Raw genomic sequence first — 64,652 nt, forward strand, 5'->3', positions numbered from 1 at the left:
TGCAAAGGTGAGAATATGCATGTGTACGTTTTTCAAATGACATTTTCTCTAAATCTATACAGTAAAATCACATAGTTCCTTGTGTACTAGTAGTCAGCACACCGGTTAATGTGGTCATATCAGTCAGTGCCTGAACTTATGTGAAATTCTGTCTTTAGCTCACTTCAAAGTGCTGACATGATGCAATTTGCAAAGGTGAGAATATGCATGTGTACGTTTTTCAAATGACATTCTCTCTAAATCTATACAGTAAAATCACATAGTCCCTTGTGTACAAGTAGTCAGCACAGCGGTTAATATGGTCATATCAGTCAGTGCCTGAACTTATGTGAAATTCGGTCTATAGCTCACTTCAAAGTGCTGACATAATGCAATTTTGCAAAGGCGAGAATATGCATGTGTACATTTTTCAAATGAAAATTTCTCAAAATCTATACAGTAAAATCACATAGTTCCTTGTGTACAAGTAGTCAGCACACCGGTTAATATGGTCACATCAGTCAGTGCCTGAACTTATGCGAAATTCGGTCTTTAGCTCACTTCAAAGTGCTGACATAATGCAATTTGCAAAGGTGAGAATATGCATGTGTACGTTTTTCAAATGACATTTTCTCTAAATCTATACAGTAAAATCACATAGTTCCTTGTGTACTAGTAGTCAGCACACCGGTTAATGTGGTCATATCAGTCAGTGCCTGAACTTATGTGAAATTCTGTCTTTAGCTCACTTCAAAGTGCTGACATGATGCAATTTGCAAAGGTGAGAATATGCATGTGTACGTTTTTCAAATGACATTTTCTCTAAATCTATACAGTAGAATCACATAGTTCCTTGTGTACAAGTAGTCAGCACACCGCTTAATATGGTCATATCAGTCAGTGCCTGAACTTATGTGAAATTCGGTCTTTAGCTCACTTCAAAGTGCTGACATAATGCAATTTGCAAAGGTGAGAATATGCATGTGTACGTTTTTCAAATGACATTCTCTCTAAATCTATACAGTAGAATCACATAGTTCCTTGTGTACAAGTAGTCAGCACACCGGTTAATATGGTCATATCAGTCAGTGCCTGAACTTATGTGAAATTCGGTCTTTAGCTCACTTCAAAGTGCTGACATAATGCAATTTGCAAAGGTGAGAATATGCATGTGTACGTTTTTCAAATGACATTTTCTCTAAATCTATACAGTAAAATCACATAGTTCCTTGTGTACTAGTAGTCAGCACACCGGTTAATGTGGTCATATCAGTCAGTGCCTGAACTTATGTGAAATTCTGTCTTTAGCTCACTTCAAAGTGCTGACATGATGCAATTTGCAAAGGTGAGAATATGCATGTGTACGTTTTTCAAATGACATTTTCTCTAAATCTATACAGTAGAATCACATAGTTCCTTGTGTACAAGTAGTCAGCACACCGCTTAATATGGTCATATCAGTCAGTGCCTGAACTTATGTGAAATTCGGTCTTTAGCTCACTTCAAAGTGCTGACATAATGCAATTTGCAAAGGTGAGAATATGCATGTGTACGTTTTTCAAATGACATTTTCTCTAAATCTATACAGTAAAATCACATAGTTCCTTGTGTACTAGTAGTCAGCACAGTGGTTAATATGGTCATATCAGTCAGTGCCTGAACTTATGTGAAATTCGATCTTTAGCTCACTTCAAAGTGCTGACATAATGCAATTTGCAAAGGTGAGAATATGCATGTGTACGTTTTTCAAATGACATTTTCTCTAAATCTATACAGTAAAATCACATAGTTCCTTGTGTACAAGTAGTCAGCACACCGTTTAATATGGTCACATCAGTCAGTGCCTGAACTTATGCGAAATTCGGTCTTTAGCTCACTTCAAAGTGCTGACATAATGCAATTTGCAAAGGTGAGAATATGCATGTGTACGTTTTTCAAATGACATTTTCTCAAAATCTATACAGTAGAATCACATAGTTCCTTGTGTACTAGTAGTCAGCACACCGGTTAATGTGGTCATATCAGTCAGTGCCTGAACTTATGTGAAATTCTGTCTTTAGCTCACTTCAAAGTGCTGACATGATGCAATTTGCAAAGGTGAGAATATGCATGTGTACGTTTTTCAAATGACATTTTCTCTAAATCTATACAGTAAAATCACATAGTTCCTTGTGTACAAGTAGTCAGCACACCGTTTAATATGGTCACATCAGTCAGTGCCTGAACTTATGCGAAATTCGGTCTTTAGCTCCCTTCAAAGTGCTGACATAATGCAATTTGCAAAGGTGAGAATATGCATGTGTACGTTTTTCAAATGACATTTTCTCTAAATCTATACAGTAAAATCACTTAGTTCCTTGTGTACTAGTAGTCAGCACAGTGGTTAATATGGTCATATCAGTCAGTGCCTGAACTTATGTGAAATCCTGTCTTTAGCTCACTTGAAAGTGCTGACATAATGCAATTTTGCAAAGGCGAGAATATGCATGTGTACATTTTTCAAATGAAAATTTCTCAAAATCTATACAGTAAAATCACATAGTTCCTTGTGTACAAGTAGTCAGCACACCGTTTAATATGGTCACATCAGTCAGTGCCTGAACTTATGCGAAATTCGGTCTTTAGCTCCCTTCAAAGTGCTGACATAATGCAATTTTGCAAAGGCGAGAATATGCATGTGTACGTTTTTCAAATGACATTTTCTCTAAATCTATACAGTAAAATCAAATGGTTCCTCGTGTACAAGTTGTCGGTACACCGGTTAATATGGTCATATCAGTCAGTGCCTGAACTTATGTGAAATTCGGTCTATAGCTCACTTCAAAGTGCTGACATAATGCAATTTTGCAAAGGCGAGAATATGCATGTGTACATTTTTCAAATGAAAATTTCTCAAAATCTATACAGTAAAATCACATAGTTCCTTGTGTACTAGTAGTCAGCACAGCGGTTAATATGGTCATATCAGTCAGTGCCTGAACTTATGTGAAATTCGGTCTTTAGCTCACTTCAAAGTGCTGACATAATGCAATTTGCAAAGGTGAGAATATGCATGTGTACGTTTTTCAAATGTGAAGAGTCTCTGCAAGAAGCAGTGAGTAACAGTGAAATTTATCATTTATTCTGTTGTATTGTGATAGTGCATTCTTTGTTATACTAATTGCACACGCTTTTCTTTACAGTGCTAGCAAACATTACCATCTAGCCATGCATGTGATCGGGAGAATGACTCAAGCCCGAACCATGCATGAGCTTGATGATGTCTTCATTAGCGCAGCTGTCGTCTTCTCCAGCCCTTGCAGTGCAGTGAATGTTGAAAAACATTTTCAAAACCTGCAGGTCCATCTGCAGGGGATAGACCTAGCCATAGAAGAGGCCAAGATTGAGGAGGAAGAATTTGGGGTATGTACATGAATGGCGGCACCTTTGCGGAGGGCAACACCTTAGGAGAGAGGAGGAAGAATTTGGGATATGTAAATGGCTGGCAGCAGCACCTTTGTGTCTTTCCTAAGTTGGGTATTGGGAGGTGCAGAGCATTTAAGCAACCGATGAGGTCACTCAGATTACATTAAGGTAGAGGGTCTAAGAGAAACCAAAAACAACCCTTGAATCAACTGTTACGAATGTTGCATTAGGTCATGTAACAACAACAAGTCCATTATAACACATGTTGTGTAAACATGGTATCAGTAAAAATTGTTTGCTTATCATATCCAAATTAATTAATTGGAGGTGATGTGTGAATTTGCCAAAGTTATCCTAATATCAATTTTTCCTTTTTTATAACAGAGTGAATTGGTGCAATCGCCATTTCTTCTGCATTTCCAAAATTTGCTAAGAAATGTGCAAATGGACAGAGATGGTGACCCAAATCTGTATCGATGCCCAAGCATTATTCCCACTCTTCTGCAGAATCTCCTCCCTCAAGCTCCTTTGTGGACTGGCCTCCTCCTGGGTTAGTCTGTAGTAAACACAGCCTGTTCCCAATTAAAGTCCAAAACCTTTTATTCTAGCTCTGTGGTGTCCTCTACATAAATTCCAATGCATAAATTGGGGTTATTGTCCAATAAATTCATTTCTTTCCCACCTACCCTATCCTCAGGTGACCTGGGACGCCATGGGAAAGGGCCAGTTTATTTGCAGCTGTCGAATAAATTTGAGAAAGCAGCAAGTACAGCGAAACAGGTATAATATCAGATCAAAGTTGATAAAAATGTCATCATGTTGCTCATATAGGCATGTTCCTTATGAAATACTGTAATATTATTGAACATGCCACAAGCACAACCACTGCTCCAGTGCTCCCTTTGAGCTGCACTGTGGCTGCCCACTGCTTTGGGTGAGCCAGTGTGTCCTTAATAATGTCACACCTCCAAGTGTGTGTGTTCCAGAAAGGGTGGAAAGCAGAGAAAGCCTCCCCCCCACACCCCTCTTCTTAATTTATTCCTAGTCCTCATTTAGTGTGGGTGCATTGATTTGATGAAAGGGGCGAACATACTAATTATTGACCAAAATGTTTCAATTGGGCACAATTTCTATGTGTCAATCCAGAACTACACACAGGACAACAGGACCCAAGGGATCATGGAGAAGAGCCAGTGGGACTTGAAGAAAGTCAGGCTCCAGGGCAGGCGCTTCAAGAGGATGGACGATTTTGTGGCCATGCATAAAGTCAGCACCAATGCCCTGCTAAGGGAATATGCTGACTCACTGAAGGAAAGGAGGAAGCAGAAGGTGATATGCTATTTCTACTTAAAAACTTATGTATACACTCAGTCTCTGACTCACTCACGCTCACTTACTAATTAACTCACTGGAAGAGGCAGTTTTTATGGACTCATCATACCACTGTAGATGTTTGTATATAAAGCATATAAAGTATGTGTCTATTTCACATGAATGAACACAAAATCCTTGTATGCATGTATTTATGTGTAGACAATGAAATGTGTGTGCAAATTCTAAAGGTTAATTCTGTGAAACCGGCCATTCAAATCTTTGATTGGTTTTGTAGAGACATCAGGTGGAAACTGAGAAATGGAAACACAGAAGCCAAAGGAAACGGGGAGTGTACGTGGCACCAAGGAAGAAGGCATTTACCTTTCAGACAACAAAGGTAAATTAAAAAGTCATTGAAAACATTAGTGAGCATCCCTACTAAGGATAACAATTGTCTTGTGACTCAGTATGCCCATATATTTTTGAAATAAATACAGGCATGTCGGAATCACAGAGTAGTGTAATATTTAAGGAAAGGAATATTTCCCTTAGAGTTTTTTCATTGTTGTGTTCTGTACACTAAATCTTAGAATGCTGAACCTTTGAGCAATGCTGACTGCCCATCTGAAAGCCGCCCATCCTCAGCCCTCTGCCCTGTGAACGTCCTTCACCTGTCTTCACCTGAACATGCAAGTGTTCAGGTGAATGCTTATAGGCCAGGTGAAAGCCACTTGTCCTCATCTGACCTGCACGACCAACAGGTGAGGATTAGTACAATGGCATGGAAGGTAATGAACAAGACAGAGCTTACTAGCGCACACACAGACAGACAGACTATATATTTTTTTGCACCTTCACTTTGATTTTTCCCCTAACCCTAACCCTAGGCAGAAGAAAATGAGGATGCAATATAATTGCTTATTTTTTATAGCAGCTCTCATTTCAAATCATACACCATGGATCATAGACCTTAATTGCAGCATTGATTAAATGTTAATCCTGACTTTCAGTTAACCTTACTGTGGAGAAAGAGGTCGACAGAGGTGGTTGTTGCGGTACTGCCATCTCAAATTAAGGGTCGGAGCATCTATGTACACCACTCAGAGCTGCGTTCACTACGGCCACACCTGTGGTTGACAGGAGAGGTAGGCATCTTTAAACCTCTTCCTCTCACTGCTTGTCTGCACTGCTTACACGCTTAGCAATAGCAATCATACTGACGGGCGAACTAGTGAATAGTTGTTATAAGTAATAAAAGGAAAGTTGTTGGTTGCTGTACAGCTGCTACTCTGAGTGAGTGGTGCGCTCATAATAGGCCAAATACTGTATATATGCCAGAATGACGTTATTCATTTCAATGGCCAAAAAAGTGGTTTGCTTTCATGTGGTGATGCTGTGTGTTAATGTTAATCAAACATTATGTTGTGTTCATCAGATAATTCATGGATTGATGCATCTCAGTGCCTACACACACAATGTGGTAGACACCATCTACCTGATGGACCATTACACGGCAGGTGTGATTTTGTCTGGTGACAGGGCCACAGTACGCCGTCAAAGCTTACCTAAGGTAATATGTTCAGTGTCTGTTTGTGCATGTGATGGTATGTTGTGTGATGGGAATACTTACTATTAGGGATGGGCATAATTAATCGATGATCGATCATTGATCGTTAAGAAATGTGTTGATCAATTTATATTGTTATCGATCAAAAGGACGTTTTTTTATTTGGCATTGAGAAAACCTGTGTAATAAAGCAGACTACACCAACTCTTCTATTCCACATGGAATTCTATTCCGATTGAGCTGTTGTTCCACTTCGAATCGGACCGGAAGTGTCCATAAACGCGGGAGAATGAACAATCAATTTCCATTGCATTTTGAATATAGCATATAAATAGTTAATTTTAATATAAAAATATTAACAAATTATCGATTAATTGATCGTTAATTCTCCCGACGATCAACTAAGACAATTTAATCGAATGCCCATCCCAACTATACAGTCGTTCATGAAATAGCTGGGACGAGAAGCTTCAAGTCCACTTCATAAGGAAGCACTATGTATTTTCACTGTCTGAAAGCTTTCTTGTCCATGCCAACATTTCTAACAAATATGGTACCCAAGATAGACATCATGATACTCATAGGTAAACAATTGACTTACATGTTCATTAAATCATCATCAAACATTGTTTTTTCATGCTGTAGGTAAACTTTGAAAACTATGAAGCGATGCTGTCATTCATCCATGTGAATGGGAATCATTGGAACATGCTGGTTTGTTGCCTTCTTAATTTTCACTCAGTAAGATGTTTGTTATCACATCGTGAAATAAAGTATTAATTACAGTATACCCTCTCTTCTTTCACAGTACATTCATGCAAAGTCTGGCACAGTCTTCCAATTGGATCCATCACCAGCATCCTCTGAGCTTGAGGACTCTGCACATGCCGCCACGAAAATACAGTAAATATTCAAGCTAGAATTCTAAACATTTGAAGTCATGTTCACATTCAACAATGGCAGCTGTTTCTTATTGTATGACCTCAGTAATCAGTGGTATGTTTGAAGATCTGTCCATATGCCTTATAAGTGAATACAAACTTTGCTAAAATGTATCTGTGAATGAACAATGTTTTGGTAGTGCCTAAAGAAATTATCACAACATCACGTTTCTTCAGGGAATACTTCAAGATGAGGAGAACATCCCATGGGAAAACGGACTGGGTTGATGTTCAGTGGAAAGGAGGAGTAATGCCCCACCCAGTGCAAAGGGATGGTTGCAGTTGTGGCGTTATTGTTGTTGAAGTAAGTTGAACTATGTATAGTGAAAACATAATGTTTCTTTCATGTTTGCAGTGGTAGAAATAAGGTTCCTTTTAGGTGTTTCTGCACACATGCAAGATTTCTGTAAACCCTCTCGTCATGCATGAGTTGACATATGCTTAAGTTATCGTTTAAAAGAGGAAGACAATTTTCAATAACTACAGTGTTGTTTATTTAGATGGCCAGAGCAGTAATGGGAGCCTTCCCTCAGTTGCCCCAAATGCAATTTGAAACCACCAGGAAAGCCATGGGAGAATCTAGGAGGAATATGGGTCTCCAAGTCCTTGAGGCATCAGGTACAATAACTTAAATAATGAATAACTTAAAGGCACTCCACTTGAATTCAGATTAAATGTATTATGCAAATACACTTTCTTTCAGTCTTTGATGAAGAGACATGTGCAATGTGTGGAGCTGACAGGCCCCCTGGAGAAGCACCTGCCAACACAAACTGGGTGAGTTGTTGTGAGCAGCAGTTCAATGTGGAATCGTGATGTGACATACAGTGTTAGTAGCAACTTACTAAGTTACTGTAATAAAATTACCCCAATGGTTAACAGCACTTATTCCTCCATGAGTTATATGTAATGCACTACCTTTCTTAAGTGACTTCACCGACGCTTGTGATATACCAGTTAAACTTAAGTGTTGCTACCAACTGACAAAATCATGTGCATGAATAAATCATGAATTCATTTTTTAATCCAACAGATCCAGTGTGATAAATGTGACCGGTGGTTCCATGCCGTCTGTTTAACCATGGACCCCAGGACACTTCAAGAGCTGAAGCAAAAGCAATGGCTGTGTGTGCTGTGCAAATAAATATTTTACCTGTTACCTGTCCTACAAGTGCCTCACGACCTTTATATTACCTTTACATTTCTCTCGTTCCGCTGCTGCAACTTGCACCACATCCCATGAGCCCCAGCCAGCATGTCTCCTCTCCTTCTCTTCGCTGCTGTGTTGGCCTTAGTGCTGTGTGCAAGGCACCGACTGATATGACCACATTAACCGGTGTGCTGACTACGTGTACACAAGGAACCATGTGATTTTACTGTATAGATTTTGAGAAATTTTCATTTGAAAAACGTACACATGCATATTCTCGCCTTTGCAAATAGCATTATGTCAGCACTTTGAAGTGAGCTATAGACAGAATTTCACATAAGTTCAGGCACTTGTTGATATGACCATATTAACCGGTGTGCTGACTACTTGTACACAAGGAACCATGTTATTTTACTGTATAGATTTAGAGAAAATGTCATTTGAAAAACGTACACATGCATATTCTCGCCTTTGCAAATTGCATTATGTCAGCACTTTGAAGTGGGCTATAGACCGAATTTCACATAAGTTCAGGCACTGGTTGATATGACCATATTAACCGGTGTGCTGACTACGTGTACACAAGGAACCATGTAATTTTACTGTATGGATTTTGAGAATTTTTCATTTGAAAAACGTACACATGCATATTCTTGCCTTTGCAAATTGCATTATGTCAGCACTTTGAAGTGAGCTATAGACAGAATTTCACATAAGTTCAGGCACTGACTGATATGACCATATTAACCGGTGTGCTGACTACTTGTACACAAGGAACTATGTGATTTTACTGTATAGATTTTGAGAAATGTTCATTTGAAAAACGTACACATTGCATATTCTCGCCTTTGCAAATTGCATTATGTCAGCACTTTGAAGGGAGCTATAGACAGAATTTCACATAAGTTCAGGCACTGGTTGATGTGACCATATTAACCGGTGTGCTGACTTCGTGTACACAAGGAACCATGTGATTTTACTGTATAGATTTTGAGAAATTTTCATTTGAAAAACATACACATGCATATTCTAGCCTTTGCAATATTGCATTATGTCAGCACTTTGAAGTGAGCTATAGACAGAATTTCACATAAGTTCAGGCACTGGTTGATATGACCATATTAACCGGTGTGCTGACTTCGTGTACACAAGGAACCATGTGATTTTACTGTATGGATTTTGAGAATTTTTCATTTGAAAAACGTACACATGCATATTCTTGCCTTTGCAAATTGCATTATGTCAGCACTTTGAAGTGAGCTATAGACAGAATTTCACATAAGTTCAGGCACTGGTTGATGTGACCATATTAACCGGTGTGCTGACTTCGTGTACACAATGAACCATGTGATTTTACTGTATGGATTTTGAGAATTTTTCATTTGAAAAACGTACACATGCATATTCTTGCCTTTGTAAATTGCATTATGTCAGCACTTTGAAGGGAGCTATAGACAGAATTTCCAGAAGTTCAGGCACTGGTTTATGTGACCATATTAACCGGTGTGCTGACTTCGTGTACACAAGGAACCATGTGATTTTACTGTATAGATTTTGAGAAATTTTCATTTGAAAAACGTACACATGCATATTCTCGCCTTTGCAATATTGCATTATGTCAGCACTTTGAAGTGAGCTATAGACAGAATTTCACATAAGTTCAGGCACTGGTTGATATGACCATATTAACCGGTGTGCTGACTACTTGTACACAAGGAACCATGTGATTTTACTGTATAGATTTAGAGAAAATGTCATTTGAAAAACGTACACATGCATATTCTCGCCTTTGCAATATTGCATTATGTCAGCACTTTGAAGTGGGCTATAGACCGAATTTTACATAAGTTCAGGCACTGATTGATGTGACCATATTAACCGCTGTGCTGACTACTAATACACAAGGAACTATGTGATTTTACTGTATAGATTTAGAGAAAATGTCATTTGAAAAACGTACACATGCATATTCTGCTGGCCAATGGAGTCGAACGTCCACACTGGCGGCCAACTTGCCACTGTCAGCTGCTCACCCATAACACTGTGTTGGTAGTGGTACACGTACTTTTTAAACCATAACCACCTTGCTCCATTTTCAAACGGTTTGTTTTGTTCTAAACGTCAGAGATGTAGTTAAGGCACTGCATATTTGATACTGATGAATAATTATGTTAGATTCTAAAAAAAAGTAATAATGTTCTAAAATAGGTACAATATTATAACCACGTTAATAACGTTTGTAAGAAACCAAACCGTTTGTAAACCGGTTGAAAATGTAGCAAGTTATGGTTATTTAAAAAGTACATGTACCAATACCAACACAATGTTATGGGTGAGCAGCTGACTGGCAAGATGGCAGCAAGTGCGGACGTTCTAGACGCCGCCGTAAGACATCTAGTATTCTATATCTCTAGTCTACACACGTAGGTGAAGGCTTTTATTTTGAAAACGTTGCGAGATACCACCCAAAGGCTGTTTAGAGTCAAGGCGCACGAAGATTTTGTGTGACGGCTGGCTTAACCGCGGATGAACGAATAGCGGCTCACTTGACCGCAGTCGAATTTAAGCCCCTTCAGTGGGAAGCAATTACCCTCGGTGCGCGACCGTGTCGGTGTCCTGTTCGCCCCGTCAACGACGTCAACGACTTTGGCAAATTATTTCTCTGCTGATCAACGCTACGAATGATAAAAAATACATTGGAAAAAGACACACTGTGTGAAGTTATTTTTTCGATTTGGCAAGTAGTCATTACTAATAATACCAATACTCTTTGGCTGGGATGATGAGGCATCAGACAATCAAGTCATTTTAGCCTGAATACATAGGTAAGAAGCACCAGAGCAGTTTGCTAGTAGGCCTACCATGGACAGTATCAGAACGATAACCTGTTGAACTAAATGGATGTGGTAGGCTACACCGCGGGATGTATCTGCAAACCACTGCCACATAAATAAAAGTAAGACGTGATATTAATTGCTTAAGATTTGCTGGTGCTGTGGCGAGGTCTTTTGTGTTTTTTGCACTCAAGTGGTCGGCTGTTTTAACTTGCAATTGATAGTCGGTGGAGTCAGTCAGTTGACACAAAGTGACTTTTGGTCATTCTTGAATTCTGGAATAATTGAGGGGGGGAGTTCATGAGTTTTGGTCAGAATGCCTGATATAGGCTATAGTTTTGATGGAATGCGTGTTGTGAATTGAGAACAGCCAGCTCCTCATGTGATACAGCGTTCAGCTGTGCAACAAATATTTTTTTCTTTTTCAATCTTGATCACTTTTGTAGTGCTGTGTGTAGCCACACCTTTGGCACTTTTGAACTTAAACACGCAGTTCAATTCCTTTCTGAGCTCCTCTTGTTTATGTTGTTAGCTTAGCCATATCATGTCACGTTGTCAACATTGGATACATGGAGCCAGGGGCGCAACTGGCTACTTTCTGGGGGGTATGCAGACACATAGCAGGCGCCCCCCCCCCCCCCCCCCCTCTTTGATCTGGGCACAAAGTTGACCTAAAACACACTCTGATATTGAATCAAAAAATTCATTTTGAGTGCACCAGGACAGATATCAGGTGTTTTCTTTAGAGGCAGCCTTTCTAAGATGCTCTGTCAGTGTAATATCATACCGTGCTATAAGAGATCAAGGATACCCAGAAAATTTCCATTTCTAGGATTTCCTAACTGTGCATTTTGTCCCCCTCAGTGGCATTTCTCTTCTCAAGGAAGAGTATGCAGTCGATCACTCGAGTCAACGGGCTCTCTGCAATTCGCTATCAATAGTTTTACCTAGGCATAAGCGGGATGCCAATTCTTTCCAATCAGATAAGCATTTATGTGATAACCACTTCTTTCATGGTGCTTCAGTATCTTTGAAAGACACTGCCAGTTATTATACCCGACCACAAGGCACGTGTCAGCAACTCTAGCTTCACCAAAAAGCTTACATGCAAAACAATAGACTCTGTTAGAACGGTTTGAGTACAGTAACCAATAGGGGTGGGAAAAATAATCGATTCTTCGATGCATCGCAATACTGTGTAGAACGATTCAGTCTAAATTCAGATACGATAATAATCTCTTCTTTTTTTTTCGATTATTAATTTATTAACTTTTGGATTATTAACGGAGTTATAAAGTGTTAACTTTATAACTCAGTTTGTACTGGTTCTATTGACATAAAACAAAGACTTGCATAGAGATTGAAGTAAAACAAAATAACCACAAACAAGTTCCTTTATTTTTCTTGTTATGATCCGTTATATTGTAGGCTCCATTCTGATCAGTACACAGTTGCAAGACAACAGTAACCTGTTGTTTTACTAGTAGTAGATTTAGCTAACCTGTATATTTACAAGCCTCCTCTTGATACTGACATAAAAACGACTGTCTTTCAACCACTTTGAAAAGCTTTCTTTCATCCCTGCGCACCCTTTCTCCTTCCCAATCTTTCTTTTTCTATGTTGTGACCCTGAGGGCTTTCTTCTCTGCCTCTCCATATTGAGGTAGGTGTCATGAGATGACAATACGGTTCAAATGAAGACACTCTGGCGCTCACCTCCAGGGCGTGGTCGAGGGGGCGCCCACTGGAGCGCCGTGTGGGGAGAGGGAGGGATGCGAAGGAGCAGGGGGGGCGCCTTATCAGTGACGTCTCTCTGTTACACAAACGCTGTTAAAAACAGAAAATGCCGACTCAAATTTTTTTACTTCCATCGCTTTGGCGCCCCCTCTGGTGCGGCGCCCCTATGCGCCGCATATAGTGCATACCCACTTTTTGCGCCACTGCATGGAGCAGAACATAGTGGGTCATATGTCCGATGCTTTTTGAAAACGTTTTTTTTCATAAAACGTGCCAGACCGATTTTGTATAGGCCTACATTTTATTCCTTAGTAGCCTAATTAGCTACATGGCTATGCCGTCTTTCAGAACCTTTCATTACCGGCACTAAGGAGAGAAAAAGGAGTGCATCCTCATTGTACCCAGCACTTCTCAGAATTCACTTCCGAATGCGTCTCTGTCCCCAGCACATTTCAAACCAAACTGACGCCCATGTATGTGGTAACCACTTGTTTCATGGTGCTTCAGTATCTTTGAAAGACACTGCCAGTTATTATACCCCACCACTCTAGTTTCACCAAAAAGCTTACATGAAAAACAATAGACTCTGTTAGAACTGTTGGAGTACAGTAACCAATAGGGGTGGGAAAAATAATAGATTCTTCGATGCATCGTAATACTGTGTAGAACGATTCAGATACGATAATAATCTTTTTTTTTAAATTAAATTTTGGATTATTAACGGAGTTATAAAGTATCAACTTTATGACTCAGTTTTTACTGGGTCTATTGACATAAAACAAAGACTTGCATAGAGATTGAAGTAAAACAAAATAACCACAAACAAGTTCCTTTATTTTTATTGTTATGATCCGTTGTAGGCTCCATTCTGATCAGTACACAGTTGCAAGACAACAGTAACCTGTTGTTTTACTAGATTTAGCTAACCTGTATATTTACAAGCCTCCTCTTGATACACTGACATAAAAACGACCTTCCCAATCTTTCTTTTTCTATGTTGTGACCCCGAGGGGCTTTCTTCTCTGCCTCTCCATATTGAGGTACGTGTCATCAGATGATAATACGGTTCAAATGAAGACACTCTGGCGCTCGCCTCCAGGGCGTAGTCGAGGGGGCGGCCACTGGAGCGCCGTGTGGGGAGGAGGGGGGGAGGGAGGCGAAGGAGCGGGGGGGGGGGGCGCCTTATCAGTGACGTTCCTCTGTTATTGATCATCATATCATGTACACAAACGCTGTTAAATACAGAAAATGCCGACTCAAATAATTTTACTTCTATCGCTTTGGCGCCCCCTCTGGTTCGGCGCCCCTATGCGCCGCATATAGTGCATACCCACTTTTTGCGCCACTATGTATGTTGATACAGGAACGGAGAGAGTTGGCTGGAAAGTAACGCGTTCTTGTTGGTTATTACTACACACCCAACATAACAGGATAGGATAATATGGATATTGGAACACGGCACTGGTGTTGTCCACAATGTGGAGAAGAAAACATTCATAACTGGTGTTAGCTTGAACATGTGGTCAAAATTAATGAAGCATTGACTAAAATAATTTCCATCACTTTTAGTTTCACTTTTAACTTCTTTGACGACTACGCGTCAAATTATATCGACTGACGGTCCAGTAGCGCGCTCTATGCAGTGTTGCCAGATTGGGCCAGATATTCCAGGTAATGGCAACACTGGCTCTGTGCTATCTGGATCTACGTAAGACTCAACCATGCGATAAGGGTGAAACATAAATGGTAAACTAAAAAAAATGAGAAACAAGTTGAATCATTCGTAACGTTTCAATAGACACTTTTAATTTGAAAGACAATAACTTACCTAGGTCTACCTAGGTAGCACTGCCTCAGCTTTGTGTTCACATTGTTTTCCGATCTAAAAGCGAAAGTGAATTCAGAATGAATACGCCTTAAAGGTCGGAAGTACAGTTGACGGATTGTAGACAGCGATGGACGACGCATATCCTTATACACTGATCGTAGAGCTCGAAGAAAACAACGTTCCCAGACTGAAAAACAAACTGGTGAAATATTTCCAGAGTAAAAAACGGGCCGGTGGTGGTGAATGTCAAATTCAATATGAAGACAGAAGCAGGACGGCGGTGCTGCGTTTCAGAAGGGAGGAAGGTGATCATGCTTAACTCAAGCTTTTACTCTGTAGTGATTATTGAAATTATTTTAGCGTAGGCTATGCTTCATTTTGACGACGTTTCAAGATAATAAGAATGGTTTCTTTAGAGAAGAAACCATTCATAACATGACGTCACCTGGGGTTGGTTTTCTCATCCAGATAGGGCGAGGGTTCTGGCTCAAGAGACTCATGTGATCGTCTTGGAAGAAGGGGTGATAAAGGTCTCCGTTCATTTGGCTGACAGAAGCTCTGAGAGAGAGGTAAGTAGACGAAAGACTCATCCAACGCAGCACTTCAGGCCATTTTTTTTTACATCGTCACATAGCAATACCTATATGCCGTTGTAACACTTATACCCCCAAAAAAATGTCCCTATCGTTAATGTATTTTGGAAGCTTAGCCATAACCACATTGATGTTTTTGTGCACTACACAAATCAAATTTTTAATTTAGTATTCCATCAACAAATGTGTGTGATATGAGGCTGCCTTTGGCAATGCTGGGGCCAGTGTGTCTGTGGGATGAACAAGGTGATGGAGCAGGAGAAAACGAGCAAAAAGTCTAAATAAATACTTTGCTTGACGGTTATTTGAACTGACATTATTTTTGAAGTTATTCAACAGCAACAGGGATGGGAAGAATCATGTGTATAATAAACATTTGTTTGTATTTTTTGGTATTATGTTCTTGTGAACTATATTCTGTCAGCAGTTGACAACTACTACCAACAACCAACAAAGCAACTCGGATAGTCGTGCATCTGAGGAGGAGACCCAGGTGGAGGCGGTGAGCAGGGTAGAGCAGACAGAAGAGTCGGCTTTGGGTTCCACCTCCGCTGTCTTAGAGAACGTTCCCCCGGACATGAGCAAGGACATCATGGAGATGTTGGTGGAAAACATCTACTTCAAGTCACAGATAACCACCCAACCTGATTTCAGTTTGGAGATGCTCTCCGACATATGCTCCGCTGTGATTACTTTCTCAAGTACAAAAGGTTGTTTTGTGATCTTATAATTACTAAATATTCATGTTATATATTAACGGTTATCATCACTCACTTGATATTCGATGCATTCTCTTCTCTAACAGAAAACAATGAGTTCATTACAAGCTGCCAGACAAACAGGACCTTCTTGAACAAGAAATTAACTGTCAGAGCTCTGGAAGTCACATCCCAAGTCAGAGTTGAGAATTTGGCAAACATCAGTGAAGATGTCCTCCTGCTGTACTTTGAGAATGAAGGTTGGGAGGTTGAACAGGTCACCCCCGATAAAGAGGAACAGTCTGCTGTCATCTCCTTCAAAATGGACACAGGTAAAGTCTTCATTAGTAGAGCATAGTTATTTTAAAGCGGTGCTGCATGTGTGCATGGAGGTTGCAGTGGCAAGCAGTGTCTAGCCCCCACCCTCTAACACACACAAACTAGCTATCAGCCGTGTCCGATATCGGCTAAACATGGGGAGATGCTTTATAATATTGAAAATATGCAACGCACTCAAGCAACACACTTAAGCAACCCACAAAAACAACTCTTATGCTGCTGTGGGAGTTTTCTTTACAAATTTAAATTTCGATCTATTATATTGAAACCCAGCTGCACAACTGTACTCATTGTTGTTTGAAAATGAAATTATTGGAAGGGAAAAGCACAAATGTGGTAATAACAATGTTTTAACACAAACAATGTTTGTAAAGGAAAAAACATGGAAATGATTTTCGATACAAATGTGTCATTTAAGAGGCCTGAGAATGCGCCTGCACTGTTCGATTGTAGTATTATAAATCGTTAGTATTGTTAATCTTCTTTATTTTTCATTAAGTACATTTAAATGTGAATAATGATTTTATCTCATTAGCTGTTCAAGGGATAATCAAGAAGGAACATGTGATCGGGATAACACCGGTCAAGGCTTTTCCATTTTACGACTCCTTGGGAACGGTTCTTTATGGCAAAGTCCGACCCAAACCAAAACTACCTGCTACCTTCTCTAAAAGCATACATTCCCCACTCTTGACGTACCTCCATCAGCAGCAGGAAGCAGCAGAGATGGTTTGTGGTCACTTGTCAGCACTCTTCTGCAAGGTAGACCTCCTACCCTCATCTGTGAGTTTCAGCCCTCTTCCAGCACTGCTCGAGCAGAAAGATGTTACACCCAAATACATCAAACAGTGGAAACAATCAGTGGAGCAGGCCTTCACACAGGTCTTGTCCAGGTTCAAAACTCTGAGGCTTCAGCCTCCACCATCAACATGGGAAGAGTCTGAAGCGCAGATCAGAGAGATTGTTTTAGACAAGACCATGGAAGTCATCCCTGAGAAAGCTGAAGGTGCATTGTCAGTGGTCGGCCTTGTGGACGAGGTGACCAGACTAGAGCCCACGTTGAATGAGCTCATGACCAGGATTGAGAAAAGGGTTCAGAGGGAGAATTCAAGTATTACACAAGGATTTGAGATATCCGAAGAAATGTTTCACCTGCTTTGTCAAGACGGTCTTGCTGACCGGTTCAAAGATAATTACCCAGACCTAGAAATGACATATGAAGACAAATTGATCTTAAAAGGTTTAAGTCATGAGGTTTCAGATGCAGCTATTGTGGTAATGGCACAAGTGCTTGCAGTACAAAAAAAACTCTTAGATGGACCTACAGCTGAGGAGGATAACCAGATTGAGGCGGCTAGCAGGGAAGAGCAGACAGAACAGCCGGCTTTGGGTTCTACCTCAGCTGTCTTAGAGAACGTTCCCCAGGACATGAGCAAGGAGTTCATGGAGATGTTGGTGGAAAACATCCACAAAAACTACAAGTCACCGATGACCAGCCAACCTGAATTCAGTTTGGAGATAATCTCTGACACATGCTCCGCTGTGGTTACTTTCTCAAGTGCAAAAGGTGTTTTTGTGTTTTTAAAATTACTAAATATTCTTTATGACTCAGTTAATGATCTGCCTTAGTACTGCAAGTTTAAACTAGAATTTAAATGTATTCTCTATACTTCTCTAACAGAAAATAATGAGTTCATTACAAGCTGCGAGAAAAACAAGATGTTCCTGAACAAGAAATTAACTGTCAGACCTCTGGAAGTCACATCCCAGCTTAAAGTTGAGGATGTGTCCAACATCAGTGAAGATGTCCTCCTGCTTTACTTTGAGAATGAAGGTTGGAAGGTTGAACAGTTCACACCAAATGAAGAGGAACAGTCTGCTGTCATCTCCTTCAAAATGGATACAGGTATTTTATTTGTGAGGACGTTCTTTTTAAGGTGGCGATAGTGGATGATCATTTTGAGAGAATGGCGGATGGATTGGGTCTGGCGTCCTTTCGGAAGTACACCATCTGTTTTGCTTAACACGCCATGGAGATGCTAATGGGCTTATTGAGTGTTACCCTATTATCTTTTTTGGTAGCATGGTGTTTGTTTCTCTTGGGGTCATTTAAAGTTGTTCCCTACTTAGGATCATTAAGTTAAGCAATTACAGCTACTGTGGACTTCCAGAATGTGATGTGGCGGGTGTTTTTCATCGTTTTTGTAGCAGGTGATATAAAGAAATCACAGGGTTGTGATAAATAATTAGAATATGAAAAAGCCTACCTACTTTATTAGGTCACACACTCACTGCAGTTGCCTTATTTATGTAGGTACTCAGGAGGATTGCAATGCACTGCTGTGCCCACGTTGTGGAAAGAGAACGTTCATGATGGATATTTATCAAGTAAATAGAAATAAAGGCATAGACCTAATAACTTCATTGGATGTTTTTATAGTTATATTTTACGTATATTTAAAACAACATTCACCAGCATGTTGTATTTCTATAATTTTTTTCACATAATACAATATATGCAACAGCCCAAAATGGCGGTATCAATAAGACTGGCCACATCTAATACAGTTACCCTAAATTCTTATTTAATTTGTTTATTTAATCCCATTTTATCTTTTTTCTCAATAGATGTTGAAGGGATAATCAAGAGAAAACATCAATTTGGGAAGACATATCTCAAAGTTTTCCCATTTTACAACTCCTTGGGAACGGCTCTTTATGGCAAAGAAAGACCAATACTTAACGTTTCTAAATGTATGAGAAATACCAGAAAAAATTACCAGCCCCTTCCAAGGCCCATCTATCAGATTCAAACATCTGATGGCATTGATTTAGCTGTTTCTAAAGCTGATCTATGTAGCTACGCAGTAGATGCAGTGGTTATCAATTCGAATAAGAACTTGAAACTTGATGGAGGTACTGGAGAAGCAATTGTGGCGGCTGCTGGTTCTTCCTTGCAGGAAGAATGTGATAAAATCCATCTCCGGAGAGGGCAGCTGAAGCCAGGAGACAGTGTAATTACTGGTGCAGGGGGTCGGCTTCAATGCAAAAAAGTGATCCATGCGGTCACACCCCAGTATGATCCATCTAACCACTTGAAGACAGTGGGGCAGCTGAGAAGAGCCGTTAAAGGAAGTCTAGAACTTGCTGAGATGAATGGCTGTCAATCTCTGGCCATCTCTGCCATCAGTGCCAACATGGGGTTCCCAATAGACCTGTGTGCCGACACCATCATCAAAGTGTTGAAGGAACATTGTGAGGACCAGTTTGGTGAAAACAACCTGAAGCAGATCCATTTTGTTAGCACAGATGACCATGCCGTTCATGCTTTGGAGACATCAGTGAGACACAAGTTTGGAAACCAAGGAATTATTTATTCTCAGCAGAGTGTTACTGACAGACAGAGCTTAAAATCAATGGAATGGTTTATTCAAGCTGCTAGGGTAATTGTTTATTTTCTATGTATAAATCCCAAAAGCCTATTTATACAAGAGTTTATTCATTTGGAAACCAAGGAATAATTTATTTCCAACAGTGTGTTCCCAAGCAATCTCCAATTCTGGAAAAGGACGAAAACACTCTCCAGCTACTGGACACCAATGAGGAATTGAGCATTGAATTGGTGGAAGGGAATATTCAAGATGCTACGGTAATAATCTTTTTCTATCCTAATTTATACTTGAATTCTTTAATCTTCAATCAAAAGTTCAATATCCTGTCAGAAATAAACTATAATAATTAGAAATAATACTGGGAATAAAATAAAAAAACATTTGTTATTCATATATTCAGACCGAGGGGATTGTGAATGTTGTCGGTAGAGAGCTTGATCTGAGAAGGGGAGCCGTTTCCAAGGCTATCCTTGAAGCAGCAGGACCCAACCTTCAGCTGTTGGTCAGTGAACATTGCCAAACTGGGAACTTTGGTGATGTCATTGTTACAAGTGCATGTCAACTGAGAAGCAACATGCTTTTCCATGCAGTGGTTCCTCCTTGGGACAACAAGGGCAACGCTTACAAGGTAACACATTTATTATTATTATATTTCCAGATCTAGCGCTCGTTATGTGTGCATTTTTATTTTCAGCAGATGTTTATTTACCTAGAAATGAAAAGGCATCTGTGCTATATTCCACAGATAATGAGAGAGATTGTTGAAGACTGCTTGAACAAGGCAGAGAACCGTGGTCTTACCTCCATATCCTTCCCTGCAATCGGCACTGGAAAACTGGGCTTTCCCAAAGACCTTGCAGCATCTGTAATGATAGGAGAAGTATTGGCGTTTAAGAAGCAGTCGATGCGCTTGAAGAAGGTTGCCATCGTTCTCCATCCAAAAGACAGAGAGACAATCCAGGTAGAGACCGGCATATTTAATATAGAAGTACACACATACATAAACCAAATGTGGCTTGTGTTATTGACAGTGGATGTTGATGTGTTCACCTGCAGGTTTTTAATCAAGAATTAGAGAAACGTCTCTCGACAGGAAGTTAAGTAAGCTACAAGTCATCCACCCTTCTGCAGATGATTTGCTAACAGAGACAATAAGGAAAGGAACATGTAGTGATGCCTATTCTGAAAGAGGAAACCGGACATTTAACTATTTTTTTACTCATTAACCAATACAAGTAAGGGCACCTTCACAAACTTACAATTTGGTCTGTTTAATCAAATCCTGAATTGAACCCTGTTTTGAACAATCTAAGATCTAACAATCTTAGATTGTTAGATATTATGGCGTTTATATAGTTAACTTAATTTTCTATCGTAAACATTGCTCTTGCTGCTCTTAAAATATGAACAATTTCTAATATATATATATTTATATGCACAAGTAATCTGTAAAAATTGCACAAGTAATGTGGTTTGGTGGGGTTGACTGGAGTTTAGGAGGGGGGGGGGTATTGTACGTCACTTATTTTGCTTAAAAAATTCTAATAGACAAGACTTTGTTTTGCTTATTGTTAAAGCTGCTTCATTTTGATGAAACTTATTTTAGTCTAATGCTTCTTCTGATGACATGTTTCAAGCTAACAACAGTTTTGAATGGTTTCTTCTCCACATAATGGACAACACCATATAAGGTTTTATGAGTTTGGAGATAAGTTAAACACCTCAAACATGGCCTCTTTGCCATTTCCGCTAAAGCCAAGACAGACAAGGTTTATCTGGGTAAATAATATGTAAGTTTTATTTACCATTTGCACTTCCAACATAAACTGTTTTCTTACCTGTGTTCAAGAGATGCTTCATGAAACACCTCCATAACTCAAACTTGTTTACCTTGTGACTCTGTTGTAATAAACAAGTGTTGAGCATTTACCACTCTCCAAGTCATGTCTAGCCGATACGACCATACCTCAAAGGATCTATTTTGTTTTTCATCAATGTAGAAGGTCTGAACATCACTGACAGGCTTTTGTCACTAGTCGTTTTACCCTGCCAAATATGCCAGTTTTATGCCCGCCTTTATCACGGCATTGCCGCACGTTTATACTGACCGAGGTAATATACCGGCTTGATTTCGCACCCCAATTTCCCCTCCCGAACCCTACATATATTGGGGGTGTATCTCTTTCATGTAAATGTAATTAAACACCCCTGGCCCCTGGTACATCGCGGTACCAGGGGCGGGACTTGGGTAGAGGTGTTGATGACGTAGCAACATGAGTAGTTCTAACTGGAGAGACAGTGAAATCCGCAAGCTGCTGACCTTCATGGGAGAGAATAATGGATTGAATTTATATAGAGCTTTTCTAGACACTCAAAGACACTTTGAAGGGGGGACGTCACCAACCACCACCAGTGTGTGGCACCCACTTTGGTAATGCACGGCAGCCAATCTGCACCAGAAAGCTCACCACACACCAGCTTGAGGTGGAGAGTCAGGGAATTAATGAGTCAGCCAATTATACAGGAGGATGATTAGGGGGCCGGATTGAATGAGCCTGGTTGGACCGGGGAAGCCCCTACTCTTTGCGATAAGTGCCCTGGGATCTTTTATGACCTCAGTGAGTCAGGACCTCGGTTTTACATCACCTCCGAAGGACGGCATCCAAGTACTAACCAGGCCCGACCATGCTTAGCTTCCGAGATCAGACGAGATCGGGCGTCTCCATGGTGGTAAGGCCGTTAAAGGCATTTAATGGCCTTACCACCAGAAGGTGATGCAGTCGCAACGAAAATGGGAAAAGATCGTGTGATCAACGAGAAAGCAGGCGAGGGACTTTGCTTATGAGGCTTCTGTCGGGATATAAAACATGTGGTCAGCAAAATAAAGAATATGTTGGCGTTTCTGCACTTGTAAATAGTTAAAAAAAAGCCTGCTCCTTAACGAAGGCGCAATATACCCCCGCAGTTTCACACAGGCAAGACAGTGAAATTGCAGGGTGTGCCAAGCCGATACAGCTTGGCAGCAGAAAAAATGCCTACTTAAACAGAGTTTGTATAGAAAAACGTAGCATGAATCATAGGAAGGGGTCTTGGCGCCATGCCTTTTTTCTTTTTTTTGGCCATCACCAGTCTGCACCCCTGGGTACTCCTTCATTTCATTATTGTGGACTCGCATGGCAAAGTAGAATGTCAATTATTGAAACATAGCTGTAAGTACAATTATTTAATCATTAGATTTTGAGATGTGTACAAATACACTTTAGACATTTCCTGATTCAAGTAATTTGAAATTATTTAGTGGAACCTTGTTATATTATGTTATCAGGTTGTCCGTCTCTTTCTTATTACGTGAACAGATTTCTGATAAATCTAGTACTGTACTCAAAGGTTGGCCCTGTATGATGTGTTTTAAGCTTTGGTTAACAAGCCAACAACCTAATCGAAAAGGGATTTGTCTATATTGTAACTTTGGATAGCGTATTGTTTACGATCAGTAATGCCTGCCTATATTATAAAGTCCATAGGTAGACCCATATAAAGCAAGGTTGCTTCATTCAGATGGAAACATTGGTAATTACCAACTATCTATCCATTCATATTCATGAGCATACTAGAACCTTTGCCATTTCAAAATCTTTTCATTTTTTTAAAAATATTATAAAATCTTATTAAAGCTATTTTTAAATCTTGCGTTTAATATTGTTGATCTCCCTCATGCATCACCATTTTATTGTTTCTTGTTTTATGAATAAAGTTTGATTGATTTAATACTCTGTGGATAGATAAAAATAACTAGGGAATAAGGAACTACTCAGTGAGATACTTTAAATATTCAGAACACAGCAGCACACTTTTTGTTTGCATTGTATTCAGAACAGTCAACTTGCATCATCACTATTTTACATTTAAAACAAAGCTGACAACAAAGGAAAGTAGCAATCTACAGAGCAAACCAAACTGTTATATATAAAATTAAATAAAAAACCGAATAATGTTATTCAAAGGTGTAAAAAAATAAAATAAAGAATGACACAGTTTTTCTCAGAATGAAAAGTGAGCAAGAGCACCTTTAGTGAAGAGCAGAGCAAGCCACATGTGGAATTAAATAGCTGCACATAGTGCTGCTGATCCTCAGGTGTATGTTGGGATGTGCGTAGGCGTGGAGAGGATTTATTGTAATCAGTGATTCCAGTAGGGATTTGGTGCAAGCATTCCGGGATGAATTGTATAACCAACATTAACAACAAAAAGCACACCCCATAATAGCAATAACTCGAGCAGCACATTTAGGCATGCTTCATCTTAGCGCAAATACAGTTTGTATAGGTCAGCCAGACGGTGGCCATCCCACCATCTGGGTTTTATAATAGTGTGGTGTTACAAGGCTCTGCTGCACGACTGGCTAGCTCGCTGAACAATGAGGACAAGATGGCTGAAAATTAACCAGGGAACCAGATGTTATTATCCTAGAATACCAGCTCTTAGCCAAACTAACTGGCTTACTCCCTAACGTGTCTTTTCCCTTTTCCTCTCCCCTATTCTGAACCTGGCCTATCCAGCTGAATCAGGGCACTCCTTCCACCCAGGAACTCCCCATAAGTCTCTCTCATTAATATAGTCCTGCAGGGTCGCTATGTGGCTTCATATATATATATTCCTCATCCCTGAGAAAGTGAAAAGTATTGAAAGCCACCAGGTGGCCGCCATTTCCCTCTGCGACCTCCTTATTCCATGATTCCAGCTCTGGTAGGTGTCATTGGTAAGGTTGGCTTCTGATCCCACTGGAACGGCGCCATCCCATCCTGGGGCAGTACCACTGAGTGACCTCTGGGAGCCAGTTTGACATGATGCACAACCTCCCCCACAATCACAATCAACGTAGCAGGTACCAATCCATGAACTGTCAGACTTAGGGCAGTGGTCCTTCACTCTCTTGGCTCCATACACTCAGGCAAGGTCCCTCAGCCAGAAAGTAGTCACCTTTGACATGGGCCTTGCACTGCGTGTCAATGCAACTTTGTGTAGAAAGGTGGTTAATGTTACGTTTAAAGTATTTCATGGTCAGGCCCCCATTCCTGGTCCCTTGAAGAATGTACAAACTATAAAATATCCACATTTTTAGATGAGGTTTTAATGAAATTATTCTGTTTTTCCCCAAAATAGAAATAAAATGTATCTGTTTTCATGCAGTAATTGTATAATGCATGTGACATATGTGTGTATCTGTCCAAATGTCCTTAAATTTTTCTTTCTGTATTTATTTTGTTCAAGCCCTTTGGAACATTGCCTTTTGGTTCTTTAGAAATAGTTGTAAATACTTAACATCACTTGCTGTGCAGTGTATCCATGCGCTTAGGTTACTCTTTTGTACTTGTGGACAGACATGAGTTATTGTATGTTATATCTTTCAATGTGAAAGTAATAATTATGGTAAGAGAATGAAATTCAATGCTGCAATCATAACCTTTCTAAGCTTCAATGTGAGGCTTTGAGCAGTACCATAGCTACCAGATCAGACTGCTTTCAATAGCTTTTTCTCAAGATTTACCTTCTAGTCGGAAACTAGAACACCAAAAAGTACAGCCTAGGCAGTCCAAGAGAGCTTTAATTAGGTTTCAGAGTTAGACATCGTCAACAAGGTTTAGTCAGGCTAAGGAGGAGGTAGGGATTGGGGATTTTTCTCTAGTTTCTCATGTTAACAGATAGGAATGGACCCAAATAATCAAATCAAATTTTAATGAATGGCATGCATGGCTCATGCACATTGATAAAGCCTTGCATGAGTTTATATCCTCCTGCTTACAATATCTGATTAATCACCCAACATGATTTTGTAGTATGTAAAACAACCTTCACCTTTTTAACATTCAGGCGACACTAACATTATATTTAAGTGTTGACATGGCTGATTGTACACACATCATAGAGGTAAAGAGTTTCACGGTGAAAGAAAAAAAGACAGTGTGTGTAATGAATCGTAATTTGGCGATCTCTCTCATGTCTTCTCCTAATTGAATGTTATCAAATATTCCGGACAAGCGTGAGTGTCATGGAAAATGACAAACATTTGAATGTGGTTGAGATGATCGACAACACTGTCATACTGCAAAGAGGAGGAGGGTTTTGTTGGAGGCACGATCATGCCCCGAGTTCCCGTGGTAAAATCTCCCGTCAGAACACGACACAGGTACACACACTTCTGCCCTTGAGCATCCGGCTTAGAATAAGTATCCTGGGCAGAATAATTTGCATTGACAGCAAAATATGTGCCATTGCCAAAGTGGGCAGCTGAAAATGGGAGAAAAAGTGAGTTGTTGATTTGGGTGAATTGGGTCGCAAACGAAACACCCTGTTTTAGTTAGACCCTGCCCGCTATCAAAATGTACAAGAGAGAGTGTAGGGGCGAGGATATATGCTGTTCAAGCTTACGCTAGACTATTGATAGAAATCAATCCATCTATCCGTGTCACTTCTATGTAATCTACTAAAATCACTTTTCATCTAAAATATTTTTTTAAGAGTGTGCTTTTCCTTTGACATTGGGGAGTGTTAGCATAACTTCATACATAGCATGTTGCCATAACTATTGTCTCAGAAACAAGAAGCTAGTGTGGTGCTTGCAATAAAATGGTCAAGTCTTATCTCACCGTTCTTTCCTGCGTAACTCCTGTTGAAACCGTTTCGGTTGATATCTTGGATAGTGGTTGAGCAGGCTCCATGGAAGAGGCGCCTCTCGTTTTTCTTGTGACCGTTTCTTGCTTCCATATCAGCCTTTTTAAGTTGAAGACTCTTCCACAAAAAGGGATTCTGAATCCTTTCAATCTGATGGTTGAAAACACATTATATAATGTATTGTGTTGTATTGTTTTTAATAGCTTTATTGTTCTCAATCTGGAAATTAATTAATTGACGGTAGGTACTAGGTAGGAGTTAAACATTATTAACTTGGAAAAATCGCGACCCTTCAGGTAAAGTCTATCCTTCACCAATTCAATGTACCTTAATAACATTTCGTTGGACTGTGGCCTTGAAGAGTTGTAGTACTTCATCATATTCCGGAGTTTCGGGCAGGACGGTGAAACTTTGACATGAAGTGCCGCTTGGCATTGTTTCCCAGTGCTTTGGCAAGTTTACAACATCTTGATCTGTAATGTTACAATCATTCATTAATTTGGATATGCATTCAATCTCAGAATCAAAATTATACATTTTTAATTCATATCATTGCTCTAGCCTCCATTTTACCAACCATTAATTACTCACAGGTCATTGAATAGCTAGAAAAACGTACCTTTCAGCAAGTCATGGCGTCTGATATCAATGCTGTTGCCTTGGTTGTCGGTGGCCGTTCCATTTTGCACATCAACCTTGTGCACTCGGCCCTGGATGTCAACATCTATATGAGGCTGCTGGTTGTGGTGAGCTTGCTCAAGCAGGAATTTGGAGGGGTCGTCAAAGTTCTGGAATTGAATCCCCTGAAGCTGGTACTGCCAGTCAACGGTTTCTAGAATCTTCTTGATCTCTTCTTCATCTCTGACTTTCTTCAAAATCTCCTGTATTTCATTGTTGGCCTTATACATGTATTTTGTGAGCCCCTCTATGTTGATACAGGCATCGTTAGGTTCAATCTGCACACTAACGTTCATGGTATTCTGAATGTCCATAATGCGCTGGATATCTGAATCGGATAAACTGAGAATTGCTCTGTCTTTAATGGAGTTATTGGTATGCTCCTTGGATATCAGATCCTTGATCCATGTTTTCGCTTTGTTTACTTCAGCCTGTGAACTACCACATATGTGGAAGTGGGCCGGCTCAATTTTGCGATCTTGAGAGGAAAAGTCATAATGTTTTTGTGGCTTGGCTTCCCTTCCTCCACCTAAAAATGCTGAGATGCCGCCTAAACCATGAAATAAAAACAAAACTGTCAAAATGCTTTAACTTGAAAACTGTTCATGCACCAACCTCACCATTTCAATTCTTTGTATATGCAAATGTACTTTACCAGAAAATAATTCTCATGCAGATTTATGACAAAATTTAGCTGTTGACAATGATCTTGCAAATATTCAAACATTCTCTATTGAAAGTAAGATACACCATAAATATCTTACTCTAAAATAACACAAATCCACCTAGAAACTCCTCCTGGACCAATCATCATATACTTTAGAACAAGGGTCAGCAGTTCTTTTAATGTCCTATGGCAATAATAAATAAAAATGCATGGTTTTCCAATGCTGATTGTTATCGCATATTTTACACATTTGAATATAGGATATGCTAATTTGACTGTATCTTTCCCCCTCTTTCAGTTCAGTGGTTGTATATTTTATTAATGAATTATTCATAAACAAACTATCCAAACATGAGGAATTACACATTATCTCAGGCCACAAATGAGACTGAAATGGGAGTATTTGGTACCAAGAAGAACCGTCAAAGTTTTAAATATTGTACTTTGTGCGAGGGTGAATTGGGTAAATAGTGGCGGTAATTTTAGTGTTGGCAGCGGCAACACTAGGTTGAGCTCCAACACTCCCTCCAAAGGGAATGAATGACACCGCAGACGCTGAGCTCTGAGCTCTCTCTTCTCATTTTATTTGAAAATAATGATATTATGATAAGAACATCCAGGACGCTCTACTGTCCATGAATAGGAGGGAGATGTGGAGGGGTGCACACATACACCAGACCGGCACTGCAGGAAAATAACCTCTGCTATGATCACAGAATCCACGCGTTCGTACGATAGGAAGTGTGTGGAATTTAGGCAAAACACAGTGACGGCAATTAGCTGTCTATTAAAGTATGCTACTGTTGCGGTGTGCGAGCAAGGTCTCGGGAGAACAACAAGTTGTGTCATTCTCCTGAAACCTTGCTCCCATATCCACAACAGAGTAGAGAGCAAACAAAAACACTCTAAAGACCTTAACTGTTCAGAACTGGCTCTCACAGGAAAGGGAAGCAGCATAGAACCAGATGGAGTTGGTAAAGTGAAGACCCCACTATTTCAGACGCATTTCCAGGAAAAGATTATTATAATTGAGTCAATACAGTAATAATAATGACCATGTTCCACTGCTTTGGCATGGTGAACCCCTCTTCAAGGAAATAACTGCCCCCCCTGGCCTCCACGAAAAATTGCCCAAAAGGGTTTAAATGGGCAACTGCAGTAAAGGATTATCAGACATTATGCTCACACAAAATACTTATTCATATACCTGTATTTGGAGTACGTACCAGCCTTGACACATGTGCCATAGGTTGAAGACCCCTGCTTCAAAGCATACTTATTAAGTTGCTTACCTCTCAATTTTCCAAATAGCGAAATGTTGTGCTTGTCCGAGCCTGCTTTCTTCTCCATTCTACTGATGAAGTCCTTCATCATGGCCTGTTGGAATATGATGATGCGAACCTCCTTCAGGCTACCCGGAGCACTCTGTGACACCATGTCCACCACTGCATCTAACATGGCATCGGCCACCTTCCCTGCCTGGGCATTACCTTTACCTTAAAAATGAGACACAATATTAGTTATTTTGCCATCAGAATTAACCCAAGCATTTAAAATTGATTGGTGTTGGCATGGTCATGGAATAAATCCTGGAATGAGATATGATATAAGTAGTAGTAGTAATAATTATTAGTAATAGACTACTTAGAGTGGAACATACTACTACATAGTAATCAGACTCAACAACCTCAACAATATTTTTATTTATTACCTACAACTGGTCTCTAAGCACCAAATGACAAGTTCCATCTCACCTGTACCCAGAGCAGGAAAAGAGATAGAAGTGTATTGTTTTCGTTCAACCAATACAAGAGCATCTTTCATTGTATCTTTGATATCCTGGGGGTTGCTGCGTCCGGCCAAGTGGAGTATCTTTTTACACATCAGGTTTCCTGGCGTAGTCAATATCATTCCTGTGTTGGGCTGTCCACCTATTCATATAATATAATTTAAATATTTAGCATTAATGTACAGAAGAAAAATTATCTGCAGTGATCATTGTGTTTTGACTGTGTTTTAACTTCACCTCAAAACATTTCAAAAGTTTATCTGTTAAAATGGGTATGAAACCAAAATTTGTGTGTTTATTAATGAAACTTTAGAAAGAAAGATATAGGGACAAAGATTGACACCCGACCCGCACCCGAAGGAAAATTAGACACATTAGATGGACGCCGGGGAATTACACTATGTGGTGTTTGGCGTGGTGTTTTAGATTGCTGTGCAAAAAAACCACATCATCCACTGTTGACGGTTTATGTTGACTCCTCCGCACCTGAATAACATATCCAGCACCGGAAAAGACTCGCTCGCAATCGCAAAACCTGCGTCCGACCCGCATCCGCGTCCGACACAGTACAATATTTTTCACCCGTTTCATCCAAATTGTGCGGGTCACCGGTCGGGTACCAGAACCCGGTCAGGACTTCATGTGCCATAAAGGGGTTTTCACACAGGAGGCGTTTGACGTGCATGCTGCATTCTCAATGGAGAGGCGAGCAGACAGAGATGAGGCGCAGCGTCCTGTCAAGCGGCACAACCCGTGAAACTGTCATGGATTGTGCTTATCGAACGCATGCGCGCACACGTGGAAACAGTTGGTATAGATGAGACTCACAATAAAATGTGACACTGAATTTGAAACCGCACATTGTAATTTCTGCATCTATTATCAAAATATTTGTTAGTAATACAGGGATAAAATGAGAAAATCACATTGGCATGTTGATTTACGGTGTGTGGCCCAAGAGTTTCTGATTGTCCCGCTAGATTTTTCAGTTAGGGGCCACAGTGCTCCTTAAAAGTTAGTCTGGAGCCCTATACCCTAGAAAGCACAGACGAAATGAGGGAAAGCGCGTTCATGCAGAGAGGGGGTGCGATTTCAGACGGGGATTCCATTTTCGGCGTGACACCGACAACTTTAAATACTAACATCAGTGTTCAGTCAACAATAGTGATTGATTATTGAACACTGCAGGATCAGCGCATAAGAATACGCAGTGGACCGTGACAGAGGTAGAGCGTTCCTTTGTGTAGCCCTATCTGCTATGTTTCTCGTGGATAAGCATGCACAGTTTCGCACATGCGTGATATGCGACCCATGCGACCCGCCCATGTTTAAGAGGTACTTTTTGCGATGGAAAAACGACGTGCCTGGAACCAAACCAAGGCGTGCCGAGTTGACCTGGTACTGTCGGCGGAAAAGCGGCATTAGTCTATTCATTTATTAAAGTGCAAACTTATGTCCGTAAATAAAGTATGAAAAGAATAATAATAATATCGCAAAGCATTTTTTCGTCTCAACAACATAATTTCTTCACGTTTTAATATTGCGATATTTCGTGGCACGAAATATCGTCACAACCCTAGTTAGCAGTTACGTCGCTTACGCAGATCAAATACAGGATCAATGTGTTTCAACTACATTTTCCAATAGTTCCATAACTTTATACTACTGAAATAAAGTTTTGACATATATCTTACTGCTATTATAGCAGGACTGTCGCACCTGTTATTCAAGTTAATCATGTTTGCATGTGCCAAGCAGCCTGCAGCTCACACACAGACACAGCACACGCAAACGCATACATGCACCGCAAGCATGCACACACACCGCATACAAAAACTGCACACACACGCATAAACATACAGAGAAGCGCACACACACAGACACACACGCAAGCGCACACACCTTACGTGTGACAAAGGCACACTCAACACACTCTCCGAGCTAAGATGTTAGGTTTTAAACATAACAGCTTCGCTATCGACACAAGCGAAGGTTAGAACACACACGCACGCGCACACACCGCAGCGACACTCGCACAGGTAAGACATTATGTTTTTAAACAAAACTGCTCCGCCATCGACACACACGCCCAGGTAAGAACACATACGCACACACCGCAGCGACACACTTGCCCAGGTAAGACGTTTTGTTTTTAAACATAACGGCTCCACCGTCGACAAACTCTCCCAGGTAATATGTTCTGTCTATAGACTGTAGAAATAGCGGTAAAAGAAGTAAAGAGACAAATTCTAACCTCGACAAGCAACGGCGGGTCGTTCATTTTGTCATCTAAAAAAACGTTAAATTCAAACATCGCACCGACGCATATCAACACATAAGTCACGTGATCTTAAAGAGACAGTGACCCTATAACACAACGAAAACATGTCAATAACACAGTTTGGTGAATTATGTCTGTAGAGTCCACCACAAGACTACACTTTGTTGCGCAAATGTAATATTACACTCCTCCTTGAGCCTCCCGAAATAGAGGTTGAGTGTGCGCAACGCATGCGCGAAAAATCTAGTATTGCTAATAACAGGGGCGTTTCTAGGAGATTTAAAGGACTTTGCCAGTTTGTTAATACCCCAGAGGCCTGTTTCAGGTAGCTGGTTTAACATACTCTGAGTTTAATCCTGCGCTCTGAGTTGGTTGACTCAGAGTTCAGGGTTGAAAAGCAACTCTGGGTTTTCGGTTTCAGAACAGGTGATCAGCGTTGGGTTAATCAACTCTGAGTATGTTCACTCTGGGTTGAGGGCGTGCCTGTTGACTATAAAGAGCCATCATCAATGGATCTCTGATAACATGATCAAACATGGACCAAAAGCGTAGATCCACTTACTTTTCCCCCATGGAATTGGAAATTCTAATGAACGTGTATGCCGAGCAGTTACCCATTTTAACAAAAAAAAGCAATACCGCCGCGGCAGCGAGAGCGCGAGAGAGAGTAAAATAAATTAGTAAAATAAAATAAAATAAGAGGAAAGTTTAATATCTTCCACTTATTCAATATGTAAATTGTGTGTGTGTGTGTGTGTGTGTCAATTTACGCAACCCCGAGTTGCCCCACGAGGACTTGGCAGCAAATGAAGTACAAAAATATAGTTTAAACAGGTAAACTAATGTTTAATTTAAATCAAATCAATTGTGCTGTTTTGCCTGCTCTACCTAATTTAACAGCTATGTTCAACATGTATTATATATTTGTATACTATATTTAAGCAGTAAATGTAAGTAGTACATTTCCCAGCCACCCCAACACTGCCAATATTTAATAGGATTTAGATATATTAGAAGGCTACACCTAGGCAAAATGCATTATATATATATATATTTCTTCAAAATAGCGCTTACTGAATATTAGGGTAACATTTTCCTCCATGTTAGCAAATCGAAAAAATGCAGAGGCCCGGCAGACTGGAGGGGTCCACCACCTGCAGCCCTCACAGAGGCTGAGGAGATGGCCCTCAGCCAACAGAGTATGCGTCCTGTGGCTGAGGGCATCCCTGGGGGGAGCTCCTCTGATCCCCCCCACCCCCCAGGATAGAAGTGCCTTTACAGTATAAGAGGTTGGTTATTCAAAATAATTAAATATGTACACGCAACCCAGCGCGTTGCAAATTAGATGGGGCAATATTCTGGCTCAAGTAATGATTGCACTGTCTAATCATCTTCTTCCAGTTACTGATGGCGTCATCGCCCTACTTGAACCAGATGCCCTCACCAACCTCCATGCAATTGTAACAATTCAAAAGATGCAAAAGGATGCTTTGGAGATCCACATTTTGGAACATAAGTTAAAGGTGTTTTTTTTTTTTGTGCTTTCAGGAAATAAAATAATCCTCATAATAAGTAGATTGTCTTTATTAGAACACGGGCTGTGGTGGGACAAGTTATTTTGTTGAACAGTTTACTCAAAGGGTTTTACTTCAGTGAACAATGCAGACGATTATGCTGAGCATGTGCATGTAGAGAAGAACAGCATCTGGTTAAAAGCAGTACCAGGGTCTTTTCTGCCTTGCATTCTTAAAATGAGTTTCTTGACTTGCAGTAGTTATAGGTCCGTGGTTAGTCAGCTACTCTGATCATGGGAAAGCCACAACGTTGAAGTGACTGTAGTACAGAGCGGGTGGGATGCACGGGGCGGATCATTCTGCACATGCGTTAATTGCGATAAGAAATAAAAAATTAAACTTAAAGCATGCCCCCGGTGCGTTTGACAGTTAACATGGGGGCTGAGAAGGTGGTCTAAATAAATGAACGATAGCGCTCGTGAAGAAAATTATCAGGAAAATAAAGTATATCCAACCGGGGTCTTAATAATCGTTCCTCACGGAGATTCCTTCTGAGGATCGCAGCCTCTACGTCCACAGGCTCTCGTAGAAAAGGACATGCCATTTCTAACACTTCCTTCTGTCGGAGAGCTGCCTTCAGCCTTATAAACAACAAACTCAGAGTAGGTCTAACCACCTCCCGAGCAGGTTAGGTCCACGGCGTATGTTGCCGCAGCAACTAACTCTCGGTTGCGCTGAACCTGCTACCTGAAACGGAAAACCCAGAGTTTCCACTAACTCAGAGCGAACAAACTCGGGGTTGCCTCAAAACCAGCTACCTGAAACAGGGCTCAGGTGAATTATGACATGGTTTATGTCAAGATGTAAATAAGCCAAGATTTTTGTTCAACTCACCTCCTCTGACATTGGGCAGCTGACCATCAATGACATCCATAATATCCAAAACGAGTGTTTAGCAGCTACCATAGGTAGTCATTACTCACCAAACCAGGTAAGTGCATAGGAACCATAGGTAGCTTCTGCCAATATTTCCCAAAACAAACAAACACAAGCTTTGGTCCTGTGTGTACACGCCACTGTGCATGCTCACAGACTTAGAGACTGAAGCGAGCAGTTTGAATTATGCGTGAAGATATTGCCTACGTTATAGGCAGTGATAATTCTGAATACAAAGCAAAACTTCAATAGGATGCAAGGATAAGTGTATGAGGGTTTGTTTGCTGTAATGATTTGAAAGCTCGGGATTCAGCGTTCAGAATAACCGCACTGACTATAACTCAGTCACTACAGTTGCACAGAATTCTTCTTGCCCGCTTCAGTCTCTTAGTTCCTGCGCATGGGCAGTGACGTGTAAACACTGAATCTGATCTTTTGGGTCGTTTATGGGCACTATTGGAGGAACCTGGCCAGGGCAGTTCTTATGTGTTTCCCTAGGATGAATAAAACAAAGATACAGCTATGGGAGCTTCTAAACATTTGTTTGGAATAATGGCTTCTGCACCGCGAGAGGAGGTGAGTTGAACAATAATCACGGCTGATTAACATCTCACAGGGACATTGTCAAGAATAAAACTGCAGATTAAACAACCCAGCCTAATCTTTTACAGTCGTGACACCACCATTTTTTAAATTAACAAACTATCTTGCTTTGATATAAACTCTGGCACGACATTACATTGAAAGTTATAATTTTGTCAATCGATTCTCAATTGTTTTTTGAAGTACAAATTTACCCTGCAGATAAATTAGGTTAATGTCATATAATTTAGTGGTTTGGTGTTAAAAGTATTAAAATTGAGTAGAAGCAGTCAATTTCACAACTGCTATCACATGTATTGACATTCTACAATACTGGACCAGAGAAAAACATTCACATTACTTTATTTGAATATGAAATGTTCTTTCACTGACACACACAAAAACAGAATCTACCGATACAGTTCATGCAATCTAGCGCGAGGACAGGGTAGGTTAAAGTGCTCTCTCTCTCTCTCTCTCTCTCTCTCTCTCTCTCTCTCTCTCTCTCTCTCTCTCTCTCTCTCTCTCTCTCTCTCAATCACAAATAAGGCGGACAGCCAGGCCTAATGAAGCCAGTGGCTTATATCATTCAGTGGGAGCATATTATAGTATCAAAACAAATATGACAATAAAATAATGCAATAATTAAACTACCAATTTGATCTACTGACATACAAATGTGTATTGATATTATTTTCAATGGTTGCCAACATTTTAAGGCCTTAGATAAAACCCGGACTTGGAGGGTGGACTTGTGAACATGGCCAAGTATAGCATTGCTATCGTTCAAGTATTTATGACCTGTGCAGTGAAGCAATGAATGAAGTCACTTCCGTGATTTCTTGTTATTAAATTGTTATCATGTGTTGTAGCTCTTTTAATAGTGGAGAGACAATTTATAGCGGGTCGGGTGCGGAATGTAATTCGCTCTACTGTCAGAACACGGGTCGGATGCGGTATTGCGGGTACGGGTTTGCAAAATAAGACCCGTGCAGGACTCTGGCGCACTAGCCGCAGGTCGGAAGAGCGAATCAATAATTTGCAAATTGTTCAAACACACGTAGCAGGTTGTGAAATCTTTCTCCTTCTCAGACTCAGGACGTTTACGCTCGCTCGATATATAATCTCTAGGATCCTCTCCCTCCACATATTACCCAATAACAGTGGTCATTCCCTATCCTTCTCACACTGGTCTGCTACAGATTCAGGATTCGGTGAAGCTCCCCTTCCCTGTTTAACGTGTACAAATGAAGAAATAAAAAAGGGCAAATTTACTGGTCGCACATGTGCGACCAGACGTAAAATTCAGTTGCAAAGTCTCACATTTTGGTCGCAAAATGCGACCATTTGGTCGCAGTCTGGAGCCCTGGGGTAACATCATGCATACATCTATGACTTGTAAACTATTACGTATTTTTGTGCCCTTCGTAGTTCATTGTCGTGAATGGGATATCTTACGTTGTGGGTTGCCTATAAATTGTAACATCGCTTGCCGTGACAAGTTGCTCATCTTGTGATGATATGATAATAAACACTGCTATAAACTATAAACCCTCTTTTCGTCAGAAGAAATCGTACATATCGCTTTCTGTGACAACTGTCTCATCTTGGGGGGATATGATATAGGCAAGCAGCAGCCTGTTTACGTCCCACAAAACTACCGGTTCAGCCCTCATGGAACCTTGACGGAGGTGAGACTAAAAAACGACCAGGTATCAGATTGGGTGGCCCGGTCGAGGCGAGTCGAGGCGGGTTGACATGGTAACTGTCGATGGAAAAGCGGCATAAGAAAAACCTTTTGTTTATTGACACTTGTGGCCAGATGATTTGCCTATACCATATTACTATAACAAATCTTGTTTACAATTTCATAATAAATTGAAATATAGGGCAAATGGCATTGTTCTGCATATTTTGTGTCTTTAAAATAAACAGCAATATCTTTTCAGTCATACATTTGCTTCAATCAAGTTTTGTTCAAAATATCGTTATAATATTGAATCGTGAACCCAATATTGTGTATCGTATTGAATCGTGAGCTGAGTGAATCATCACGCCCCACTCCTCAGATTTTAAGGTGAAACCTAAAACATCTAAAAAATATATTCAAAGGCTTGGCCTGTGAATTTGAATGGTCCTTACCTAGTTTATTGCATTCATTTTCTACAGTTGGACCAGCTGCGTCCAGAATTGCCTTGGACACTCCTGGGTGATGAGAAAGACACAAGATATTAAAAGATACCAATCTCCATCCATTTTTATGTCTGTATAACTACATGTTATACATGAGGAATTGTTAATCATTGTAATAAGATTAAGTATATTATTTTACTCAAGCATTCCTCCTGACACTGCGTATTATTTACCTGACTTGAGGGTGAATGATTCGTTGGAAGAGTTGACGATGACATCAGTTTTCTCCTTGGTGATGTCCCCCGACACAACCTGTACTCTAACATGTCCGATTGTAATCTCATGCCGCCCCGAAGCTAAGGTGACTTTGGAGAAGAGACCTTGTGACACAAAACAATCACTATGAACGAGATAAACAATCTTGAGCAGGTTAAAATGCACATGCAGAGAAAACACCTCGATCTAACAAATAAGACACAGTAGCCGCGTTTACATGGACACATCTGTTCCGCATAGATTTCTATGCGGAACAGAAAATGATCATGTATACGCCTCATTCGGAATACAATTATCTGTTCGACATAGATTCTATGCCGAATAGAAGTGGTGGTGTAGTCCGTTTTAATCGCCATGTATACACTAATTCCGAATAGATTGGGGTTTAACTTAGAGCAGCCGCAGTAGTTCGCCATTGGTCCACTGAGCTCCGTCGGTACTTTTAAGCACACCGAACTTCACTGCTGTCAAGGAAAGTGGATTTATTGCCTGATTCACGTCTTTGTTATCACTCCGTAAAAGTAGTCCGGTAAGCGTGTCTGGTTGCTTAGCGACGGGACATGGGTGTTTATTAATGACGTGTCCGCGCGTGTCCGAAATAACTGTAAATGAGTAGGCTACTACTAGTACTTTTGCAGGCTGAACGTTAAAATACTTCTTAACTTAGAGAGATGGCATCTGCAGTAGTGCGCAATTGGACCTTCGAGGATTCCTGGTCACTAAATTCCCGTAAGACCACTCTCTCCCACCAGTCTTGGCTGCGGACTCGCATCCAAATTCCTCTTGTTTGTGGCGGAGCTTAGGGTAAATATAAAGATCTGACGAGAAATGTACGTTGCTGCGCTGTCCTGCTCCTTCTTAATTGAAGGAGCAGGCAGAGAAAAGCTCTCTCCTGCTGTGCTTTCATTAAAAACAAATTTAAAATCCCCGATAGTGATAAGACATCCATTATGTCGCCGCCGGTCCAGAGATGTGTCAGGTGTGCGCGAGAGACATAACGGACACTTTTTTTTACTGCCATGTATAGAGTACATTCGGAACACATTTTAGGAACAGATCTATGCCGCATAGAAATCTATGCGGATCAGATGTGCCATGTAAACGCGGCTAGTGAGACTTGAAATGAGAAGATGAGCTGTTAAAAATAGTTAACTAAACGAGAGACGTGAATTGAGTCTTGGTATTATGATGACAATACAAAATGACATTACTTGACTTAGACTTGGTAGGAGCTGGAACATTTGTTGTTGTCGGGAGCTGTTTGTTGAATGCATCTGTGAAAACCTGCAGGTTAACACAAAAGGTTCTGCCATCAATGACTCATCATGACATTCCAAAAGCAAATCAACTCAAATATATTGCGTAGCATAGGCTTACCACTATTTTTTAAATCCTGATTCACATGTGTTAATGTAAATATTTTTGTACCTGGATGGTCTCTTGGTCTTTCGGATAGAGGACAATGACCACCGTCTTCAAGCACCGTGGCTGTTTGTAAAACTTTGCGACTTCCTCCATCATTACAGATGCTGCACGGTCTTTGGGGTAGCCCAGGTTTCCAGTTCCAATGGCAGGGAAGGATATGGAGGTAAGACCATGTTTCTCTGCCTTGTTCAAGCAGTCTGCAACAATCCCTCTCACTATCTGTAGGATATACCACAGATGACTTTTCACTTCTCAATCAATTATCCAAAAGAAAGTGGGGTTCACGCTATAAAATCTGTAAATAAATATGAATCACCACTGTTCAATGAGTTACCTTGAGAGCGTTGCCCTGCTTGTCCCAAGCAGGGACTACAGCATGAAAAACGAAGTTGCTTTTCAGTTTGCAACCGTCCGTAACGATAACATCACCAATGTCTCCTGTTTTACTCTGTTCATTGACCAAATACTGAAGTTTTGGTCCAGCTGCACTGAGAATAGCTTTGGAAACGGCTCCATTTCCCAGATCAAGCTCTGTTCCCACAACACTCACAACCACCTGGGTCTGAAAATATGAAAACAGAATGTTATCTATTCAAGGTTTCCTAGTATGTTTACTTCATTGTCTCAATTGTACTTATATATAAATACTTGAATGAATTGGCTTTTTCTATTAATATATGAAATAAATAATTACCTTAGCATCTTCAATATTCCCTAATTGTATCCTCATTCCTACATCGGTCCCCAGTGGTTTGGAAGAGTTGTTATTTTGTTTGTCAGGAACACTCTGTCGAGAACCAATTCTTCCTTGGTTTCCAAACTTGTCTCTCACAGCTTTCTCAAAAGCTTGAACTGCATGGTCATCCAAGCTCACAAAATGGATCTGCTTCAGGGGGTTTTGACCAAAGTGGTCCTCACAATGTTCCTTCATCACTTTGATGATGGTGTCGGCACACAGGTCTATTGGGAACCCCATGTTGGCACTGATGGCAGAGATGGCCAGAGATTGACAGCCACTCATCTCAGCAAGTTCTAGACTTCCTTTAACAGCTCTTTTCAGCTGCCCCACTGTCCTCTGGTGGTTAGATGGATCATACTGGGGCCCCACCACGTGGATTACTTTTTTGCATTGGAGCCGACCCCCTGCACCAGTAATTACACTGTCTCCTGGCTTCAGCTCCCCTCCCTGGATTTGGATTTTATCACATTCCTCCTGCAAGCAAGAGCCAGCGGCAGCCACAAATGCTCCTCCAATACCTCCATGAAGTTTCAAGCTCTTATTCGAATTGATTACCACGGCATCTACTGGGTAGCTACATAGATCAGCTTTACTAACAACTATATCAATGCCGTCCGGTGTTTGAAGATTGTGTATGGGCCTGGAGCGTAGCAGGTCATTTTGTCCACTAGCCTCCACCAACTGGACTAAGCAACCGGTTTCCTTCTTTAATGTAGAAACATACATATCTTTTTCTTCTTGAAAAAATTCCTTTGCCCCAGGCTGGGGGAGTTGATATTCCTCAAAGCAAACTTTAGAGATCATGGAAACTAGGATGCTTTTACAATTCATGACATCTTCTCTAGGACCTCTGAAGTTAACAGCCTCCTTCTCAAAAGAAATTTCCACTTTGTCCTTAACTTTTTCAAACCAGGTATTGTTTTGAGTTGTAATATAACTGACAATAGTGTCAGACTTGACCCTATGAGTTTCAAAAACTTGGGAATACTTGTGGAGGTGCTCCTTAATTTCTTTGAAAGCTGGTATTACACTATCCTTGTAGCCAACTACTGTTACTCTCTCTAATTGATGATTACTGGATGTTGTAATAACAATCTTTTTCGAGGTTGTATTGTTGCCTTCTTCCAAACATTTGACGAGGTTTTGCCACTCCGGCTTCTTCAATACATAACTATCACTAGTATCAATGTACTTAGAGGTCAGCACTTGTTTCAGTTGATCTTCAGCCTTTCTCAGAACGTTGTCTGAAACAGCAATGATGCTCAGGCTTGTAGCATCTTTCTCAACTGCTGCATGAATTCCATTAGATGTGAAGACAATTTTTGTCAGCTCTTCCTCATCGTTATCCTTCAAAAACTGGAAAAGGGCGTTGTCCAACTCGAGCTTCTGCCGTTTTACCGCCATCACTCTGTTAAAAACTAGATTAACTGCTCTGTTAACCTCCTGTTGAAAACCATTTAAGATCATTTTATCTTGAAATGATATTTCCAGTTCTGGGTAAAAACCTTCCAATTGGTCAACTAGGCCATCTTGACAGAGTAAGTGAAACATTACTTTGGATATCTTAAATTCATGTGTAATACTTGAATTCTCCCTCAGTAACCTTTTCTCAATCCTGGTCAAGAGGTCATTCAATGTGGGCTCTAGTCTGGTCACATCGTCCACAAGGCCGACCACTGACAATGTACCATCAGCTTCCTCAGCGATGATTTCCACGGTCTTGTCTAAAACAATCTCTCTGACCTGCGCTTCACACTCTTCCCATGCTGATAATGGAGGCTGAAGTTTCAGAGTTTTGAACCTGGACAAGACCTGTGTGAAGGCCTGCTCCACTGATTGTTTCCACTGTTTGATGTCTTTGGCTTTAACATCTTTCTGCTCGAGCAGTGCTGGAAGAGGGCTGAAACTCACAGATGAGGGTAGGAGGTCTACCTTGCAGAAGAGTGCTGACAAGTGACCGCAAACCATCTCTGCTGCTTCCTGATTCTGGTGGAGGTACTTCAAGAGCGAGGAATATATGCTTTGAGAGAAGGCAGCGGGTAGTTTTGGTGTGGGTCGGTCTTTGCCATAAAGAGCCGTTCCCAAGGAGTCGTAAAATGGAAAAACTTTGACCCATTTCTTCCCGATGTAATGGTCCTTCTTGATTATCCCTTGAACAGCTAGTGAGGTAAAGACATTATTTTAACTTCACATACACTTGATGATATGAAATAAAGATTCAACTGATTCAACAAATTATATAATTAAATAGACTACCATTATAAAATATGAGTATAGTATCTGCCACTATATATGTAAATATATTTATCTATAAATAGATATTTATATATATATATATAAATATATATATATATGTATGTATTAGGGATGTAACGATATAAGAATACTGAACTTAGATACAATACCATTTAATTTACAGGATTTTAGATACCAATTTCAATACAATGTTTGATTTGTGCACTTAGATGTCACTTTAAAATGAAACAATTTTTTAAACAAAAAAATTATCCCATCCACTAGTGATAAAATTACTGAAATGCTTTTTATCTGAACCTTTGTTTGAATATGTTTTTAAGTTTTCAAATTTCACATTTATATTTGACCATGAGAATTGCAATCCCTGAAGGTATTGCGGTGTGAATGCTGACGCTGAAATGCTCCGCTACACTGCTGAAGCTGAACGTTGAAAAATCATTACACTGAATCTAGGAAATCCGCTGAACATTTTGAATGTAGAATGAAGTCTGTAGAATGAAGTATGAATGAGTTGAAGGGTTTTGAAGTCATACTGCTAACAACTGCTGACACTGAAATGCTCCGCTACACTACTGAAGCTGAACGTTGAAGAATCATTACACTGAATCTACGAAATCTGCTGAACATTTTGAAGGTAGAATGAAGTCTGTAGGATGAAGTATGGATGAGTTGAAGGGTTTTGAATAGGGTTGGGCAATCGTCTACAAGCTTCCATCGTCCGATAGCGCCCCCTAGCGATCGCCGATAGTCGATACTATCGGGGGGGGCAACTTTATAATCATTTTATATTAATTATTATTTATAATAATTTATCACTTTGAAAAAAACGATAACGATGGTCTTCCCCTCACACCAGTGTGAGCCTACGCTGATTTAAGTTTCGATACGTCGGTGCCGGTGTCACACCAAATTTGTACTGGGTGCCAAATTTGTACCGGGTACGTAATCAGTTGTCCGTTGCCAGGCAACGAACAACAGATTACGGAAGGGGTTGTCCGTTGCCAGACAGGTTTCAAAAAACATTCCCGCTCACGTTGCCAAAGACGAAATAACATAATACAGATAACGGATCACTAGATAACACTTGTTTTTACTTTATATTTGTATTGCATTTAAGTGTTTAATCGAATTTAGCTAGTAAACTGAGTGTTTAAAGTGTATCATAGTCTAGCTAGCTTGTGTTAATTTAATTTCCTTAATTTAATTTAAAGAATAGATTATAGGTGATAGATAGATAGATAGATAGATAGATAGATAGATAGATAGATAGATAGATAGATAGATAGATAGATAGATAGATAGATAGATAGATAGGTGAGCAGGCATTTACTAACAAGTAAATGTTTTTTATTATTATTATTCACGTTATCCCCATAACATTTAGCTATTACTGTGTAGGGAAATAGATAAATACAATACAAATATAAAGTTAGGAACGCTAATGAATGTAATTTGTAAAATAAGTGTTATCTGTCTTGTCGCGCTCAATGAACGAGTTCGCAAATGTTCTTGATCCTTACCACGTCATTCGACGTGATCGTCCGTTGCCAGGCAACGGACGACGCGATCGTCTGTTGCAAGGCAGGTTTGGAATGGATTACGTAAGGATGACGGACCCGGTACAAATTTGGTGTGACACCGGCCGCGCTGTCATGATGACACACGCTGATGACACACAGCTCGTAGCTGAGTTTGAAATCGTTCCCTATCACGGATATAGTGCACTATATAGGGGGCTCGCCATTTTGTAGTGTTGTTCGTATTCTCACTGGTTAATTTCATGCACTATATAGTGCACTTAAAATACCCCAAATTTGAGTGTACATATGATGTTCCCTACGTGTTACTCCCGTATATCACAATGCAATGCGGTCATGTTTTTCCGGAGGAGAAGAAAAAGCTGAATAACCGCGAAAACAAATACATTTAATGATGGAGTCTCCGGCTTTCGTTTAGAAATGTCAACAATTTATTTGTGATTTAACATAGAAATTTTAACATTCAAAATTAATAAGAAAAACCTTGTTCACATCTGTCTGCGTCACACAAGTACCCGGCGCATTTACTGACGTAAATTACGTTTAGAAATGTTCAGCGTAGTGTCCGAATTCTCTTTTGTTCGTTCCCTATGTAGTGCACTACATCGTGAACACTATAGGGAATAGTGAGTGAGTGAATAGGGAACGATTTCGAACACAGCTCATGTACCACAGCTGTGACCCGGAAATGGTGCAGCGGGGCGTGATTTCATTTCGCCGTGCGAGCAGACCGGTAGGTTTCGAGCCCCCCCCCTCTCCTCTCGCAGCAGTGAGTTAATACGGCAGGTCAGCGCTATAGTATGTTTTCCACCTGTGCCAGTTAATTTCAATAACAATTTGCGGGGCTTTTTAAGTTGTAAAAATAGCCACCACAGCGCTGTTTTTTGAAAATAAATAAATAAATTAAAATTAAAAATAAATAATTAAAAAAAATGTATCGCCTTTTTATTGGCAACTTGAGTCGATCGACGATGGAATCCATCTATCGTCGATAGTCGATAGAATCGACTATCGGCCCATCCCTAGTTTTGAAGTCTCACCCTTAACGTCAGCGCTAACGTCAGCGCTAACATCGCTGCTAACGTCAACGCTGATGCTAACGTCAGCGTTGCGCTAAGGTCAACTCAAATGACAGCACTGAGGCTTACTTCAACGAAAACGTCAGTGCTAATGGTAACGTCAATGCTAACTTCAGCGCTAATGCTAACTTCAGCGCTAACGTCAGCCCTAACGCTAACGTGAGAGCTAACGTCGACGCAAACGTCAGCGCTAATTCTAACGTCAATGCTAAGTTCTGCGCTAATGCTAACGTCAATGCTAAGTTCTGCGCTAATGCTAACATCAGCGCTAACTCTAACGTCAGCGCTAACGTCAGTGCTAATGCTAACGTCAGCGCTAACAATAATGTAAGCGCTAATGCTAACGTCAATGCTAACTTCAGCGCTAATGCTAACGTCAGCGATGACGTCAACGCTAACGTCACCGTTAATGCTAACGTCACCGTTAACGCTAACGTCACCGTTAACGCTAACGTCACCGTTAACGCTAACGTCACCGTTAACGTCCATTATTGTAGTCCATTGTTGTAGTCCACTATTGTATTCCATTTAGGGCTGGGCGATATGGACCAAAAGTCATATCTCGATATCTTCAAGCAGAATATCGATATAAGCGTAGATTTGATATTACCGCGCGTAGATTTGATATTACTTTTCCTACCGTTCGGAATTGAATAAAGTTTGATGGTTGAATAAGCCGTGGACTAGACACTGCCTCCGCCTCGTATTTGAGAACATTATAATCTATAACATCACGACCAAAAGCTTTGTGCGCCCCAGAAATTTGAATATTATGAACCAACGACTGCGTGGGGGGGGCGTTGCATGTCATGTCCCATGACATTCTATTTTATGTATTCTTTAATATAGGTATTAGTGGGCAACCAGAGTTACAGCCACTCCGAGCCAGTCGCACATTGAGCTTCCCCCAAATGCGCTGTTTTGGTGTCTGTAGCTATAATGCAAATGAGGAGGTGTGGCCCTGAGCAGCTTGCATCCACGGTACCATGCGCTCTGTTTACAGTGGATGTAACGCAATGGCGAGGCGCACACAGCCTTTAGCCGTGTTCTGTAAATATTCTAGAACACACGGGAGGCATGTGGCAGTTCATGTACTTCAGCGAGTCAAAGCCAAAGTTCCCCTCCCCCAATTCCTTCTCAACAATGGCTCAGATAACCCCCACTACAGTCTAGGGCCCGACCGATATTGATTTTTTAGTGCCGATGCCGATTATTTTCAGAGAAAAATAACGATTACGATTTAAATCGGCCGATTAAAAACAAAACAAAAAAAAGCCTATAAAACGTAGTTTTTGATACCTTAAATATACTTTAAACACTTTTGACGAATATGTGAATTGAATGCAGAACCTTTGAGTGTTTTAGAATACATTTACAGTCAAAAATGAGTGTAATGTAAAATGTAAAATAAATAACTAACTCCCAATGACCTGTGCTCGTGAGCAGTAACTAACACGTGCGTGCTGAGCAGTATGGTCTCACCGTTAGAGTCTACAGTATAACAAATTAACATGGCCTGGGACCTAAAGAAAAACAGGCACAACATGCTCAAACAACTCGTCTTTTGTACATTGGTGAGGTGAGCGTGCAGCTGCCTGAGCGAGTGTGCTTTCATGTTGTACGGTAAAATTCAATCTCCTCTCTTTTACTCCAGCTAAAGTTGTTAGTTAGCAAGGCGAGTAGGAGCGCAATCTGCAGGATACTAAGCGCAATAACATTTAAAAAAAACAACGCAATATAGTGCACTTAAAATACCCAATGAATAGTGAACGATTTCGAACACGGCTCATGTTTCGCGATTTCATAAAGTGACGTGAGTAAGTGGAGGGGGGGGGGGGGGGCAGGCAGAGACTGTGTGTGAGCCGGAGGCAGAGCGGGAGAGACATAAGCAGAGTTACGAAATAGCAGGCGGCAGGCGCGGTTCGAAACTGGTGTTATTTGGAACAAATGTGCTGTAATTTCAACGCAAATTAAATTATATCGATATTGACGATATGGTCTCATTTCATATCGCGTTTGAAAAAAATACTGATATATTTTAAATATCGATATATCGCCCAGCCCTAATTCCATTGTTGTAGTCCATGAGGGAGAGACTGTAACAAAAAGGACACTACCCTGTGATGGAAAATCCACATGTTGTATTGTTTTGGTCTATGTATGAATTTAAGTTTTGTTGCTATTCTGTGTAATTTTATATAGGGCCTACGTTCTACTCCTTGTGGGTCATCTAAAGTGTAAACCGTCAAGGGTTGTGTGATGCATTTTTATTGTGAATAAGTGAATAAGAACTCATTGATTCGAACACTCAATGGACTTTTTCCAAGCGTGCCTTTAGTATATGAACTACCACGCACGGAGAACTCCCATCTGAGGCCTCCGATTATTGTAATGTACGCCCGTTTTATTGTTTATTGATGCATGTTGTGATGTATCTTTGTTCGTACTTTTATTACAAATATATATAACAACTAATTGTCTACAGTATTGTGTGCTTTTTGCATCTAAATATCTCATCTGTCTTAGACGCAAACTCTGATAGAGAAGTTGCCACGACAACCCTCCACCACGGTGACTTTAACCATACACCAGAGTGGTGTTGTTCACTGATTGCTCAACAAGCAACAGCTGAGGCAAACGGCTAGAGTGAGAACAACTGAAAACAAATCCGGAATGAAACTAAAACTGTGATTCTGAAGAAAAGTATAAATTATATCGAAATTCTGTTAAAAAAATATTGCAGATACAAATGTGCAGACTTGTTTAATTGTTTGAATGATGGATGAAGTAGGATGAAGTATGAATGAGTTGAAGAGTTTTGAAGGACTACTATTGTAGTCCATTGTTGTAGTCCACTATTGTATTCCATTGTTGTAGTCCATGAGGGAGAGAGAAACTGTGCTCGTTCCCTATTCACTCACTATTCCCTATATATTGTTCATGATATGGTGCACTATATAGGGAACCAACAAATGAGAATACGGACACTACGCTGAACATTTCTAAACGTCATTTGCGTCAGTAAATGTGCCGGGTATTTGTGTGATGTAGACAGATGCGCCCAGATCATGTAAACAAAACAAACCGGGCACTCGCGAGGAAAGCTGGAGGTTGTATTGATGTTGAATGTTACATTTCCTTGATCAAGTTTTTTTTAAATTATTTTAGAATGTTAAATTTTCTATGTTACATCCCGAATAAATTGTTGACATTGCTAAACGAAAGCCGGAGACTCCATCATTAAATGTATTCGTTTTTGCGGTTATTCAGCCTCTTCTTCTCCTCCGAAAACCACGACCGCATTGCATTGTGGTATACGGGAGTAACATGTAGGGAACATTGTATGTACACTCAAATTTTGGGTATTTTAAGTGCACTATATAGTGCATGAAATTAACCAGAGAATTCGAACACCACTACAAAATGGCGAGCACCCTATAGAGTGCACTATATCTGGGATAGGGAACGATTTCGAACACAGCTAGAGACTGTAACAAAAACAACACTACCCTCCACCACGGTGACTTTAACCATACTCCAGAGTGGTGTGTTGTCCACTGATTGCTCAACGAGCAACAGCTGAGGCAAACGGCTAGAGTGAGACCAACTGAAAACGAATCCGGAATGAAACTAAAACTGTGATTCTGAAAAAAGTATGAATGATATCGAAATTCGGTTGAAATATTATTGAAGAGACAAATGTGTAGATGTGGTTAATTGTTTGAACGATGGTAAACGGTTGAAATTTGAACAAGTTATGATGTCTTAAGTTGTTGAAGTTTTGAAGAGGATAAAGCATGAATCTGCGTTTTTTGAATTTTCCAATGGGAATGAATGGGGGGATTTTGGGTGAATAACCTTGAATATCTCGGGAATCATAACTAATATGAATACAGAAAATAATTGCATAATGGTACTAACGGAGCTGAACGTTTTAATGTTTGAATGATGTTTCTATGTTGAAGTATGTTGAAGGAGGCTCAAACGGAAAAAGTGGCGGAATAATAACATTAAATACGTAGCATTTCTAAGATGTGAATGCTTTCAGCATTCACACCAATTAAAGGTGCAGTGTATAGGATATATCATAGTGGCCTCTGACTTCCCATGGATGCCCTGAAGCTACGCTTATCTCCCACTAGTATCTGAGCGGCTGTTCAGGAGCGCAAACATCCAACTTCCGGAGTGACTAGGAGAATCATTTCAACTCTATGCAAATGATTTGGCAATGCCGCGGCAACCTATTCTTGGACCTTACAAACTGGATTTTAATTTCTGCAGTGCTGGTTTCTATCGAACATGGAGGAGAAGCTATCTGTTCACGTCTCCATTTTCCTAGAGCTATAATCAGGCTGCTTTTCTACCAGGTCTAAAACGCAAACACAACGTGATCTTTGTTTTAGTTTGTTGTATTGGGTATGGTGAGAGAAGAATCAGTTCAAATTGTTTTGTGTTTGGGAGCTACGAAATAAGATTAAACTCTGATTCAATTAATTTTGCCATGTACAGAATCTAGACACAAGTCACTGTTTTGGAAATACAATTAGCTAGCTAAATAATAAAGCTTTTTCATAATTTAAAATAAAAATTAAAGATTTGATCATGCTTTCTGGGTTGCCAAGATCTCTCCAACAAACGTGATATTGTGCACAACCGAATGTGTTGTCTAGAAGCGCTGGTTTTATATGCCAGCGGCATATTAATCTTTAGGGTGTAACCTAATATTTTGGTGGGACCAAAAGATTAGGTAACATTTGCATTGTGTCGCTTTACAGCTCAACATGTTGGATGTGCTTGCACTAGTATAATAACACGATGTCACTGATTTGTCAACCACTCTTTTGGCTTTGCCTTATGTTCCCAGACTGTAATGGTGCTTGGGGATCTACCGACTCATCGCTTACTGTTCGCAAATCTCTAGCTTTATGCTCTCTACTGACCAGAAATCAACATTAACCCATGTGTTGGATATTCGTCATTGTTACTTGCTGTTTAGCATGGCAAAGTCCAGCACCTTTAAAATATGACTATGACCTATGACTTCAATCCGTCCTGAATAGTGCATATTTGCTCTCCGAACCTACGTTATTGTGAACGGTATTGTTTTTGGACGGGAATCGTTACACCCCTAATATACATATATCTACGAATGTACTGTATGTATGTGTGTATGTATGCATACATTTTATGCCATAACCCATTGAGGTTTATTCAATTAATTAATTAATTAATTAAATGAAATACCATCAACTACCTTTTGGTAATAAAATAAATACCTGTAGCCATTTTGAATAAGATGACAGCAGACTGTTCCTCTTCATCGGGGGTGACCTGTTCAACTTCCCAACCTCCATTCTCAAAGTACAGCAGGAGGACATCTTCCTTGATGTTTGACACATCCTCAACTTTGACTTGGGATGTGACTTCCAGAGCTCTGACAGCTAATTTATTGTTCAAGAAGATCCTGTTTGTCTTGCAGCTTGTAATGAACTCATTATTTTCTGTTGGAGAATAATAGAGACCAGAGAGTAGACCTCCACATTAGCGCAGAGAAAATGTAAGCAAATATCTAAAACCTTTTTAGATCACACAGAGTAAAGCAAACCTTTTGCACTTGAGAAAGTAACCACAATGGAGCATGTGTCGGAGAGCATCTCCAAACTGAATTCAGGTTGGGTGGTCAGCGGTGACTTGAAGTTCTTGCAGATGTTGAGCACCAACATCTCCATGAACTCCTTGCCCTTGTCCTCGGGAACGTTTTCTAAGACAGCGGAGGTGGAACCCAATGCTGGCTCTTCTGTCTTTTCTTCCCTGCTCACCGCCTCAACCTGGGTCTCCTCCTCCGCTGCACGTCCATCCGGGTTGCTTTGTTCTTTGTTGGAAGTGGTTGTCAACAGCTATGGAGTATAGTAAGACTTAAAAGACTTATCGTATATAAACACAAATAATGTTATCTGTCCAAAGGTATTGGTGCTTTGTATCATGTTTTTGCTTTTGAACTGCTAATGTGCCAAACAATATTTATTTGGTGACATTTGCATCAAAACATCTCTCTTTTCAGATGAGATTTCATGAGCTCAAAGAAAATGACCATAACAGTTCAAAACTTAAAATTAAGGGTTGAATGGTCCTCATTTCAAAGTTTAAATATTTTGTATTAATTATGTCACCCAATAAACTAAAGGCTTGTTTACACTTCAGTTTATTTAATTAAATGTTGTAATGTCATACCAGGTTCCTAAAATGCAAGGTTGATTTTCCCAAAGGGAACCCTACATATACTATATATATATATGCTATATATATATATGCTATATATATAGTGTATATATATATGCTATATATATAGTATATATATAGTATCATTAACTCACTATACTCGTAGACAAGAAAAAGAAAAGAAAAAGGGGTTGCTTAAATATCACCTATTTACTTAGAATAGGATACCCCCTAGTGTTCCTTCAACGTAACACTTATTTTTGTTATTCAGTATAATAACAACCTACAATCCAGGAAATATCAACAGTCAAAGGAAATGTGAATTAAATCGGATTTTACATTTAAATTAGATAATATCGATATGATCCAGGAGTCCCTACCTGCCTACGATTTTAGCCAACGGCTGTATGTTATGTGTTGTGTTTATCCATTATTTTTCGTGTGTTTGGCCACTAAAGCCAGCAATACATAAAAAAAACATTCAAAGTTCAGTAGCCTGTCAACTTCTTTGGGGTAGTCAACAAGTGACGTCTATGTTATAAAAATACCATCAAAGTTTCGGTTTCTTTTACGCCCCACCCCCTCTTCCTTCTTTTTACGAGATAGGCTACCCATTCACATTGTTCACACAAATTACACAAATGCTTCGTTTACTCAAACGACAATAAACATTAGTGTTACAAATTAAACCGATGAGACTGATGTAATAACTGATCCATAGTAGGTATGTGGTGGTGTCGTCTACTCACAGGCCTCCCGGGACTCTCCTCAGGCAAGTGCACGGTCACTTTTAACCTCCCTTCGTCCAGGACGATCTCATGGGTTTCTTGAGCCACAACCCTCGCCCTGTCTGGATGAGAAAACGATCTCCGCTAGCCACACATTCTTATTTTATTTTTTAGAGATTCGCTTTGGAAGGTTTCATCCTTCTTATTGTAGAGTAAGACAGGAAGGTATGGGAGAGAGGGGAAGACATGCAGCAAAGGACCGCGGCCAGGAATCGAACCCGGGTCGCTGCAGTCAGGCCTGCCTTAATGGTCAGCGCTCTCCCTGGTGAAGCACCGGGGGCCCTCAGCGAAACATTGGACTACAAGTAAAGCATGTGTTATTACGCATCATTACCTTCCTCCCTCCTGAAACGCAGCACCGCGGTCCTGCTTCTTTCCTCATACTGAATTTTACATTCACCACCGCCGGCCCGTTTTTTACTCTGGAAATACTTAACCAGTTTGTTTTTAAGTCTGGGAACGTTGTTTTCTTCGAGCTCCACGACCAGAGCGTACGAGTACGCGTCGTCGTCCATCGTTAACGCCAACCCACTGAGTGTTTTTTAAACGTCTCCTTTTCTGGGCGTGGAGTCCCTCACTTAGTTTCACTTTCAAAGCGCTTGAAACCACTGTTGCTGGTGAGTACCATGACGTATGATTCTCAGAAATGTGTTTATAATGAATGCAAACGATTAGAAAACAACTTTAATCAGGCGGTAGACCACGTATGTATTCAACGTTTAGTCAAATGTTACTTTTAACCAGCTGTGTTTTAGGGCTACTCGCCGAGTCAGTCCACCCACAACGCACAGTTTTGCGAATTCACTTTCTATCGTCAACAGTGGCTTCTGGCCTTGTAATATGAAACATGGGTGCTTAGTGATGTGATATTAGTTCAGAAAACTGCGTGTAGGCCTATGTATTGAACACGCCATATTATCTGGGTGAGGATTAATATGCTTTATAACTAAATGATACAGTCAGTGGGATATTATGCTCTGGTATTATGCTCTGGTATGGTTCAGTATCGCGATAAGAACCAACCAGGCCTACCATTGGTCACATCTACCAAATTGCATTATTTTATTTAGACACCAGGAGGCATTGTTAACTGCATTTAGAAAACTAAAATCAGAAGATGAAAGTTAATTTGGGGTATTTTTTAGAATTGGCAGGGTGAGGTATTACGTTTGAAACTGGTGTATTTGTTTTCAGCTGTAGTTAGAATGGAGGGATTTTGTTTGAAACTTAACCCATTACTGACACAACTAATGTTTTAATATTCCTTTAATCTAGCGCACACCTCATTCAAGTATTTTCTTTAATATGACAAACCAACTGAAAATGCCTCTTGATGGGAATGGGATCAACATTCTGAGACAATGCGGTCCTGCCATAAAAGAAGTCCTAAAATACAAATATGACTGCAGCATAGATGTCCTTGGTATGGACTCTGCTATGGGCCAAGACTTTGCACAGTCCAGAAATCAACCTGTGGCTACAGAGAAAAGATTTTCCTTCCTGCTCAATGGGAGAGAGGTGTCTGTGTGGAAGGCTGACCTCACCAGTTTCGACACAGAGGCTATCGTCAATGCTGCCAATGAGAATCTGCAACATTATGGTGGTCTTGCTCTGGCACTCTGTGAGGCGGGCGGCCCTGACATACAGAGTGACAGTGACAAATATATAAAGAGGAATGGTGCTTTGAAAACAGGAGATGCAGTTATAGGTAATCCAGGGTGTCTCCCATGCCAGAAGATAATTCATGCTGTCGGCCCACGTCTATCACCTGGTCCTAATAGCTATGAAGTTCAACAGGCTGAACCGGATTTGAGGAAAACAGTAAATACCATCCTTGCTAGGGCCGAAGAGAACAAGTTCAAGTCTGTGGCCATTCCTGCTTTGAGTTCTGGACTCTTTAACTTCCCCGTTGATAAATGTGCCGACATAATCGTGGACACGGTGAGAAAAAACATTGAAAACAGAAACAGAGTTTATCCACGCAATATTGCCCTTGTGAATAATGACGAGCGTACTGTTAAAGAAATGGAAAGAGCATGCCGTCAAGCATTTGGCCGCACAAATGCACCAGTCAGCCAAGCGGTCCGGAGTAAAACCAATACGAGCGGAGCCAAAACGTCCCAAACCTCCCTGACTGTTCATATCGGGAATGTCCATCTGACCCTCAGGCAGGGTAACATTCAGGAACAGGTGGTGAGCATACATCTTTATTTATCTTACGATATATTTTTATATATTTTATATTTTGACAGTGTAATTAATGAATTTCCTTAAAAACTAATGCTAAAGGAACACTAATGATATACCTCATCAGCCACTACGGTCTGTGTGAGGGAAACGTAAGATCATTTTCATAATGCATCACTTTCCCTATCCTTTATTGTCCTGCCCTCTCAGAACGACGTCATTGTGAACACAACAGGAGATAATCTTTGTCTATCAAATGGAGAAGTTTCCAAAGCCATCCTGAAGAAGGCTGGGAGCAAAATGCAACAAGAAATTGACATAAAGTATAAAATAGCAAAGAAATCCCTTCCCCTTGTGTTGAAGACAAACTCCTATGGTCTTGGATGTAAAGAGGTCTATCACACTTTGGTTCCTGTAAAAGGTGGGGACTGGGCTGGAAAGGTAACTACAGCAAATTATAATAACAATATATTTGTATCTTAACAATTTCAGATTCAGATTCAGATTTTATTTGTCACATACACAATACATTGCAGTGAAATGTTCACAGTTACTCCGTTACTCTGTTAAAGCCAAAAAACCAAACAATGTAATTTAAAGACTCACTTACACCTAGTTGGATAATACATTTAAATCTATCCTGAGAGTGCTCATGCTTGGGAAATCTATATTGTGTGTATTTGTGTGTGCAACTGTGCATGGCTTTCTTTGTGTATATGTGTACGTTTTTTTGTGTGTATTTTCTTACATGTTTTGTTGTATGTGTGTGTGTGTGTGAGGGAGAGTGCCTTGTTGCGTACATTGCGTGCATGTGTGTCTGTATGTATGTATGTGTGTGATTGTTTGTGTTTGTATATGCAGTGGGATAGATGTGTGCATGTGTGTCTGTGTGTGTAAAAGTATAATATGTCCTCTCATAACCATTTGTCTAATTATTCCGATTCCCAGATCCTTTACAATGCTATACAAGAATGCTTAAAAATGGCAAACGCTGAGAAACACAAGTCAATTGCCTTTCCGGCTATCGGCACTGGCCATCTGGGCTTCACTAAACAAGAGGTGGCCCACATTATGACAAAGGCAGTGGAAGACAGTGCCAAGAAGATGCAAACAAAGATGGAGGTTTACTTTGTCATATATCCTCCTGAAAATGACACATTCATGGTAACGTATTCTAGTGCGAGAGTTTAGTTCTTTCAAAGACGTGCCGTCCTTCCATCCAACTCATATAGATTGTGTCAAATCTTTGATAGATTAAATACAATTAGAATGTATCACTGTTGAACAACAAGACATCCGGGCTGTTTTAGGGTTCTACCCTTAACACTTAGTATGATATAGTTTACATCATAACTTTATGAAAAAAGTATGATATAAATATCTCTTCCCATTAGGCCTTTGAAGCCAAAATAAGAGGGCTTCAGGGACAGAGCTCTCCCGGCTCTGATACTGGGCTATCACGGGGTGAGCAAAAGCCATATTAAAATCCTTCACATCATTGCAAATATTTTAGTTATGTTACTTAAAGCTTGCTGTACTCTTTGGTGGTTTTTTTGTACTTATTAGGATTTGATGAGCAGAATACATCTGCAGAACCAGAAGTCAGGATGAGCAGTGCTTCGATGGAAGCAAACGAGGAGGCCAGGAGTTGGCTAGAGGAACTCCTCCGTTGCTCCGGCACAGCAACGGTCAACAATAACTTCATCCAGTACCTCGGCGTGGAGGAGCTCCACCAGCTGAACAGCGGCGCTTCACCGGCCACTTGGATTGAGGAGTTCTTCGAGATGGGCTGTGCCAAAATAAAAGTCCAGGCGGAGTCGCCGAAAGATGTCATTGTCCATGTGTTGAAGGCAGAGACCATGCTCTGTGACGTCCAGAAGGAGTTTGCGAGAGGGGTCAAGGCCCACATGCCCATGCCGCCAACTAGAGGAAGTATGTCTGATGCAGCGTCGATTGACCAAGGGGACAGAGTGCATCAATTCAAAGAACAGGGGCTATCCATTCAGAGGGTAAGAAACTTTTTACTACAAGGTAAAGAAGTGAGAGAAAACATGAAAGCTTGCATATGGTTTCACAAAATATGAACTAACAATCTACATACAAAAATACCCAGAAAAGACTATTAATACTCCAAGTTAAGACATTTATATAGAAGCAGAGTATGCTGTTACTCCCTGTGTAACTTGTTTAAAAATATGCCAAACTTTTTTTGGCATATTTCCAATGCAGATCTTGCCAGTTGTTAACGCTGCTCTCATGGAGGTCTTTGAGCTTAAGAAAAAACAGCTGGGCTCATCGTCTCCCCCTCGGAGAATGTACCATCGCATACCTGCACAGTTTTGTTCCAGGCTCCAGGACATCGGATTTCAGAGGGAATACGCACCACCTTCTGGTATGTCAGTCAATAAATGTGAAGTTCATAAACATTTTACCTAGACGTTGCGTCGAGAAAATGCTGAGTTGGGGTGGGGGCAGGGGGGGGTGTAGTGTGGTGCGTTCGATTCCCGGTCGAAAGGTCTGGGGTTTGTACACAATGTACCCTGCTCCTCAATGGCATGTATCGTGAATTCACTTTCATCTTCACTCAAGACACTTTTGATAAAAGTGTGCTAAAATAACAATGACAATAATGTTTTAATATTGAAAGAACATCTGTATGGGTTGTGGTGATTGACTGCAATGCCCCCTTCACTCACAGCTCCCAAGTACGGAGAGGGCATCTATTTTTCCGGCAGCGTGAGGGGTGCAGTGGACCTGTGGAGAGAGCAGAGCCATCAGGATGTGTATCAGTACTACGTTGAAGCCAAGGTGCTGACAGGAAAGTCCACCCCGGGTAAACGTGACCTTATCATGCCTCCTCCTGTTGGTGACGATCCACTCGTTCGCTTCGACAGTTTATCGGGGGGAACCGATATCTCTGTGATTTTTAACGGTCACCAAGCCCTGCCAGAGTGCATCATCATCTGCAAAAGTTATGACGTCGTTTGAGTCTGTGTTTTTGTCTCGACAGTCAGGAGCAACCACACTATAGGTGCTACACCAATGTTCAATTAAATATGTACAGAAATATGTATAAATGTCAAATTCTCCATTTCATATTTGTTATTTCTTTATGATATAACAAGCATGTAATGCTCCCACTTTTTGAAAAGCTATGTCCCGCCCAAACCTCCGCTTTCATTCAGAAGCTTCATGAAAAATGTTTGAAAAATGCCAGCTGACTTCAGTTGGATGAGCTTTTAAGGAATTTTATTTTATTGGTCTTAGATATACTGTGACACTTTTGCACAGGCAATGGTCTTAATATAAAAAAATATTTTAAGGCCCATATGTTTTCATTAACTTTTACAATAACTTAATAGCAAGAAACAATGAATAGGTATTGTTGATTTCTACCAAAAGACAGAGTTTGATATTTAGAAAAGCGCTACAAAAATCAATTATTATTATTATTATTATTATCACAATCAAAACCCTAAGCTGTTAACTCAATCACCTAGTATTTGAAATATCTAGAATTATTTGATTTGTAATCTGTTAATGTTTATGTGTCGCTCGGCAACCAGGCCAGTCCCAGTTGTGGAGATATTTGTGTTGGGGGAAACAAATAAATGATTAAACAAACAAATCTGAATCTATTGTTTCTTATTAATGTTAACCAACAAATGGAGCTTGTACAACTGTTGAGGTTGTGCTTGATATTCAGTATAAATGCACCCAAAGCGCTTTACAATGCCAGTATGTGTGTGTATGTGTGGTGGGGGGTACGACTACTCATTATTGCAGCCACACCCAACCTAGGTGGCTTTACTGGGTTTCTTCAAAACCCTGACACAGTTAGAGGTTGTAGAAAACCGGTTATTGTATAGTTGGAGGGTTTGTTGCCTGCAGATCAGGGGTTGAATACTGCCCTGCCAGAGCTCTCCCTTGAGTGTGTGGTGATGGCTGGTTTAACCTTTGTGCCCTGATAGGTGACTGCAGGTGTGCAGCCTCGCCCAGTCCAAGTCCAAACCACCTGACTCGGGCCAGGTGAGGCTGCTTATACCAGCCATCAACCACACAAACACAAACACATCTTATCTAGTCTTAAATTGCTTTAAGACTTAGAAGAGTTCAATATAGGATTTTGGGCCGAGTTAAAGTTCCATGTTCCCCTAAGACTTCTAAGACTTAGAAGAGTTCAATATAGGATTTTGGGCAGAGTTAAAGTTCCAAATTCCCCGTCAAATTAAAGATGGCTTCCTATGACCATGCGTTGGTTTAGCTAAATGAAGCAAGAGAATCCTACTAAGTGATGGTCAATTTTATTAGAAAAACATCTGAAAGATTGTACTCAATATAGGCTTTACAAATAAGGAACCACATCACACAAAAATATAAATATTTACAGATTGTATATAAACATGAGACATTTTTTTCAATAAATAAGACTTAAATTAAAGGATACTTAAGCAATAGATCACGCCAGGCTGTGGTATGTGCTCATTATACCACTGTTAAGGGGCGTTGTCCGGCCCCGACGCGCAGCGGAGGGCCGGCGACCCCCTTCACAGTGGTATAATGAGCACATGCCACTGACTGAAGTGATCTATTGCTTTTATACAACGGTTACTGTTATGGCGAAACGAAAGTCATAGACACACTACATTTAAAAAGAAACCAAGAAAGTCAAATTAGCCGTTTTATTAAAGAATACAAAAAAGTAGTCCCTCCTGGGTGCCGCTATGCATCGACGGTCGCTATGCAACATACTTTAGCGTCCCTCCGAGAGAAGGCTCCGATAGAGCGGTTCGCCGGCAATTTATCCTATGGAGCAGTTCACTCGCCGTGTGCCTAAGCTTTCGTTAGTCTCTCCATCGCCTTGCTCACTCCCGGAGTAACAACATTTACACCCTCTCCATCATCCAACATATGTTTTACTTTGTAACTGTTTCTACTTCCAGGCGCGGAGTGATATGCAAACTTTCACAAAATGATCGGGCGTCATAGCAGTTATGTATACGCTCATTATACAACAGTTGGGAACCAATCAGATCGCTGGATTTAGGTCCCCCATTGTATAATTAAGCAATAGATCACGCCAGGCTGTGGTATGTGCTCATTATACCACTGTTAAGGGGCGTTGTCCGGCCCCCTTCACAGTGGTATAATGAGCACATGCCACTGACTGAAGTGATCTATTGCTTTTATACAACGGTTACTGTTATGGCGAAACGAAAGTCATAGACACACTACATTTAAAATGAAACCAAGAAAGTCAAAGTAGCCGTTTTATTAAAGAATACAAAAAAGTAGTCCCTCCTACTTGCCTTCCAAATGCACGACGGTCGCTATGCAACACACTTTAGCGTCCCTCCGAGAGAAGGCTCGGCTAGAGCGGTTCGCCGGCAATTTATCCTATGGAGCAGTTCACTCGCCGTGTGCCTAAGCTTTCGTTAGTCTCTCCATCGCCTTGCTCACTCCCGGAGTAACAACATTTACACCCTCTCCATCATCCAACATATGTTTTACTTTGTAACTGTTTCTACTTCCAGGCGCGGAGTGATATGCAAACTTTCACAAAATGATCGGGCGTCATAGCAGTTATGTATACGCTCATTATACAACAGTTGGGAACCAATCAGATCGCTGGATTTAGGTCCCCCGTTGTATAAATATATATAATCTCTATTGAGATTATATTTCCCCTATGTCTACCGACTCCTAATAAAAACACGAGGACGATCCTGTCGTCCTCATGTCAACAATCAACCTATCTGAGGGGTGATACTTTGAAAATACATTTTTCAAGAGCGTATGCTGTAATATTTGACACAGTTGCAGTTAGAAACATACAGCATGATAGACAAAATCATGGACTGGTATATTATTGCAGTACAAGCCAGCTGTATCCATCTTGAAAACCACAACAGTACAATGTGACCGTCTGGCCGGATAATAAAGCAGTTCTCCTTGCATGACCGGAAAGAAATGGGTTATGTATGTATGCAGTATTTTCATATGGACTGAGAACAATATGATTAGACCTAACTTATGCAAAACTGTCTGCCCCCCCTTAATTTCCCCGAGTGCGGACTTATAAATAAGGTGTCCAACCGTATCAAAGATATGCTTGGTATTCACTTCGCGAGAATACCCAGTAAAAGCTACCACAGACAAAGACTATTTTGATCTCTTAAAGGCTGATTCCCAATGTCTCTTAGAAATGTTCACCCTTACACCCTATACATTGAGTTACATAAATACACGTTTGGATGTCTTGCACACACACACGCGCACACACACACACACACACACACACACACACACACACACACACACACACACACACACACACACACACAGGTTGGAGGAGCTACTCCATGCACTCTGGGATCTCCGTGGTGTCCACCAGCAGTGTGTGGATGATGCCATCCCGCCTCTTGCCGCTGCTCACTGCCTTAATGCAGCAGTCGTGGTTTCCCAGTGTGAAGTGGGTCTCTGTTCCGTCTTCCACACACTCCCCCTGTGCACACGCCGAGATTGACAGGAGTTCAATTTACTTTGGTTTGACACATGCTCTGGTTCAAATCATTGCTTAACAGACGCAGGATTTCTTAAACCACAAATTGCATCCTTATCTCTTGGGAATATATGGTATCTCTTTATGAGCCTGCGTTCAGAATTCTTTAGGCAAATGCTGAGCATGCCAGGTGTTATGAACATTTGAATGTAGACCTGCTCACCAGTTTCATATGTACCCATTACTTGATTATATACACAATATATCAGTTTCTTGGATCAATGCTATGGGTCCAACGATTTAAAATTTGGTACAAATATTTTGTCGCTACTGATTATTTATTTTCATCATTATGTCATTGTCATCAAAAGCAATCATATATTAACAGGTTGGAGGCAAATGAAAAGCATTAAGAAAGTGGCTATTATTTTATTGATTATTTTTCTAGCCATCTACGGCTATGAAATGTAAACATGCCCATTGGCGGACTCAATACTGAAGCCGCAGGGGCGAAAAAATAAAAAGGACACATTCTTGCTCTAGAGGGCACATAGTCTTAATTTATTGTATGAAGGGGCACTAGAGGGCACCCATTCATATTTTTCACATGTAAAGGTCAGCCAATAAGGTACTTTCTCTCGTATTCACCACTCTTGAGGGCACTTTTGTCAACCATGGAGGCACGAGGGGGGGCGGTCGCCCCCCTGAGTCCGCCACTGAACATGCCTACCGCTGTCTCCATCTTCTGTCCATTACACCATATATCCATGGTGTCTTCTTTTGGGGGAGGAGATATTTGAAACACTGAGAAAGAGACACGAGTGCTGCCATTTATAATGAATTGATAAATAATTTGCTGTGACAAAGATAACTCAATAAAGAGCACCACCTCTGAATCAGAACATTTACATTGACATTACCACATGTATGCAGGCAGTATGCAGATGCTTATTACTGCTATTAAGTGCTATTTATTAAGCAGACCCTTCTTTCTACTGGAGATTCTTCTTCCACCAGGTGACCATCATCATGCCCAGCAGCACCCAGCTGATGCTGAGTCCGAGGTACCCCGTCAGGTACACCGGGTAGAAGACCGCAACGCCTTTCCGGCGTACATCATAAACTCCATCAGCATCTGGTTGACCGCGGAGGGGCTGAGGTTATGCGTGCTGCTGCCCCCCACCAGGGCTGGACTGGGACCAAAAAATGGCCCTGCCATTTTTGGCCATTGCGGCCCACCATGATTATTTATAATGTTAATTTCACTAGTGTCATTTTACCTACCAATGATCAATCATCAATTCATCATTCCTTGGCAGTATAGCACCAAGCAGTTTCACCACTTCCCCTTAAGGAACATCTGGGTGCTGCATTGGTGGGCTACTTTTGTGACCTTATCTGCGCTCTGGAAGGTCTCATTGAGATGGTTGGCTTCTGATCCCACTGGAACGGCGCCATCCCATCCTGGTGCAGTACCACTGAGTGAACTCTGGGAGCCAGTTTGAAACGATGCACAACCTCCCCCACTCTCACCAACGTAGCAGGTACCAATCCATGTACTGTCAGACTTACGGCAGTGGTACTTCACTGTCTTGGCTCCATACACCCAGGCAAGGTCCCACAGCCAGAAAGTCGTCACCTTTGATATGCGCCTTGCACTGGCTGTCAATGCAACTTCGGGTAGAAAGGTGTTTGTTACGTTTAAATTACTTCATGGTCAGGCCCCAATTCCTGGTCCCCTTGAAGAAAGCTCCAAAATAAACGGGGCCTCTTTGGAACCGTCTTAAAAGGGCAGCTGCCCTGTAAAATCCGATCCACAGTTGTTTTAAATCCTTTCTGACTAGCCACATTTTTAGAATAGCTTTCAATGAAATTATTCTGTTTACCCCCAAAATAAAAAAAGAATGATCTGTGTTTTCATGCAGTAATTGTATTAGGTATGTCACGTGACATATGTGTGTATCTGTCAAATGACCTCAATGAATCTTTCTGTATTTATTTAGCTTAAGCCCTTTGGAACATTGCCTTTTGAAAGAGTTCTTTATAAATAGTTGTAAATACTTAACATCACTTGCTGTGCAGTGTATCTATGAACTTAGGCTATTATTTTTTACCCGTTGACAGAACATGAGCAATCATGTTATATTTTTCATGGTAGTAATAATTATGGTAAGAAGAATGAAATTCAATGCTGCAATAATTACTTTTCAAGCTTCTATGTGAGGCTTTGAGCACCAGATCAGACTGCTTTCAATAGTTTTTTCTCAAGATTTACCTTCTATTTGGAAACTAGAACATCAAAAAGAACAGCCCTGGCAATTTAAGAAAGCTTTAATTTGGTTTCAGAGTTAGAAAGCTCAGACGTGGTTTAGTCAGGCTAAGGAGAAGGTAGGGATTGGGGATTTTTCTCAAGTTTCTCATGTTTACAGATAGGAAAGGACGCAAAAAAAATCAAATCTTAACCTGTGTACTATAAAATGTTATCATTACATTTGGATTTGGGAATGGCCCATGAACATTGATAAAGCCTTGCATGAGTTTATATCCTCCTGCTTACAACATCAGATACATCACCAGACATAATTTTGTATTATATATTACAGCCTTCACCTTTTTAAAATTCAGGCAACACTATCATTATTTTTAAGTGTTGACATGGCTGATTGCACACACATCGTAGTGCTAAAGAGTATCACAGTGGAAAAAAAATAAAAAATAAAACAATAGTCAGTCAATGTGTGTAAAGAAGCGTAATTTGGCAATCTCTCATGTGTTCTCCTACTTGAATGTTATTAAATATTCCGGATAAGCGTGAGTGTCATGGAAAATGACAAACATTTGAATGCTGTTGATATCATTGACAACACTGTCGTAATGCAAAGCGGAGGAGGCTTTTGTTGGAGGCACGAGCATGCCCTGAGTTCCTTTGGTGAAATCTCCCGTCAGAACACGACACAGATACACACACTTCTGCCCTTGAGCATCCGGCTTAGAATAAGTATCCTGGGCAGAATAATTTGCGTTGATAGCAAAATATGTGCCATTGCCATAGCAGGCAGCTGAAATTGGGAGAAAAAAGATGAGTTATTTGGCTGAGGTGGGATGAAGCTGAATTGAAGGGTTAACAAAACACCCTGTTTTAGTCAGACCCTACCCATTATTATCAAAATGTATTAAAAATCCTTTGCCACACTTAAGGTAGACACATTTTGACATGTAGGGGCAAGGCTATATGCTGTTCAAGCTTTCACTAGACTATTGATAGAAAGCAATCCATCAATCCATGTCACTTATGTAACCTACCGGCTTGAATCACTTTTCATCTAAAATACGTTTTTTCAAAGTGTGCTTTTCCTTTGACAGTGGGGAGTGTTAGCATAACTTCATATATAACATGTTGCCATACCTATTGTCTCAGAAACAAGAAGCTAGTGTGATGCTTGCAATAATATGGTCAAGTCTTATCTCACCGTTCTTTCCTGCGTAACTCCTGTTGAAACCGTATTGGTTGATATCTTGGATAGAGATTGAGCAGGCTCCATGGAAGAGGCGCCTCTCGTTGTTCTTGTGACCGTTTCTTGCTTCCATATCAGCCTTTTTAAGCTGAAGGCTCTTCCACAAAACGGGATTCTGAATCCTTTCAATCTGATGGTTGAAAACACATTATATAATGTACGAAACTATTATACTAGTATTGTGTTGTATTGTATTTAAAAGCTTAATTGATTGTTCTCACTGGAAATTAATTCATTGATGGTAGGTAGGAGTTAAACATTAATAACTTGGAAAAGTCACGTCCCTTCAGGTAAACTCTAATCCTTGACCAATTCAATGTACCTTAATAACATTTCGTTGGACTGTGGCCTTGAAGAGTTGTCGTACTTCATTGTATTCCGGAGATTTGGGCAAGACGGTGAAACTTTGACATGAAATGCCGCTTGGCATTATTTCCCAGTGCTTTGGCAAGTTTACAACATCTTGATCTGTAATGTTACAATCATACATTATTTTGGAGATGTATTCAATCTCAGATTCAAAATTATACAATTTTCATATCATTGCTCTATCTTCCATTTTACCAACCATTAATTATTCATAGTTAGAAAAACATACCTTTCAGCAAGTCATGGCGTCTGATATCTATGCTGTTGCCTTGGTTGTCGGTGGCAGTTCCATTTTGCACATCAACCGTGTGCACTCGGCCCTGGATGTCTACATCTATATGAGGCTGCTGGTTGTGGTGAGCTTGCTCAAGCAGGAATTTGGAGTTGTCGTCAAAGGTCTGAAATTGAAGCCCCTGAAGCTGGTACTGCCAGTCAACGGTTTCTAGAATCTTCTCGATCTCTTCTTTATCTCTGACTTTCTTCAACATCTCCTGTATTTCAGTGTTGGCTTTTAGCACGTTTTTTGTGAGCCCCTCTATGTTAATACATGCATCGTTAGATTCAATCTGCACACTAACGTTCATGGTATTCTGAATGTCCATAATGCGCTGGATGTCTGCATTGGATAAACGGAGAATTGCTCTGTCTTTAATGGAGTTATTGGTATGCTCCTTGGATATCAGATCCTTGATCCATGTTTTCGCCTTGTTTACTTCAGCCTGTGAACTAC

General features: G+C 40.5%; 4 protein-coding genes and 1 long non-coding RNA gene across 11 annotated transcripts in view; 3 read left to right on the plus strand and 2 right to left on the minus strand.

The window, feature by feature from the left end:
* Window positions 1–7,676: 7,676 nt before the first annotated feature.
* On the plus strand, window positions 7,677–8,374 carry LOC115533396 (uncharacterized). The gene is made up of 3 exons (XR_003974188.1): window positions 7,677–7,824; window positions 7,910–7,983; window positions 8,240–8,374. It is a non-coding gene; the product is annotated as an uncharacterized LOC115533396 (long non-coding RNA).
* A 6,217-nt stretch (window positions 8,375–14,591) lies between these two features.
* Window positions 14,592–21,706, plus strand: LOC115532940 (protein mono-ADP-ribosyltransferase PARP14). 4 transcript variants are annotated; one of them, XM_030343037.1, is made up of 12 exons: window positions 14,592–14,673; window positions 14,973–15,060; window positions 15,224–15,324; window positions 15,773–16,058; window positions 16,154–16,378; window positions 16,921–17,952; window positions 18,067–18,291; window positions 19,014–19,828; window positions 19,921–20,034; window positions 20,178–20,405; window positions 20,523–20,738; window positions 20,834–21,706. In XM_030343037.1, the coding sequence occupies exons 1-12, from the start codon at window positions 14,671–14,673 to the stop codon at window positions 20,876–20,878; spliced, it is 3,378 nt and encodes a 1,125-aa protein (XP_030198897.1). In that variant the 5' UTR covers window positions 14,592–14,670; the 3' UTR covers window positions 20,879–21,706. The 4 variants fall into 4 exon arrangements, with proteins under 4 accessions (XP_030198897.1, XP_030198895.1, XP_030198896.1 ...); XM_030343035.1 differs by lacking the exon at window positions 14,592–14,673 and having other exon boundaries at window positions 14,680–15,060; XM_030343036.1 differs by lacking the exon at window positions 14,592–14,673 and having other exon boundaries at window positions 14,680–15,060; window positions 15,776–16,058.
* A 3,658-nt stretch (window positions 21,707–25,364) lies between these two features.
* On the minus strand, window positions 25,365–51,902 carry parp14rs1 (poly(ADP-ribose) polymerase family member 14-related sequence 1). 2 transcript variants are annotated; one of them, XM_030343034.1, is made up of 16 exons: window positions 51,684–51,902; window positions 51,311–51,411; window positions 49,948–50,236; window positions 49,619–49,843; window positions 39,425–41,628; window positions 39,065–39,292; window positions 38,734–38,949; window positions 38,517–38,589; window positions 37,263–37,409; window positions 37,039–37,101; window positions 29,549–29,725; window positions 29,087–29,290; window positions 27,069–27,677; window positions 26,777–26,922; window positions 26,425–26,599; window positions 25,365–26,065 (listed from the first exon to the last, which is right to left on the minus strand). In XM_030343034.1, exons 1-16 carry the CDS (start codon window positions 51,862–51,864, stop codon window positions 25,785–25,787), a joined length of 5,319 nt encoding a protein of 1,772 aa, XP_030198894.1. In that variant the 5' UTR covers window positions 51,865–51,902; the 3' UTR covers window positions 25,365–25,784. The 2 variants fall into 2 exon arrangements, with proteins under 2 accessions (XP_030198894.1, XP_030198893.1); XM_030343033.1 differs by having other exon boundaries at window positions 49,948–50,239.
* parp9 (poly(ADP-ribose) polymerase family member 9) lies at window positions 51,795–57,164 on the plus strand. Of its 2 annotated transcripts, none has more exons than XM_030343040.1 (8): window positions 51,795–51,966; window positions 52,625–53,542; window positions 53,747–53,977; window positions 54,485–54,700; window positions 54,931–55,000; window positions 55,103–55,545; window positions 55,766–55,928; window positions 56,235–57,164. In XM_030343040.1, the coding sequence occupies exons 2-8, from the start codon at window positions 52,655–52,657 to the stop codon at window positions 56,522–56,524; spliced, it is 2,301 nt and encodes a 766-aa protein (XP_030198900.1). In that variant the 5' UTR covers window positions 51,795–51,966; window positions 52,625–52,654; the 3' UTR covers window positions 56,525–57,164. The 2 variants fall into 2 exon arrangements, with proteins under 2 accessions (XP_030198900.1, XP_030198899.1); XM_030343039.1 differs by lacking the exon at window positions 51,795–51,966 and adding an exon at window positions 51,970–52,053.
* A 5,187-nt stretch (window positions 57,165–62,351) lies between these two features.
* Window positions 62,352–64,652, minus strand: part of LOC115532943 (protein mono-ADP-ribosyltransferase PARP14) — a 26,503-nt gene continuing 24,202 nt past the window's right edge. For both annotated transcript variants that reach the window (XM_030343043.1, XM_030343042.1), the window contains exons 13-16: window positions 64,152–64,652; window positions 63,876–64,021; window positions 63,509–63,683; window positions 62,352–63,097 (exon numbers count right to left, since the gene is read on the minus strand). The exon at window positions 64,152–64,652 is cut by the window's right edge and continues 111 nt beyond it. In XM_030343043.1, the coding sequence (XP_030198903.1) occupies window positions 62,817–63,097; window positions 63,509–63,683; window positions 63,876–64,021; window positions 64,152–64,652 (1,103 nt within the window). In that variant the 3' untranslated portion in view covers window positions 62,352–62,816. The remainder of the gene's footprint in view (window positions 63,098–63,508; window positions 63,684–63,875; window positions 64,022–64,151) is intronic.

This window comes from Gadus morhua, chromosome 20, assembly GCF_902167405.1.
Source record: "Gadus morhua chromosome 20, gadMor3.0, whole genome shotgun sequence".
Lineage (NCBI taxonomy): Eukaryota > Metazoa > Chordata > Actinopteri > Gadiformes > Gadidae > Gadus > Gadus morhua.

Excerpts from the sequence above, each read along its gene's own strand:
- LOC115532940 (XM_030343035.1), top strand. The coding sequence starts at position 14,883 with ATGGACGACGCATATCCTTATACACTGATCGTAGAGCTCGAAGAAAAC. Across the intron at positions 15,325-15,772 it reads ACAGAAGCTCTGAGAGAGAG|CAGTTGACAACTACTACCAA; the intron begins GTAAGTAGACGA and ends ATATTCTGTCAG. Across the intron at positions 20,035-20,177 it reads GGAATATTCAAGATGCTACG|ACCGAGGGGATTGTGAATGT; the intron begins GTAATAATCTTT and ends TCATATATTCAG.
- parp14rs1 (XM_030343033.1), bottom strand. The coding sequence starts at position 51,864 with ATGGACGACGACGCGTACTCGTACGCTCTGGTCGTGGAGCTCGAAGAA. Across the intron at positions 29,726-37,038 it reads AAATGAATGCAATAAACTAG|GTGGACAGCCCAACACAGGA; the intron begins GTAAGGACCATT and ends TTATATGAATAG. Across the intron at positions 26,066-26,424 it reads GAGTTACGCAGGAAAGAACG|CTGCCCACTTTGGCAATGGC; the intron begins GTGAGATAAGAC and ends TCCCATTTTCAG.
- parp9 (XM_030343039.1), top strand. The coding sequence starts at position 51,976 with ATGACGTATGATTCTCAGAAATGTGTTTATAATGAATGCAAACGATTA. Across the intron at positions 53,543-53,746 it reads GTAACATTCAGGAACAGGTG|AACGACGTCATTGTGAACAC; the intron begins GTGAGCATACAT and ends CTGCCCTCTCAG. Across the intron at positions 55,929-56,234 it reads GGAATACGCACCACCTTCTG|CTCCCAAGTACGGAGAGGGC; the intron begins GTATGTCAGTCA and ends CTTCACTCACAG.